Source organism: Triticum dicoccoides, chromosome 1B (assembly GCF_002162155.2).
Source record: "Triticum dicoccoides isolate Atlit2015 ecotype Zavitan chromosome 1B, WEW_v2.0, whole genome shotgun sequence".
NCBI lineage: Eukaryota > Viridiplantae > Streptophyta > Magnoliopsida > Poales > Poaceae > Triticum > Triticum dicoccoides.
This window is the reverse complement of record NC_041381.1, coordinates 131825391-131897479: the sequence shown is the minus strand read 5'-3', so window position 1 is coordinate 131897479 and position 72089 is coordinate 131825391.

Genomic DNA, 72089 nt, shown 5'->3' with positions numbered 1-72089 from the left:
ACCCCTGCTCTTAGCTGAGAACTTTTTCACCGATGATTTCTTCCTCTTCTTGGACGCCGACGGGCCAACTGGAGGCAGATCTTCAATGCCAGAAAGCGAAGGGGAGGTGGGGCGAGCAGGAATATTAGAGCACGCCGCCGAAAGAGGGGTGCCCTTCGGCTCACCAGAGGCCGCGACCCCACCACCCATACCAGGCAAGGAGGCCTGTGCCCCACCGCCCACCGGAGCACAATCCTTCATCGGCTCTTGATCTTCAGGAGACATCCCACCCCATTCTGACTGGGTAAAGCGAGGATCCGTGCCATGCGTCCAGTCGTCAGGGCAACCATCACCATCCTTTCTCTTGTCATCATTGCGGGGGGCCGGAGGCGGGGGAGGAGGGGGAGGCGAGGCTGGGCCAGGAGCACCCTCCACCCGAACCCGAAGCCTGAAGCCACCCGCCGCCGGGAAGACATCCACAGCACCACGGATGCAAATAGGGTCGACACACCAGATACGGAGACGAGCAGGACCAAGAACAGACAGCGAGGCATGGTCGACCTCGATGGGTTTGCCGAGGAGCACACCAAACGCCATAAGGAAGGCCGTTGTGCGCATATTAGGAGGAACATCATCCACTAGCACCCAAACATCAGACAGAGAAGAGATGGCCTTTGACCCGTTGGAGGCAGCTTTAACCGAAACCACTAGCTTATTCAGAGGGAGCGTGAAGCTGGTACATGAGGATATCATGCGAAGGCTCTCTTTAGAGGGGAATGTAGCAACGAACTCAAATTCAGATAACTGGCGAATCTGCCAATCCCACCCGCCTTCATCCCACAACTGAAGTTCATCAAGAAGGACCTGGGATGCGCTTGTCCTGAACAGATATGACACCCACATTGGAAAGCGAGGGGATAGGAGCAGCTACAGGAACCTCCCTATCAAGGGCAAAGAAAGAACAACCAGGGAGGTCGACACCATAGTGAATGAAGGAGGGAGGTTTGACACGGTTTTGACAATCCACTGTGAGGTGGCCATCCTCCCTACAGATGAGGCAAAAAGGAGGGTTTTCACAGCGGGACTGGAAGTGGCCAGGGTGATGACACGCAAAGCAAGTAAGGATAGGGTTGGAGACCTGGGAATGAGGGGGGATGCGACCAGGGCCACGAGAGGGAGGAGGAGGGAGGATACCATCACCAGGAGCACCAGCACTAGCACCGGCGCCACGCCCCGCAGCACTCCCAAAAGAACGCCGAGCAGGGACCCCCGACGCACCACGAGGAACGAAGCGAGACGGGCCACCACCAACCACCGCCGGTGCCCGCGGCGGCCCGCCACCCCGGGGGACCAGCAAAGGGGGCGACGAGGAAGGCCCCGAGGAACCCTCCCGACTCCCCAGCGCCACCTGCTCCCAGGGATCGACCGCAGCCACCGGAGCATCAGAAGGAGGGGGCGGAGGGACCGCCGACCCAGATCCAGAAGCCCGAGGGGACGCACCAGCCGTCTCTGATGCAGCCCCCGCGCCCGGAGCGAGCGAGGCATGGAGCTTGGCACGGAGCGAAGCCTCGTACTCCAGATCCGCGGCGGTGTCGCCAGCTCCATCGCGCCCCCGCTTATGACTGGAGACCGCCTCACAGGAGGACCCGCGGGAGCAATCCATCGTGGCCACCGACGCGAAAGGAAGGAGGAGGGGAGGTGGAGGGGGAGATATGACGAAACAACAGACAGGGAGACGGCGCCGACACAGGTCAGAGGAGGAAGCAGGAAACCCTAGAAGAGGGGGAACCGCTCCCTTCCGAACCCATATATAGCCAGAGCTAGCCAGGCCGGGCTCGCCAAGGTGGGCCGGGGGAGGGTTGGGCGAAATCCTGGCCAACCGCGGCCCAGGAGCCACACCCAGAAGGGGGGGGGGAGTAAGAAAGTCAATGAAGGGACCGAAATAGGCCCACACGGCCCAACAGCAGCCAAAGGGGCCCGCGACTCAGCCCGGGGCACCAACGCCAGCCCCGATCCTAGATCTAGGGTTGGCACCGGCGCCGCCGCCACTGAGGAAGCAGGGACCACGGCCGAAGGCGAGCCAGGGAGGGCAGCCGCCGGAGGGGAGGACCCCGCCGACTCCACCACAGCCACCCAGAGCCCACCAGCGACCCAACCAAAGACCAGGAGGCAGCGCGCTGGCGACCACGACCACGAACGACGTGGCACCACCCATCCGCGTCAACTCCAGAGCCGACCAGCCTCCCCCTACCTCCCGAAGCGAACTTGCGCCGGCGGCCCGCCGCCAGAGCCGTCGACGACCCACCCACCTGAGCCGAAAGGGGAGGAGGGGGAAGAGCCTTAGAATCCGAGCCGGAGTCATCCGAATCGAGCGCCCAAAACCTGTTAACCCGGGGCGCAGCCGGGACCGCGGCACCGGGCGGGGGAGCCGCAGAGCGGGAGGGGACGAGGCTCACCGCCGACGAGGGTCCCGGAGGAGACCTCAGGGGGGAGGGAGAAAGGGAAGCCGCACGAGGCTGGGACACCGACGAGGAAGAGCCGCGGGACGGCGACGCCCCAGGAGAGAGGAGGGTGAGAGGATAAGAGAGCGCCATCCGGAGATGAGACTGTTGCGTAATGAATGATCATCACCCTGTTGCCATGACCTCTCCTCCTCCTAGCTCTAAAGTCGTGCATGTGTTTGTATCGATGATGCAGCAGGTTGTCGGAGGCTCGGAGCAGCCCTCAAGGTCGACGTAGAGGACATGCGGGTGCGTGTGTCCTAGATCTTCATCGGGGGTTCGGTTGGCGCAGGTCCTAAACAATCTCATCCACTCGCCGTGTGGTCTCGTGTGCATGAGTCTCCAGTCGTTAAGAAAAAATAATCACTCGACCTGCTTCCAGTACATGCGCGCCGGTGGAGAACGATTTTCTTTAAGTGCACCACCAATACCTCCTGAAGCAGCTCAAGTAGCTTCCCTTCCCGTCGGGTTCCTCTGCGTGTGCGCCCAGCTCGAGCAGCACATGCACGCCCGTCACGCAGCCGTACCCGGCAACGATGTGCAACAATATTGGCCCTTCCCCGGCGAGTTGTGTAGTTTACATCTGTCCGTCTCAGCGAGCGCACATATTGCTTCCCTTCCCGCGGGTTGCTCCGAATCAGAGTGTGTTCAGGATTGAGACGTGGTGGGTCGAGGAATTCTGTGGAGAGGCTCGCGGCGTAGGATCATGAGCCCCTGGCGCCAATCGCCCGGTGCCCTCTTATGTCACCAGCCCTACGGATGAAACAGCGACAACAGCTGATGAGCTACAGGGCGAACCGGCAAGAGGAGAGCAGGCCAGGCCCAAGAAAAGTATCTAGGCCCCGACTCGTCTATGTGGCCCAGAATGGGCCCGCTAGCTAACACTATTTAGTTGTACAAGTGGACTGTAATGTGTGGTGGAGGCGGCTCCGGCCGAGGAACCGGATAGGATAGATGGCGTGATGAATTGGCTGGCTCTGTTCTATCTTCCTCCTCCTTCCCCAATTCGAATTTCCTTGTAATCTGGAGATCTGAGCATATGAGTAATAGATATATCGATTGGAGTAATTCGTTGCTTACAATTGGCATCAAAGCTTCGATCCTGGTGCAGCAAGTTCCGCTCCATCATCCCCACGCGACGAGATTCGCGGTGCACCGTCGCCGTGAAGCCATGGAGAGTATGTCACCGGAGACGAAGGCGGTGTACGAGTTCCTCAAGGCTGACCTGGCGGAGTCCCTCGACGTACGTTTCAAGTGCCAAGAGGAAGAGGCGGCCAAGTCGATGCGGTCCAGCGTGGGTGATCTGACGACGCGCATCGACGACCTCAAGCTGTCGATCGGAGTCGACATGGACGAACTCTGCGCCGGCCTGGAACGGCCGCTCTCCGACGACAATTCGCATGCTCGAGGTCGGCCACCGACAAGTCAATTCGCGACCTCCAACGGTGATGCCGCCCCTGAAGGTAGCAGATCTGCTCCAGCGGCCAAGGGAAGGGATCACGCTCCGTATGTTCCTCCACCGACCAGAGGTACGTGATTCGACCACAGCTCCATGTTCAGTTCGCGGCTGGCTGAGTTACACAGAGAGAATACTGACAATTATGGATTTGCACCATGCATCGACTTGCCCCGTTTTGATGGCACCAATCCGAGGCTTTGGCAATCAAGGTGTGAAGATTATTTCAGCATGAGCGGCACACCAAGGCACCTCTGGGTTCAATTTGCATCTACTCTGTTTGAAGGGGCTGCAGCGCGATGGTTGGAATCGGTTCAGAGAAGAGCACCGAATGCACCCTGGGAAGAATTTTGCAGACTGCTGCACTGTCGTTTCGGTCGAAATCAGCATCAGGCACTGGTTAGGAAATTCCATGGCATAGTTCAGACATGCTCGGTAGAGGATTATGTGGATCAGTTTGCCGAGCTATATGATCAATTATCAGCGTACGAGGCCGTGCCAGAGTCTGTGCACTATGTTACTAAATTCATCGATGGAATGAATCCATCTGTCAGAGTACTGGTGGCACTGCAGCAACCTTCAGATCTCGATGCAGCATATGAACTGGTGTTACTGCATGAGTCTCTGACAAATTCTGTTTCTCAACAAGGTCATTCTGTCAACCGGCAACAGTATATACAGGCAGCATCTTCAGCTAAACCAGCTAATACCAAATCTGCTGAAGATAGACGAACCAATACTAATGTACAAAGACAGAAGCTGGGAGAGGACAAATGGGAGGCACTGAGATGTTACCGCAAGGCCAAGGGCTTGTGTTTTATGTGTGGAGAGAAATGGAGCAGAGACCACCAATGCAAGCAGACTGTATCACTGCATGTGGTGCAAGAGATGGTTGAATTTTTTCAATGCACGGCAACAGAAGAATTGCTTACTGATGAGGATGAAGAAGTGAATCTCATGGCTCTATCAGAAGCGGCTGAAGGAAAATCAGCCCACAACAAGGCCTTCCAATTAAGTGTTGTTATTCAAGGACAGCAGAGAACATTCTTAGTGGATTCAGGCAGTACCCATTCCTTTGTGGATACAAACTTAGCAAGCACACTGACAGGAGTACAGAAATGTACAACAATGAAGGTTAAGGTTGCTAATGGAGGGATTATGAGTTGTGACAGCTATTTATCAAACTACCAGTGGTCAGTACAAGGAGTCCAGTTTGAGCATGACCTTAGAGTTTTGCCTCCCAGCTGTTATGATGGAATTCTGGGTATGGACTGGTTGGCTAAGCATAGTCCAATGACTGTAGATTGGGAGAAACAATGGATGTCCTTTCCCTTGCATGGTCAATCAGTAACAATTCAAGGAGCAGCACCTGTTGAGTTTGCTTACACCATCATAGAACTTTCTGTAGTAACTGATGAGAATGCTCCTACTATACTACCAGAAATTCAGGAACTTATTGAGGAATATAAGGATGTCTTTGTTGTTCCTATTGGTTTGCCTCCTGAAAGAGCTTGTGATCATGCCATTCCTCTTATACCTGGTGCTAGACCATTTTCTCACAGGCCTTACAAACTGGCCCCCGAGCTGAAGGATGAGGTAGAGAAGCAAATTCAGGAAATGTTGGATTCTGGTGTTATTAGAAGGAGTAATAGTCCCTTTTCTTCACCTATTTTATTGGTCAAAAAGAAAGATCATACTTGGAGGATTGTAGTGGACTACAGACATTTAAATGCACTTAGAGTCAAGGGAAATTATCCTATGCCTGTAATAGATGAGCTCCTAGATGAATTACATGGTGCTCAATGGTTTACAAAGCTGGATCTCAGGGCTGGTTATCATCAAATTAGATTGGCACCTGGAGAGGAATACAAGACAGCTTTTCAAACCCACCATGGTCATTTTGAATTTCTGGTGGTTGGTTTTGGATTAACAGGGGCACCTAACACCTTCCAAGGTGCCATCAATGTTTCTCTATCACAAGAACTTGAAATGCTAAGAACTTTTGTATTGGCCTTCTTTGATGACATTTTGATTTTCAGTAAAACACTGAAGCAACACTTGGAACATGTCAAGAGAGTGTTGGAAGTACTCAGAAAGGACAAGTGGTATGTCAAATTTTCCAAATGTGAGTTTGCCTCTCAAAAGTTATTATATCTGGGTCACATTATCAGCAAGGATGGTGTTTCTACTAACCCTGAGAAGGTTAGTACTATTGAACAATGGCCCACACCAATGTCAGTAAAGGAGGTGAGAAGTTTTCTTGGGCTGGCTGGTTACTACAGGAAATTCATTCGTCACTTTGGAGTTATTGCTAAACCCATGACTAATCTCCTACGCAAGGGCAGTGTGTTTGTTTGGACTAGCATAGAGGAAACAACTTTTCAGACTCTTAAAAGGGATCTGGTTACTGCTCCTGTTTTGGCTCTTCCAAATTTTCAGAGAACTTTCACTATTGAAACAGATGCTAGTGATTGTGGGATTGGGGTTGTGCTAACACAGGATGGGCACCCCCTGGCCTTTGTTAGCAAGGCTTTGGGACCAAGAAACCAGACACTCTCAGTATATGAAAAGGAGTTTTTGGCAATTCTCTTAGCAGTGGAGCAGTGGCGATCTTATCTGCAACTGAAGGAATTCAACATTATCACTGATCAAAAAGCCTTGGTTAGTATAACGGAACAACGCTTGCACACCGCCTGGCAACAAAAAGCACTCACTAAGTTATGGGGTTTGGATTATAAGATTGTCTACAGGAAAGGGGCAGATAACAAAGTTGCAGACGCCTTATCCAGATGTCCACATGAGCCTGGTGACTGCTATATAATTTCGGAAGTACAACCAGCATGGCTGCAAGAGATCATGAACAGTTACTACAATGATCCTAGTGCAACAGCTATTTTGCAAAAACTAGCTGTTGACCCAACATTAGATCCTAAGTTCACCTTGCATGGGGGTCTGCTTCGTTTCAAGAAGCGCATTTGGACTGATTTTGATGAAAGTCTGCAGCACAAAATCATCCACAGTTTGCATGCCAGCTTAGCCGGTGGTCATTCTGGTTTTCCAGTAACTTACCGCAGAATATCACAGCTGTTCCAGTGGAAAAATATGAAGAAGATGATTAAGCTGGTACTACAACAGTGTCAAGTTTGTCAGCTTGCGAACCTGATCGTGTTCCTTACCCTGGTTTATTACAACCTTTGCCAGTGCCTTCGCAACCATGGGAAATGATGACAATGGACTTTGTTGAAGGTTTGCCAGTTTCATGACAATATAACTGCATATTGGCGGTCATTGACAAATTGACCAAATATGGTTATTTCATCGCTCTCAAACATCCATACACAGCTGCATCAGTCGCTGATTCCTTCCTAGATCGTGTGTATCGTCTTCATGGCCTCCCTGCCTCATTGGTTTCAGACAGAGATCCTGTTTTTACCAGCATATTCTGGAAGGAAGTGTGTAGCAGAACTGGCATTAAACTTCGCATGAGCTTAGGTCAACATCCGCAGACTGACGGGCAAACCGAGCGTGTCAATCAGCAGGTGGAAGGGTACCTCCGCTGTTTTATCAGTGCACATCCAAATCGTTGGTCCAGTTGGCTGCCTCTATGTGAACTCTGGTATAACACAAACTGGCATTCGTCGACAGGCCGTACTCCCTTTGAGTTGGTTTACGGGCATCCTCCTTGTTATTTTGGTATTTCGCCAGTGGATGCCATTGGAAACTCTGATGTCCAACAATGGTTGAATGAGAGGCATGTGGTCATGGAATCTGTCAAGCAACATTCTCTTAGAGCACAACAACGGATGAAGGCTCAGGCTGACAAACACAGGACAGAGAGGTCTTTTGAAGTGGGGGAGTCAGTTTTCCTGAAAATGCAACCTTATATTCAGTCATCCATTGCACTGTGCGCAAACCATAAACTGGCTTTCAAATATTTTGGGCCTTTCCAAGTCACAGCTAAAGTTGGGGCAGTGGCATACCGTTTGGCACTTCCGGAGAACTGTAGGGTGCACCAAGTTTTCCATGTTTCTCTCCTCAAACGCCATGTCAAGTCTGATCAGCAGGTATGTCAATTCATTCCCTCTTCAGCAAGTCGTTTGCAGATTCCGGTTCACTTCATGGATCGTCGTCCGATACCGAGAGGAGACAAGTTGATCACTCATGTTTTGGTCAAGTGGAGCCACTCCCCGACGTCAATGGCGACCTGGGAACACCAAGAGGTTCTCAAGCAACAATTCCCTCGCGCTCCGGCTTGGGGGCAAGCCATTTCTTCTGCAGTGGGATTGTCAGCAGCCCTACGGATGAAACAACGATAACAGCTGATGAGCTACAGGGCTAAAACTGGCAAGAGGAGAGCAGGCCAGGCCCAAGAGAAGTATCCAGGCCCCGGCTCGTCTACGTGGCCCAGAATGGGCCCGCTAGCTAACACTATTTAGTTGTACAAGTGGACTGTAATGTGTGGTGGAGGCGGCTCCGGCCAAGGAAACGGGTAGGATAGATGGCGTGATGAATTGGCTGGCTCTGTTCTATCTTCCTCCTCCTTTCCCAATTCGAATTTCCTTGTAATCTGGAGATCTGAGCATATGAGTAATAGATAGATCGATTGGAGTAATTCGTTGCTTACATCTTAGGCCCAATATCAGAATGTGGCTAGATTGAGACGGGAGTTCCGCCGCCTCCGTGAAGCCAAGACAGGGCAGACGAAGTACCGGTGGGCTGGGTTTGATTCTTCCCTGGCAATGGCCGAGAGCGAGTTGGACAGCGGTGGTGGCGGAGGCAAAGTGCAGCAGCACGGACGACAGTGGTGGCGAAGGCAAAGTGTGGCGGCGTGGATGGCGGTGGTGGCAGAGGCAAAGTGCGGCGGCGCGAACGACGGTGTGGCAGAAGCAAAGGGCAGCGGTACAGACCGGCGGTGGGGGCGGAAGCAAAGGGCGGCGGCGGGGACGGCAGTGGGGGCGAAGGCAAAGGGCGGCGGCGCGTTATTTTTGGGGCCGGTGATGGCGGGTTGGGGATGAGGCATGCGTTCTTTTTTTTCGTGTGGAAATTATAAGATGAATCATTTTTCAGACTTAAGGATGTCAGCGGTTGTTAATTTTCAGCAAGTTCAAGGGTAATTTGAATGACGGTGAGCGGGCAGGCAGAAGCGATATCCGCTTTATTATTAGGGAAATATTTGGTAGTTAGTAGTGAGCACAAAGCAACATATATCAATCAATGATGAAGTATAACTCTCTTCCTATGCATCAACATGTCATACAAGAACAATTCATGCACATCAAGTAAAGGACAATATATAGCATAAGCAGTTTCTTGCAATTTTATTGTGTTGGAAACATAGAGAGGCGGAGATGTTGTTCCTCTCTCATAATAATTGCAAGTAGGAGCAGCAAGCACATGCATATTATATTCATCAAAATCATCATGTGCAACGTAAAAGGCAACCCATCAATATAATCCTTAATAAGAGCAAACTTCTCCGATATAGTGTAGTTTGGACAATTCAAAAAGATAATAGGACTATCATGTGTGGGTGCATCTCCATAAACGTAATTCATATTGGCATCTTGGCCACAAGCATAGCAAGAATCATCAAAAAGGGATATTTCAAACGAATCAACGGGATCATAGCAATTATCATAGCATTCATCCTTCGGGAAGAACGAAGGGAGATTAAACAATGTATGAGTTGAAGAGTTACTCTCATTAGAAGGTGGGCATGGGTAGCTAATCTGCTCTTCCTCCTTTTGTTCTTCACTATCCTCATCATCTTTTTCATCCAATGAGCTCACGGTTTCATCAATTCATTCTTTCATAAACTCCTGCAAAATATTAGTCTCCTATTGGACAACGGAGATTTTCTCAATAAATGCATCAATATCGGAATTGTATTAACAATTATCATAGCAATATTTAAGGATGGCAAAATTTTCAGGTCTATAAACTGAATCATAAAAATCTTCATAATTTTCAAGCAAAGATTCAATTTCATAAGCACCCTTAAAAGCACCAAAATCTTCTATTCGTTCCACATCATAATAATCATATCTACCATTAGCATAAGAAGCTAAGGTTTCATTATCATTAAATTTGCACGTAAAGGGGAGATGTGGACTGTTCATCCTAGAGCAACAAGTAAAATCATATCTCAAGCATAAATCCCGAGCAAACCAATGCAACATATAAATTTGATCCCATAAAAGTTTCCCTTTTTGTGTCAATCAATAATCCCTAAAATATTCACATTGATCCAATGTTACTCCCATTATCAAGTTGAATGGGGTTTTCTCAGGATTATCAAAGTAGTGCATAATATCTTTCACATAACGATAATCGAGGGATTTAGAAGGTTCCCCATCTCCATGAGTAGCAACTACAACAATTTTTTTTTGGTGTTTCGTGTTCCATATCCATAACTAAAGATAGAGAACAACTTAAAACAGGAAATAAAAATGACTTAATGATAAAGCAAACAAGCACACACGAGAATATTCACCCCATGCTATTTCTCCCCGGTAACGGCGCCAGAAAAAGGTCTTGATAACCCACAAGTATAGTGGATCATTTGTAGCCGTCCTCGATAAATAAGAGTGTCAAACCCAACGAGGAACTGAAGGCAGAACAAATATTCCCTCAGGTTCTATCGACCACTGATACAACTCTACGCACACTTGATGTTTGCTTTACCTAAAAAAAGTATGAAACTATTTTGCAAGAATAAAACTACGAGTACTTTTCGAGGGTAAAATTACGAATAAAATGCAAGGTAGTAAAAGTGGTAGCTTTTGTCAACAAGAAAGTTATTTGTCTCTAGGCTATTGATAACAAGTACTTGTAATCATTCTTTCAATATTACATGAGCATGAGATAACATAATTCCTCTACTTGGATTATACGCACCTATGATTGGAACTCTAGCAAGCATCCACAACTACTGAAGATCATTAAGGTCATTAAACCCAACCATAGCATTAAGTATCAAGTCCTCTTTCCTCCCATACGCCATAACCCACTTATCCGCGTTTATGTTGCTGTCACCCCCGCAACACTGACAATAAGCAAACCATGAACATATTGCAACATCCTACAGCTAGGGCCCCTCATGTTTGCACGAGACGGAGGGCACCGTAGGACATCACCATAAATAAAATATAAAATCATACCAACCAAGATCACGATTAACCCATAGGACAAAGTGGATCTCCTCAAACATCATAGAATAACCATAGATCATTGGGAAATAATATATGGAGTTGAGCACCATGTTTAAGTAGAGATTAGAGCAGGGAGAAGGGGTGTTACACCGCTGCATAGAGGAGGAGAAAGTTGGTGTTGACGGTAGCAAGGTTGTCGATGTAGATCACCGTCACGATCCTTGCCCCGGCGGTACTCCGGCGCCACCGGGAGAAAGGGGGAGAGAGCCCCCTCCTTCTTCTTCTTCTTTGGCCTCCTCCCTAGATGGGAGAGTCTCCCCTCTGGTCCATGGCCTCCATGGCGGTGGAGGGGCGGGAGCCCCTCCGAGATTGGATCACCCTCTCTGTTCTCTTCTATTTCACGCTCCTCGGATCTGGCCGAAAACCGTTTCTTATATTCCCGGAGATCCGTAACTCCGATTGTGCTGATCTTTTTACATGATTTTTTTCCGGATATAGGCTTCCTTGCGCTTGAAGTATGGCTCCAACCGATGTTAGAGGAGGGCACGATACACCAGGGCACGCCTGGGCCTGGTGGGGCTCCCTGGTGCGTTGTGGTGGCCTCAGGCCTCCGTTTATGTTGATTCCACCTCCTAAAATTCACAAATATTCAAAAATAATTCTCCATAGATTTTCATCACATTTGGACTTCATTTGATATGGATTTTCTGCGATTCAAAAACATGCAACAAACAGGAGCTAGCACTCGGTACTGGATAAGTAAGTTACTCCAAATAAATCATATAAAAAGTTGCCAAAAGTATGTGAAAGTTGTATAATATTGGCATGAAACAATCAAACATTGTAGATACGACAGAGACATATCACCACTCAAACCACCAAGGATTACACGCCAGACATGAAGTTTAAGCTTAGCATGGCCTGAGGTCATAGTTCATGCGGTGACCGCGTTCGTCCAAGCGTGCTGGCATGCTGCCGATGCGCTCGTGCTTGCTTCCCCGACTATGTAGCCTTGCCAAACTTCAGCATGATCATCGTCCCGACTCCCTTAACTCCTCCCTTGCGCTCGACGATGCCGGAGCTCGCCGTAGTGAGCACGGGCATGGTGTGGCCAAGCGAACAGTGCGCCCGTGCCACTGTGTTCATCGCCATCCTCGCTCTTGTGCTCGTCTCCGCTCTCCCATGTGCCCGCATGAGCTACATCGCCTTCTCCCCCTCTCGCTGATGCCGTTCGTCGTCGGGCGCCATGTCCAGAAGCCCTTCGGCGGAGCCCGATCCTATTTCCTTGCTCGCTTATAAATACAGCCCCCTCCCGACTCCTCGAGCATCACCACTCACTCCCTCGACCTCCACAATCTCGTAGTTAAGCCGTAGCCCGGCCGGGCAGGCCTCTGGCCGCCGCCCCGACCCGAGCTCGCCAGAAATTCCATGTAGCCCCTCCACCTCACTCTAGTGACTCCCGAGCTCGATCCACTCCTTAGGTGACTTGCTGGTTGTTCACTGGTGTCGTCCGACCCCGTTGGAGCCCCTGGTGCGGCCCCACGTCACCGTCGTCTCCAACTCTAGCGACCTCTGCTTCCTGCCGCCACTAGAGAGGCCAGTTCCGACCCCGTTCGACCTCCCCTAGACAAACTAAGGGTACAGGCAGGTGCGCCTCAAGCCCCTCTCTCTTTCTATCCCTCTGGTTCTATCCGCTAGGCACTCCATGCCGTAGAATGTGCCTCGACGTGCCACCCGCCTCTGTTTCTCTCTCTCTCTCTCTCCCTCTCTCTCTTCCCCAGACCTAGCCAGTGGGGCCCGCTGTCATCCTCTCAGGCCGTGCCCGAAGCAGTATGAGTGGTGGCGCATTCCAGGAAGTGCGCGATCGACATCACCCCTTGGTTTTCCTTTTATTCAAATTAATTCAAATTTTGACTAGAAACTTTGACCTGCTGTAACTTTTAAACCACAATTCCAAATGATTGATTCTTTTTGCATTGTGTTCTTACTGAAAAGATCTAGCACCACACCAAAAATGAGAATTTTCTCTGCTGTGTAAATTTTCTGGTAATTTTTAGGAGTGTTCTTGATCTTTTCTTTTTGTCATTTTAATTGTTTTCAGAAGGAGAAGCTTGTCTTGAATAGACCCTGGAGGAGTGTGAAGCTCCTCTGAACTAAGGCAAGCCACACCAACATTTTCATGATGTCATTGCAATATCCATGATTTGCCAACTTGAAAATAAGTTATTTCTTGCATATGATTATTTAATGAATAATGCTTGTGTTAGTTATTTTGCCATGGATAAAATGCTTAGTTTACATAAGTGAGTACCTAGACTAGTGTGATCTAGCATGAGTAGTTTGACTATGTGATTTTTCTATGACTATGGTATGACTAGCATCGATATAATTTCCGTATGTGAATGTTTGATTTCATATAGTAATGATAAAACTAAAAATGATGAGTGCTAATAACGAATGAGAAAGAATCAGTAAAGTCTAGTGATGATTTGTGCAAGTAGATCTTTTGATGAGGTTGATCTGTTTATTCTAAGTGATATATGATGCATGTCATATGGTTGCATGAGCATGGCATATGGTGGCTCGAGCATTTTTATTTCAAGTTAAACCTGATGTTAATTGAACTTGAACATTAAGTTGATTGGGTCATGGTGCCACTGAATCGAGTTTTTCCTAGTGCAACAACATTTGCCTTTATGGGAAGGCCTTTAGTCGGTCCATTGTCAAGCCTCTGGTCGGTGCCTCCAATGAGGGAAGGTTATGGGAGTGCGGTACCCTGGCCTAGTAAGCGGACATAACCTTGTGTTCCCGTTGTTGTTATTGTTGAGATGGTACCTTGACCCCGTTTGGGAATGTTTGAGTTTTGCCACGATGGTGGTCGTTCATGCCTTTGGTAGGCACGGGGTCACCCATGACTTAGCCCAATGGGGAGTTAATTGGAGTCGCCGAGAGAGTGTCATGGCAATGGGGGATGTCGGGTGGTTGGTGCGACATATGCCAAGGGATGGCTTATCATGGTGGGAGCGAGTAGAACATCGCGGGTGCCTGGAAAAGGGATGAGGCGAAGGCATGCACGCCGGCGGATCTTACCCAGCTTCAGGGCTCTCCGTGGAGATAACACCCCTACTGCTGCTCTGCGGTGTCTCCGCATGTTCACTATGGCCAAGTGAATACAAGGTTGCTCCTTGAGCTGTTTTCTGGAGGTAGGAGAAAGCAAGGCTAGCTCCCTCCTTCCTATATAATCTGGTCTAGTGCTAAAGAAGCGACCCCCCTTGCATGGGTGCCCTGGGGGCTTATATAGGCCCGCCCCTCAGGGATACAATGGTAATCCGGCTGGGTGTGGGTCCCAGCCGTCTGTCTCTCAGGCCGCCCTCTTCTCCGCCGACTGCTGGGGCCCGCCGACTGGTGGGCTCCACCGACAGGCCCGGTATGGAGCCGACAGGTCCTGTCCGCCGCGGGCGGGTCACGCCGGCTACGGATTACTGTTGCCATGCCTCTAATGACGCTGTCTTGGTCATGAGGTCATGGCAACAGTGCCGCCGCCTGATGGACGATCACTGTCTCCATTCCCCGTCTTGTCTGGTTTATGGCGTACGGGGCCCGTGGGAGGGGCTGGCCGACTCCCAAGGGCCGACTCCCAACGGGTCCGTCTTGCGGCGCTCTCGCCGTCTTCTGTACCCCCGCTGACGGGCGGGGCCCGCCGTCTCTGGGCCGTACAGGCAGGCCGTCGTGGGCATAGTGCGCCGCCCACGGGGGCTGAGGTCAGGGCAGGCATGGCAACAGTGTCGCGCCGGATGGAGATCTCCATCGATACGGCGCACTGTGGCCATGCCAGCCCTTCGTAAGCGGGGCAGGGATGGGCCTCGCGGTGGCCGTACCCCGTCCCGTCCATCGTGGTGAAGGAAGGAGGCGGTCAGAGTCGCGACCGACTCCTCATAGCCGGCTTCTCTGGAAGCCGCCAGTTAGGAGTCGGCTCCTCTCGGAGTCGTCCCTAGGACTCGGCCATGAGGGGCAATCGGCGGCCTTGCCGCCGACTCCCCGAAGGCGGCTCCTTATCGTGGGGTCTTGAGGGGCACAGACCGCCACGATGTCTTGAAAGGTTCAGGGGCTCGGGTTAGCCTACCCATGGCCCATCACTCCAACAGTGGAGTTCTGTCGGAATGCCGTTGGTCCACCAGAATGGGAGTGCAAGGCCATGGGTTCGGTGGTGTGGTTACAGTGGACTACCTCTGCAGAGTGTATTTAATCTATCAATAGCCACGTCCTCGGTTACAGACACAACTCGTAATTAAGTCACACCACATTTATAAAGTAATCTTGCACAGTAAGTTATATGCATGGCACTGGTTGAGTGCTTATGATGTCAGTGAGACTGACCTATGTGGAAACCAAGCATGGTTTCGTTTTTGATCCGTGAATGATCACCGTTTGGTTACGAGGTAACCCGTTGGTAAGAGTGTTCGAGGGACTCAGTGCACAAGTTTGGTTGCATGGCATGAGTAGTATGTTGTTATTTGCATTCAACTTGATTAAATGTCATGATATTGTTTACCATTATGTTTATGCTTGTTGTGAGCTTGCAAGTACATTCAATGTACTAACCTGGCGTTTTATGCCAAATTTTAGGAAAGTCTAACCGGATCGGAGTGCTTCTGTGTCTAGATCGTGTCCACATCGGCGTCCCTGTGCTATGGAGTCCTGCTTCATCGTTGTTCCGCTGCCGCGTAGTTGTCGTGATCGAGGCCCCTTTATGTTCACTAATGAATGTACATATTGTTCAGCTGCACCGTGTGTGCCGGTTGGCCTCGCTACTTGATGTAATCTCGCACTATGTTTCCACTAGCATCAATAAAGCGGTTGTTTTCTATACCAAGATGTTGTGTGTTGCCAGAAGACTTGATCTCTGGGCTAGCAATGCAAGGTAAACCGGTTACTCTAACCCGGGGTGCCACACCAGATATTTTGACTCGAAACACGGAGGCTCGACTGATTGGGGTTGGCTAATGTGCGTACCACGCACGCCGCCAGAAGGACACGAGTGGGGGAGTCCTGGACTAAGGGGTCTTCGGGTGTCCGGTCTATTCAATGTGGGTTGTACTAATGGGTTGTCAAGATACAAGGAAGAAGACCACCTCTCGTTCCGGTTGGGACTCCCGTATGTGTGAACGGCAAGTTTAGGTGTCCGGATATTCTATTTCCTTTTTGTTAAACCGACTTTGTACAACCCTAGGCCCCTACGGTATCTATATAAACCAGAGGGTTTTAGACTGGAGGCAGGATCATAACATTAATGGGCTAGCCAAGTTAGGGTTTAGCCATTATGATCCCGAGGTAGATCAACTCTTGTAACCCCTATACCCATTGAATATAATCAAGCAGGAGTAGGGTTTTTACCTCCATTAGGAGGGCCCGAACCTGGGTAAACATCGTGTCCTTTTGATCATGTTACCATCGATCCTCAGACATACAGCTTGGGCCCCCCTACCCGAGATCCGCCGGTTTTGACACCGACATTGGTGCTTTCATTGAGAGCTCCACTGTATTGCCAATAGAAGGATTGATGGCTCGCCTCTTCATCAACGGTGATGCTGTGTCCAGGGAAACTTTTCTCCTCTGACATGTCTTTGTGTTTGGCGTATTTGTGCTTCATGCCAACTCGACTGGCCACCTTGAGCAGGTCAACAGTTACGTCCTTGACCACCAGATCAGGTTCAGAAACCTGAACTATGTTGCCGATATCCGAGGAGATCTGATCGTCGAGGGGTTCGTGGCCTCGGTTGCCGCCCCTGCCCTCATGAAGGAAGCTCTTCGGATCTGCTCTTAGATATCGTCTAGGGGTCGACACTCACACCCTCCTCGGTCTTAGATCCATAGGAGGTCGTATCGTCCGATGACAGGAGGATCAGCCCCGCCGGACTCTTTTCCATCATGGAACTTCCAACCGGAGACCCAGATGCGATCTTGGACTCGCCTCTGGATAACTCTGAACTGTCGAGGTCTATGTCCAGCGGGCCGGACCTGGTGTTTATAACCGAAACCAGCCCTGCGGATCCACAAACTCATAACCGGCTTTCGCCCTTAGATGAAGCACTGGACTTAATCCGGTCTCTCACCATTACGGAAGCTTTGACTCCGAACTACACCCAACATTGGTTGGGGGATGAGAGCGGGGAATTTTATGACCCACCCACCACCCACTTAATAGCCACAGTGGAGGATCTAACCGACATGCTATACTAAGCGTCCGAAGACAGCAACGGTATGGACGACAATGCCGACGCTGAACCAGGCCAAGTCCCACCCATCACAGGGAGTTGGACGACCAGTTCTACCTGTGACATATACATGGTGGACACTCCCAATCAAAAGGACGATGAGGCCACTCAAAATCTAGATAAGGACAAGCCCGTCGACGAACCACCAAGGCGTTGGCGCCAATGGCTCCGCGCACGGTCGTGTCGAGCAAGGGACAGCAATACCGGCATCAGAGACAATGAGACTCCAAATAATGCCGAAGACCCCGAAGACCCCGTTGAGCCCACATCCGAACAGGATGAGAGGGAGGAGGGTCAGTATAGCCCCGAACATGTTGATCATGAAGATTCGGAGGACAACAACAATAGGCCAGTCTCCAAGAGGATGTTAGCCTTGCTGACGAAGATTTTATCATCCTAGAGGAACCTCTCGAACAAAAATGCTTTAAGCGACAGCTTATCGCCACCGCGCGGAGCCTGAAAAAGAAGCAGCAGCAGCTCAATGCTGAACAGGATACACACAATGAAAGGTGGACCAAGGTCCTAGATGCCGAGGAGTACGACCCTGAGTGACCCGTAAAGGGTTACCCCAAGCGCAAGCTGCTGCCACAATTCGACAATGAAGCCCTTGAGCTAATACCGTCGAAATACAATCATGCAGATCAACCAGACCGACCACCACGTGGACGGGGCAAATCAACGCATCACGCCGAACACCAGCCCGCACCCCCTCGCCGAAGAGGCAGGGAGACAGCGGCTGCGGACTATACATATGATTTACATCAGGACCTGGCCAATACAGCCAGTTAGACCAGGTCGATCTATGGATTGAGAGGCCATGCCCCGGCGCGAGATAACGGCTATGAAGCCCGGCGTGATGAACATTACAATATTTGGGACCAGCACCAAATTCAGATATCATCCGATCTCCACCATGATGTTGCACGGTATAGAGGTGCCGCACACCCTTTGTAATTTACCAATGAGGTAATGCAACACTAGTTTCCGGAAGGGTTCAAACCTGTAAACATCAAGCAGTATGATGGAACGACGGATCCGGTCGTCTGGATTGAAGATTTTCTTCTCCACATTCATATGGATCATGGAGATGACCTTCACGCCATTAAATATCTTCCTCTAAAGCTGAAAGGACCAGCATGGCACTGGTTGAACAGCCTCCCAGAGAACTCCATTGGAACCTGGGAAGATTTAGAAGATGCTTTACGGGCCAACTTTCAGGGAACTTATGTCCGGCCACCGGATGCTGATGACCTAAGTCACATAATGCAGCAACCCGGTGAATCGGCGCGCAAGCGTTGGAATTGGTTCCTAATAAAAAAGAACCAAATCATGGACTGTCCGGATGCCGAAGCCTTAGCGGCCTTGAAATACAGCGTCCGCGACGAATGGCTCGCCCGACACCTCGGGCAGGAAAAGTTGAAGACCATGGCAGCTATAACTGCACTCATGACCCGTTTCTACATGGGTGAAGATAGTTGGTTGGCTTGTAGAAGACACAACTCCGGTGACCCCGGAACCTCTGAGGCCAGGTACGACAATGGTAGACCACGCCGTAATAAAAACAAACATCGGAGTAATAATGAAAACACGAATGATACAGGAGTCTGCCGGATCCAGTGGTTCTAAATCCAGTCAACGGAAGAAACCTTTCAAAGGCAACAGGGATGGTCCTTCCAACTTGGACAAAATCCTTGAGAGGCCCTGTTAGATTCATGGCACACCTGACAAGCCTGCTAACCACACCAACATAAACTGTTGGGTTTTCAAACATGCCGGTAAGTTAAATACCGAACACAAGGGAAAGGGACCTCCAAGCTAGGACGATGAAGAGTCCCGTCAACAGAACACCAGGGACCAAAAGGAGTTTCCCCCTGAGGTGAAAGTAGTGGACATGATCTATGTCACTCACATTCCCAAAAGGGAGCGCAATCCCGCACTAAGGGACGTCTATGCCGTAGAGCTTGTCACCCCAAAATTCAATCCATGGGCAGCTTGTCCGATCACCTTTGATCGTAGGGATCACCCAACTAGTATCCATCACGGGGGTTCGGCCGCGCTGGTACTCGATCCAATCATCGACGGATACCATCTCACTAGAGTCCTTATGGACGGCGGAAGCAGTCTCAACTTGATTTATCAAGACACTATCCGCAAGATGGGCATTGACCAATCAAGAATTAAGCCTAGTAACACTATCTTTAACGGTGTGATACCTGCTACCTCTTGAGCATGCGTTGTTTTTCCCTTGAAGAGGAAAGGGTGATGCAACAAAGTAGCCTAAGTATTTCCCTCAGTTTTTGAGAACCAAGGTATCAATCCAGTAGGAGGATCCACACAAGTCCATCGCACCTACACAAACAAACAAGAACCTCGCAACCAACGCGATAAAGGGGTTGTCAATCCCTTCACGGCACTTGCGAAAGTGAGATCTGCTAGAGATAATATGATAAGATAAATATTTTTGGTATTTTTATGATATAGATTGAAAAGTAAAGATTACAAAATAAAGTAGATTGAAAACTTATATGATAGAGAATAGACCTGGGGGGCCATAGGTTTCACTAGAGGCTTCTCTCAAGATAGCATAAATATTAAGGTGGGTGAACAAATTACTGTCAAGCAATTGATAGAAAAGTGCATAGTTACGAGAATATCTAGGCATGATCATGTATATAGGAATCACGTCCGCAACAAGTAGAACGACTCCTGCGTGCATCTACTACTATTACTCCACACATCAACCGCTATCCAGCATGCATCTAGAGTATTAAGTTCATAAGAATAGAGTAACGCATTAGGCAAGATGACATGCTGTAGAAGGATAAACTCAAGCAATATGACATAAACCGCATTTTTCTCTCTCGATGGCAACAATACAATACGTGCCTTGCTGCCCCTGCTGTCACTGGGAAAGGACACCACAAGATTGAACGCAAAGCTAAGCACTTCTCCCATTGCAAGAAAGATCAATCTAGTAGGCCAATCCAAACTGATAATTCAAAGAGACTTGCAAAGATAACCAATCATACATAAAAGAATTCAGAGGAGATTCAAATATTTCTCATACATAAACTTGATCATAAACCCACAATTCATCGGATCTTGATAAACACACCGCAAAAAGACTTACATCGAATAGATCTCCAAGAAGATCGAGGAGAACTTTGTATTGAGATTCAGAGAGAGAGAAGAAGCCATCTAGCTAATAACTATGGACCTGAAGGTCTATGGTAAACTACTCACAACTCATCGGAGAGGCCTTGGTGATGATGTAGAAACCCTCTGTGATCGATTCCCCCTCCGGCGAAGCGCCGGAAAAGGCTCCAAGATGGGATCTCACGGGTACAGAAGGTTGCGGCAGTGGAAATAGTTTTTCATGGTGCTCCTGATGTTTTCGGGGTACGTAGGATATATATAGGCGAAAGAAGTAGGTCAGGGGAGCCACGAGGGGCCCACGAGGCAGGGGGAGCCCCCCCAGGGCGCGCCTTGCACCCTCGTGGCCGCCTCGGCTGCTTCTTGACTTCCACTCCAAGTCTCCTGGATTGCGTTTGTTCCAAAAAGATCGCTCCCGAAGGTTTCATTCTGTTTGGACTCTGTTTGATATTTCTTTTCTGCAAAACACTGAAATAGGCAAAAAACAACAATTCGAGCTGGGCTTCCGGTTAGTAGGTTAGTCCCAAAAATGATATAAAAGTGTATAGTAAAGCCCATAAACATCCAAAATGGGCAATATAATAGCATGGAACAATAAAACATTATAGATACGTTGGAGACGTATCAAGCATCCTCAAGCTTAATTCCTACTCGTCCTCGAGTTGGTAAATGATAAAAACAAATTTTTTGATGTGGATTGCTACCTAGCATATTTCTCAATGTATTTTTCTTTATTGAGGCATGAATCTTCAGATCCAAATGATTCGAATAAAAGTTCATATTGACGTAAGAATAATAACACTTCAAGCATACTAACTAAGCAATCATGTCTTCTCAAAATAACATGGCTAAAGAAAGTTCATCCCTACAAATTCATATAGTTTGGTCATGCTCCATTTTCATTACACAAGAATTCTCTCATCATGCACAACCCCGATGACAAGCCAAGCAATTGTTTCATACTTTAGTAATCTTAAACTTTTTCAACCTTCACGCAATACATGAGCGTGCGCCATGGATATAGCACTATGGGTGGAATAGAATATAGTGATGGGGGTTATGTGGAGAAGGCAAAAAAGGAGAAAGTATCACCTTGACGTGGCTAATCAGCAGGCTAGGAGATGCCCATAAATTTATGTCAACATGAGTAGGGATTGCCATGCAATGGATGCACTAGAGTTATAGATGAATGAAAGCTCAACAAAAGAAAGTAAGTGGGTGTGCATCCAACTTGCTTGCTCATGAATACCTAGGGCATTTTGAGGAAGCCCATCGTTGGAATATACAAGCCAAGTTCTATAATGAAAGATTCCCACTTAGTAAATGAAAGTGACAACATAGGAGACTCTCTATCATGAAGACCATGGTGCTACTTTGAAGAACAAGTGTGGAAAAAGATAGTAACATTGTCCCCCTATTTTTTTGTTGGCCTTTCTCTTTTTTTGGCCTTTCTCTATTTTGTTTATTTGGCATTTCCTTTTTTTATTTGGCATTTCTTCTTTTTTATAAGGGACAATGCTCTAAAAATGATGATCATCACACTTCTATTTACTTACAACTCATGAATTACAACTCGATACTAGAACAAAATATGACTCTATATGAATGCCTCCAACGGTGTACCGGGATATGCAATGACTCAAGAGGGACATGTATGAAAAATTGTGCATGGTGGATTTGCCACAAATAAGATGTCCACTACATGATCATTCAAAAGCAATATGACAATGATGAAGCGTGTCATAATAAACGGAACGGTGGAAAGTTGCATGGCAATATATCTCGGAATGGCTATGGAAATGCCATAATAGGTAGGTATGGTGGCTGTTTTGAGGAAGACATAAGGAGGTTTATGTGTGATAGAGCATATCGTATCACGGGGTCTGGATGCACCGGTGAAGTTTGCACCAACTCTCAAGGTGGGAAAGGGAAATGCACGGTACCGAAGAGGCTAGCAATGATGGTAAGGTAATTGTGCGTATAATCCATGGACTCAACATTAGTCATAAAGAACTCACATACTTATTGCAAAAATCTACAAGTCATCAAAAACCAAGCACTATGTGCATGCTCCTAGGGGGATAGATTGGCAGGAAAAGACCATCGCTTGTCCCCGACCGCCACTCATAAGGATGACAATCAAAGAACACCTCATGCTTCAAATTTGTCACATAACGGTTACCATACGTGCATGCTACGGGACTTGCAAACATCAACACAAATATTTCTAAAATTCACAATTACTCAACTAGCACGACTCTAATATTACCACCTTTATATCTCAAAACAATTATCAAGCATCAAGTTGATCATAGTATTCAATTCACTTCCTATGATAGTTTTTCTTATACCCAACTTGGATGCCCATCATTCTAGGACCAATTTTATAGCCATAGCAAATACAATGCTGTTCTAAAAGACTCTCAAAATAATATAAGTGAAGCATAAGAGATCAATAATTTCTACAAAATAAAACCACCGCCGTGCTCTAGAAAGATATAAGGGAAGTACTAGAGCAAAATTGTCTAGCTCAAAAGAGATAAGTGAAGCACATAGAGTATTCTAATAAATTCCGAATCATGTGTGTCTCTCCCAAAAGGTGTGTACAGAAAGGATGATTGTGGTAAACTAAAAATCAAAGACTCATATCATACAAGACGCTCCAAGATAACACATATCATGTGGTGAATAAAAATATAGCTCCAAGTAAAGTTACCGATAGACGAAGACGAAAGAGGGGATGCCTTCTGGGGCATCCCCAAGCTTAGGCTTTTGGTTGTCCTTGAATTATCTTGGGGTGCCATGGGAATCCCCAATCTTAGGCTCTTTCCACTCCTTATTCCATAGTCCATCAAATCTTTACCCAAAACATGAAAACTTCACAACACAAAACTCAACAGGAAATCTCATGAGCTCCGTTAGTGCAAGAAAGAAAAACCACCACTTAAGGTACTGTAATGAACTCATTCTTTATTTATATTGGTGTTAAACCTACTGTATTCCAACTTCTCTATGGTTCATACCCCCCGATACTAGCCATAGATTCATCAAAATAAGCAAACAACACACGAAAAACAGAACCTGTCAAAAACAGAACAGTCTGTAGAAATCTGTAACTTTCAAATACTTATGGAACTCTACAAATCCTACCAAAATAGGAAGTTCTAGGAAATTTGTCTATTGATCTACTTAAAAAATAATCAACTCAAAAGCACATTTCTGTGATTTATTAGAATTTTTCTCATGAGCGCAAAAGTTTCTGATTTTCAGCAAGATCAAATTAACTTTCACCCAAGATGATCCTATAGGTTCTACTTGGCACAAATACTAATTAAAACATAAAATCGCATCTAAACAGAGGATAGATGAATTATTTATTACTAAACAGGAGCAAAGAGCAAGGAACAAAAATAAAATTGGGTTGCCTGCCAACAAGCGCTATCGTTTAACGCCCCTAGCTAGGCATAAAAGCGAGAATAGATCTAAGTATTTCCATCTTTGGTATTCAGAAAGAAAAGAGAAAATTTCTTATCTATATCAGTTATACTTCTATTTTGGGAAATCACATGTCCATTAATGGAGGAAGAAAGATTAAGCACGTTACGGAAATTTGCATCTAAGCTAGCCTTCATCTCTTTGATAATTTCGCTTTGATAAAAGCATAAGAGAGTGGTGGATTCAACCTTATCATTCATGGGGTGCCCAAATATAGTTTTCATTTTTTCATAGGTATCTATAGCACCCCCTTCAAGAAAACCTTCTTCAAATATAGAATATAAAACTTGCTTAAACAAAGGTGGTAAACCAACATAAAAGCTTTTTAGGTAAATCTCAATTTGATATTGTGACACATAGCTAGCTCGAATCCTTAATAGCCTATCCCAAGCATCTTTTAAAGACTCATCAAGTAAACAACGAGTTTCATCGAATTTATTTAAATTCTCATTGGTAACCCCGGTAGGTCTTTCTATAGCATCATTATTAAGGAGTTTAGAGAGGACAAAGAGACTATCCAAAGTACTAAAACTTGGGAGAGCACCCTTATCTCTTTTTGACTCAGCCATGACAACAAAATAAACAATCTAACACATGAGCACACAAGAGACAAGCGAAAAAAGGCGAATGGAAAAGAGAGGGCGAATAAAACGGCAAGGGTCAAGTGGGGGAGAGGAAAACGAGAGGCCAATGGCAAATAGTGTAATGCGAGGGAGATGAGTTTGTGATGGGTACTTGGTATGTCTTGACATGAGCAAAGACCTCCCCGGCAACGGCGCCAGAAATCCTTCTTGCTACCTCTTGAGCATGCGTTGGTTTTTGCCTTGAAGAGGAAAGGGTGATGCAGCAAAGTAGCGTAAGTATTTCCCTCAGTTTTTGAGAACCAAGGTATCAATCCAGTAGGAGGCTACACACAAGTCCCTCGCACCTACACAAACAAACAAGAACCTCAAAACCAATGCGATAAAGGGGTTGTCAACCCCTTCATAGCCACTTGTAAAAGTGAGATCTGATAGAGATAATATGATAAGATAAATATTTTTGGTATTTTTATGATATAGATTGAAAAGTAAAGATTCCAAAATAAAGTAGATTGGAAACTTATATGATAGAGAATAGACCCGGGGGCCATAGGTTTCACTAGTGGCTTCTCTCAAGATAGCATAAATATTACGGTGGGTGAACAAATTACTGTCGAGCAATTGATAGAAAAGTGCATAGTTATGAGAATATCTAGGCATGATCATGTATATTGGCAAGTCCGCAACAAGTAGACCGACTCCTTCCTGCATCTATTACTATTCCTCCGCTCATCGACCGCTATCCAGCATGCATCTAGAGTATTAAGTTCATAAGAACAGAGTAATGCATTAGGCAAGATGACATGATGTAGAAGGATAAACTCAAGCAATATGATATAAACCCCATCTTTTTATCCTCAATGGCAACAATACAATACGTGCCTTGCTGCCCCTGCTGTCACTAGGAAAGGACACCGCAAGATTGAACCCAAAGCTAAGCACTTCTCCCATTGCAAGAAAGATCAATCTAGTAGGCCAAACCAAACTGATAATTCGAGGAGACTTGTGATAACCCACATGTGTAGGGGATCACAACAGTTTTCAATAAGTAAGAGTGTCGAACCCAACGAGGAGCTAAAGTTAGAATAAATATTCCCTCAAGTTCTATCGACCACTGATACAACTCTATGCACACTTGACGTTCGCTTTACCTAGAACAAGTATGAAACTAGAAGTACTTTGTAGGTGTTGTTTAATAGGGTTGCAAGATAATAAAGAGCACGTAAATATAAACTAGGGGCTGTTTAGATAAAGATGCAATAAAGTAAGTATTAGTAGAGAGCTTTTTGTTACGAGAAAGTTATTTGTCCCTAGGCAATCGATAACTAGACCGGTAATCACTATTGCAATTCTATTTGAGGGAGAGGCATAAGCTAACATACTTTCTCTTCTTGGATCATATGCACTTATGATTGGAACTCTAGCAAGCATCCGCAACTACTAAAGATTCATTAAGGTGAAACCCAACCATAGCATTAAAGTATCAAGTCCCCTTTTATCCCATACGCAAACAACCTACTTACTCGGGTCTGTGCTTCTGTTCACTCACGCCACCCACCATAAGCAAATCATAAACATATTGAAAACCCTACAGCGGGGATCCCTCACGCTTGCGTGACACGGAGAGCACCATAGGACAGCACCAATAATAAAACATGCAACTCAAACCAATCACGGTCATCAATTAACCCATAGGACAAAACAGATCTACTCAAACATCATAAGATAGTCATACATCATTGGGAAATAATATATAGCATTGAGCACCATGTTTAAGTAGAGATTACAGCGGGTAAGAGAGAGGTTACACCGCTGCATAGAGGGGGGAAGAGTTGGTGATGAAGGCGGTGAAATCGTTGGTGAAGATCGCGGTGATGATGATGGCCCCCGGCGGCGTTCCGGCGCCACCGGAAGCAAGGGGGAGAGAGCCCCACTTCTTCTTCTTCTTCTTCCTTGACCTCCTCCCTAGATGGGAGAAGGGTTTCTCATCTGGTCCTTTTCTCTCACGGCGTGGGAGGGGCGAGAGCCCCTCCGAGATTGGATCTATCTCTTTGTCTCTCTCCATTTCTGCGTTCCCAGATTCTACCCCTTCACCATTTCTTTAATATCCGGAGATCCGTAACTCCGATTGGGGTGAATCTTTCACCCAGATTTTTCTCATAAAATTATCTTTCTTGCGGAAAAATAAGGGCATCAACCGCCTTACGGGTGGCCCACGAGAGTCCCAGGCGTGCCCCCCTGTCTCGTGGCCACCTTGGACACCGTTTCGCATTGATTCTTCCTCCGGAAAATCCTAAATATTCTAAAATCATTCTCTGTCCGTTTTTATCCTGTTTAGACTCCGTTTGATATTGGTTTTCCGCAAAACATAAAACATGCAAAAAACATGAACTGGCACTGGGCACTGGATCAATATGTTAGTCCCAAAAATAGTAAAAAAAGTTGCCAAAAGTATATGAAAGTTGAAGAATATTGGCATGTTACAATAAAAAATTATAGATATGGCGGAGACGTATCAACTTGCAAAGATAACCAATCATACATAAAAGAATTCAGAGGAGATTCAAATATTTCTCACAGATAAACTTGATCATAAACCCACAATTCATCGGATCTCGACAAACACACCACAAAAAGAGTTACATCGAATAGATCTCCATGAAGATCGAGGAGAACTTTGTATTGAGATTCAATGAGAGAGAAGAAGCCATCTAGCTAATAACTATGGACCCGAAGGTCTGTGGTAAAGTACTCACAACTCATCGGACAGGCCTTGGTGATGACGTAGAAGCCCTCCATGCGATTCCCCCTCTGGCGGAGCACCAGAAAATGCTCCAAGATGGGATCTCACGGGTACAGAAGGTGTCGGCGGTGGAAATAGTTTTTCGTGGTGCTGCTGGATGTTTTCGGGGTACGTAGATATATGTAGGCGAAAGAAGTCGGTCAGGGGACCATGAGGCAGGGGGGGCGCCCCCCATGGCACACCTTGCACCCTCGTGGCCGCCTCGGCTGCTTCTTGACGTCCACTCCAAGTCTCCTGGATTGCATTTGTTCCAAAAAGATCACTCCGGAAGGTTTCATTCCGTTTGGACTTCGTTTGATATTCCTTTTCTGTGAAACACTAAAATAGGGAAAAAACAACAATTCGGGTTGGGCCTTCGTTAATTAGGTTAGTCCCAAAAATGATATAAAAGTGTATAGTAAAGCCCATACACATCCAAAACGGGTAATATAATAGCATGGAACAATAAAAAATTATAGATATGTTGGAGACGTATCAATACCCGGCGTGGAGGCCCGTTGTACGGGTTCATTAACATTGGAGGTAGTATTCGGCTCCCCAGTAAATTTCCGAAGTGAAGAACGGATCTTTGACATGGTCCCCTTTCGCAGTGGTTATCACACACTACATGGACGACCTGCTTTCGCCCGCTTTAATGCAGTCCTGCACTATGTTTATTTGAAGCTTAAAATGCCCGGACCATGTGGCGTTATTACAGTCAATGGAAATATGGAGCACTCCCTCCGTACTGAAGAGCACACCACAACCCTTGCAGCCGAAGTGCATGGCGGCCTCATTAAGCCCAATAATTCGTTGGATATTAAAGCCAATGACATCTCTAAACGAGCCTAATCCGCGCATCACTGCAATAACTCGATGGATCCGGACCTCGATTAGAAGTTTGGCCTCCGCCGATTTCCCCATAAGGTTGCGGCTCACGTACCACACGTACATAACTACGCACTCAAGATACCTTGGGCAATGTTGGAGGCACACTGAGGAAAAAGTCCATAGTACGGCTTGACCCTATTTGAACCTTATACATTTTTTCACTACAGGTTCATTAAGAGCCCTATCTACTGTATGGTTGCATCAGGGGCCCTTTCAAGGCAGACGTGTGGTAGTGCATCACTGAAGTCTTCGAGCCATTACTTTTAGGCCATGTGCTAGACTTTCTCTTATGTAAAATTTTAGGCATGTAACACAATATTTATGGCATCATCTGTCGAAACACGCCTCGACGTACTGATAAGGATATAAAGGAAGCAGATGATCACCACCTTTGGTTCGGTACTTATATTATATCATAATACATATTCCCTCCTTGCTTTCGACTAACGTACGCATTTTCAACACAACCTTCATACTAGGGGCTGTATTCGGCCCCACAAACTCTTAAAGTCCGAACACCTATTGTTAGTGTACTAAAGTAGGGGCTCTGCTTTGTACCCCTTACTTGTGCACGGGCTATTCAGAGCAGCGCCCACGGCCACACTTAGCAGGGCAAACGGAGGAGTCAAAGCCGCAAGATGGTCAAAGCAACGCTAAGACCAGAGACACAAAAACCAAGAGGGCGAGGTGGACTCCCCCGGCAAGATCCTCGCCAGGGCAGCCTCCGCATCCCCGACAAGAACCTTGCCGGGGCAACGTACCCAACGCCAGCAGAGCACGCCACCCTTGAGCCCAAGGTTTCCAAACACCATCAACCATGTTGGAACCAGGGCCCGGGAGGCACCTCTGTGGTGGCATGCAGATCTTTGTGAAGACAAGAATCAGAAGACGATGATCCTCGACAAGATCCTTGCCGAGGAAATCCACAAGACCTCTGGCAAGATCCTTGCCGGGGACAACCACGGTGCCACGGCAAGACACTTGCCGGGGCCCCGACAAGACCCTTGTCGAGTACATCCGTGGGGCCACAGCCAGACCCACACCCGCCAAGAGTCCACCACTGTTCCCATGCAGCTGCCAGCCCACCAACTAGGCAGGCACCTACGTGTCGACGTGAGGCCCCTAGGCCAACTCAGCGAACGCCTACGTGGTGGCATGCAGATCTTCGTGAAGACCCTACCGCCGCGCCAACTCAGCAGCCTGCCAGCCTACATGGCACCACACACCTTGCTGGCCTAGACGCGTGTCAGGGCAGGATGGAGCGGCGACGGACGGGATGGGCCTTGTTACCGCCCCCGATAATGTAAGGGGATACCTAAGGGGCGCATTAAATGCGTTCTGTCCCGTAATGGCTAGCGATAAGCTTAGCCACTCTACACCTTTCCACCTCCTGTGTGCCACTGTGGCAATCCCCTTGACTATAAAAGGAGGCCCGAGGCATACTTGAGAGGGATTCAGACCCTTCGACAAGTTACACATCGTAGCTAGCTCAAGAACTCCAAGAACACCCAAATAGACACTAAAGCAGGACTAGGGTATTATGCATCCTCGCGGCCCGAACCTGGTTAAACGAACCTTGTGCTTGCTGAGTGCTGATCCCGCTCTTTTCACAACCTCGCGCCCGCCGAACCATAGTAGGGATTCCTGTAATCCCATAGGTGTCATTTCCCACCGACATCTTTGGCGCGCCAGGTAGGGGCGCGCAGTTGTGAGAATCCGGTCTAGCAGATAGTCTAGCAGTTCTTCATTGCCATGGCTCCCAAGAGGAAGACGACGACAGCGATCGGCTCATCCGAAGTCGGACAGCCCGTACCAGTGTGGGCAGGTAGCAGGTTCATCGCGGACAGAACCCGGGGCGCGACCCGCGAACACCTGCATCGCTTTGGCAGTCAGAACCTAGCGAGCGACGTCGTTCATGCGCGAGACGACGAGCTGCATGCCACCGAATCCAGAGATGGAGTCGAGCCCCCCGCAGGCGGCACGAGGTCCTCCAAGGGCGGCACCATGCCACCCACCGGCTGCGCGGTGACCTCCAAGACACCCACGCCGGTGCCCACGGCACGCTCTTCCCAAGTTGCGCACGATGAGCAGCGTCACCACATTGGTGACCCCGGGCGCCGCCGTGGAAGAGCCCTACGCATCACTCATGGGACGAAGAAGGCCAGCATGCACGCTGAAATGCTGGCGAAAATGGCGTACGGCTGCAGGACCGTGATAGAGCTGCTTCTAACATGCTGATACGTCTCCAACATATCTATAATTTTTGATTGTTCCATGCTATTATATTACCTGTTTTGGATGTTTATGGGCTTTATTTTACACATTTATATCATTTTGGGACTAACCTACTAACCGGAGGCCCAACCCGTATTGCTGTTTTTTTGCCTATTTCAATATTTCAAAGAAAAGGAATATCACATGGAGTCCAAACGGAATGAAACCTTCGGGAGCGTGATTTTTGGAATGAACGTGATCTAGAGGACTTGCAGTGCAAGTCAAGAAGCAGCCGAGGCCTCCATGAGATAGGAGGGCGCCCCCCCCTATAGGGCGCGCCCCCTGTCTTGTGGGCCCCTTGGGCGTCCACCGACATACTTCTTCCTCCTATATAAGCCTACGTATCCCGAAAACATCTAGGAGGCACACGAAACACAATTTCCACCATCGTAACCTTCTGTATCCGCGAGATCCCATCTTGGAGCCGACGTCGGCGTTCTGCCGGAGGGGGAATCCACCAAGGAGGGCTTCTACATCAACATCCTTGCCCCTCCAATGAGTTGTGAGTAGTTTACCACAGACATACGGGTCCATAGTTATTAGGTAGATGGCTTCTTCTCTCTTTTTGGATCTCAATACAATGTTCTCCCCCTCTCTTGTAGAGATCTATTCGATGTAATCTCTTTTTGCGGTGTGTTTGTCGAGATCCGATGAATTGTGGGTTTATGATCAGATTTATCTATGGATAATAATTGAATCTTCTCTGAATTCTTTTATGTATGATTTAGTTATCTTTGCAAGTCTCTTCGAATTATCGGTTTGCTTTGGCCTACTAGATTGATTTTCTTGCCATGGGAGAAGTGCTTAGCTTTGGGTTCAATCTTGTGGTGTTCTTACCCAGTGACAGAAAGGGTTGCAAGACACGTATTGTATTGTTTCCATCGAGGATAAAAAGATGGGGTTTATATCATATTTCTTGAGTTTATCCCTCTACATCATGTCATCTTTCTTAATGTGTTACTTTGTTCTTATGAACTTAATACTCTGGATGCATGTTGGATAGCGGTCGATGTGTGGAGTAATAGTAGTAGATGCAGGCAGGAGTCGGTCTACTTGTTATGGACGTGATTCCTATATACATGATCATGCCTAGATAATATCATAATTATTCGATTTTCTATCAATTGCTCGACAGTAATTTGTTCACCCACCGTAATACTTATGCTCTCAAGAGAAGCCTCTAGTGAAACCTATGCCCCCCGGGTCTATCTCTTATCATATTTGCTTCCAATTTACTTTTATTTGCATCTTTATTTTCTGCATCTATATTATAAAATACCAAAAATATATTTATCTTATCATACTATCTTTATTAGATCTCACTTTTGCAAGTGGTCGTGAAGGGATTGACAACCCCTTTGTCGTGTTGGTTGCGAGTTCTTTGTTTGTTTGTGTAGGTTCGTGGGACTTGTTGAGAAGCCTCGTACTGGATTGATACGTTGGTTCTCAAAAACTGAGGGAAATACTTACGCTACTATTGCTGCATCACCCTCTCCTCTTCGAGGAAAACCAACGCAAGCTCAAGACGTAGCAAGAAGGATTTCTGGCGCCATTGCCGGGGAGGTCTTCGCTCAAGTCAAGACATACCAAGTACCCATCACAAACTCATCTCCCTCGCATTTACATTATTTTCCATTTGCCTCTCGTTTTCCTCTCCCCCACTTCACCTTTGTCGTTTTATTCGCCCTCTCTTTCCCAATCTCCTCCTCTCTTTTCCGCTTGCCTTTTTTTCTGCTTGCTTGTGTGCCTGTTTGTCCTTATGGCTTCGCCTAAGGGTCCTGATCACCTTCTCAGAAGGATGGAAGAGATTGAATCGAATATTAGAAGCTTTATGAATTTGCAATTTGAGCATAATAATTTCTTTAGGAAAGAGCTTAAGGAACAAAAAGGTTTTTTGGGATTTATGAACAAAGAGCTTGATGATATGAATAAAGAATTTTATGGTGTTAACGCTCAAATTACCCGGCTTGAAAGTGCTATAGCCAAAATTTTGACAAGCAAGCCACCTTAGTCAATAAGATGGCTGCTAAACCAGAAAAATTAGATGGAAATAATGACGAGGATCTTAAAGTTATTGATGCATCTCCTATTAGATCTATGTTTTGCAATATGAATTTTGATGATTATGGGACTGATGATGAATCAACTTTGCCTAAGACGCGTCCCAAAAATTCGGAGTTTTTAGATCTTGATGCTAATTTTGGTAAAAGTAAGATTGGAGAAGTCGCAACTTTAAATAGTATTGAACCCACTATCTCGGATTTCAAGGAATTTGATTATGATAATTGTTCTTTAAAAGGTTGTATTTCCTTGTTGCAATCCGTTGTTAATTCTCCTCATGCTTATAGTCAAAACAAAGCTTTTACCAAACATATTGTTGATGCCTTGATGCAATCTTTTGATGAAAAACTTAATTTGGAAGTTTCTATACCTAGAAAACTTAATGATGAGTGGGAACCTACTATAAAGATTAGATTTAAAGATCATGAGTGTTTTGCTTTGTGTGATTTGGGTGCTAGTGTTTCCACGATTCCGAAAGCTTTATGTGATATTCTAGGTTTCCATGAACTTGATGATTGCTCTTTAAATTTGCACCTTGCGGATTCCACCATTAAAAAGCCAATGGGAAGGATCAATGATGTTCTAATTTTTGCAAATAGAAATTTGGTGCCCGTTGATTTTATCGTTCTTGATATAGATTGCAATCTTTCTTGCCCTATTATTCTTGGTAGACCTTTCCTTAGAACGATTGGCGCGATTATTGATATGAAGGAAGGGAATATTAGATTACAATTTCCATTAAAGAAAGTCATGGAGCACTTTCCAAGAAATAAAGTAAAATTACCTTATGAATCTATCATGCGGGCTACTTATGATTCAAGTGCCAAAGATGGCACTCGTTAGATCTATCTTCGCTTTTATGCCTAGCTAGGGGCGTTAAACGATAGCGCTAGTTGGGAGGCAACCCAATTTTCTTTACGTTTTTTGTTTTTGTTCCTGTTTAGTGTTAAATTTTGTTTCTACTTTCTGTTTAGATGTGTTTTTAGCTTTTAATTAGTGTTTGTGCCAAGTAGAACCTATAGGATAAACTATGATGATAGTTGATTTGATTCTGCTGAAAAACAGAAACTTTGCTCTCACGAGAAAAAAGTCAATAAATCACAGGAACGATATTTTGCATTGATTCTTTTTGATTATGTTAAATAAAGTTTTTTTAGGACGTCCTATTTTGGTAGGATTTTTAGAGTTCCAGAAGTTTGCGTTAGCTACAGATTGCTACAGACTGTTCTGTTTTTGACAGATTCTGTTTTTCGTGTGTTGTTTTGCTTATTTTGATGCATCTATGGCTAGTATGTAAGGGTATGAACCATAAATAACTTGAAATACAGTAGGTTTAACACCAAAATAAATAAATCATGAGTTCATTATAGTATCTTATGTGGTGGTTTTGTTTTCTTTCACTAATGGTGCTTATAAGATTTCCTGTTGAGTTTTGTGTTGTGAAGTTTTCAAGTTTTGGGTAAAGCTTTTATGAACTGTGGAATAAAGAGTGGCAGGAGCCTAAGCTTGGGTATGCCCAAGGCACCCCAAGATATTCAAGGATAGCCAAAAGCCTAAGCTTGGGGATGCCCCGGGAAGGCATCCCCTCTTTCGTCTTTGTTCATTGGTAACTTTACTTGGAGCTATATTTTTATTCACACATGATATGTGTTTTGCTTGGAGCGTCGTGTATTATATTAGTCTTTGCTTGTTAGTTTACCACAATTATCCTTTCTATACACACCTTTTTGGAGAAGCCTATTTTATTATAATTTTCTAAAATACTCTATGTGCTTCACTTATATCTTTTGAGCTTGATAGTTTTTGCTCTAGTGCTTCACTTATATCTTTTAGTTCATGGTGGTGTCTTAATTTTGGAGAAATTGCTAGTCTCTCATGCTTCACTTATATTATTTTGGGAGTCTCTTAGAACAGCATGGTATTTTTTTTGGTTATGCATTTGGTCCTAGAATGATGAGCATCCAAGTTGGGTATAATAAAAACTATCATAGAAAATGAATTGGATGCTAGGATCAATTTGATGCTTGATAATTGTTTTGAGATATAAAGGTAGTAATGTTAGGGTCATGCTGGTGGATAATTATGAAATTGAGAAATACTTTTGTTGAAGTTGGCAAGTCCCGTAGCATGCACGTATGGTAAAAGTTGTGTGACAAATTTGTTGCATGAGGTGCTCTTTTGAGTGTCTTCCTTATGAGTGGCAGTCGGGAACGAGCGATGGAATTTTTTCCTACCAATCTATCCCTCTTGGGGCATGCGTAGTAGTACTTTGCTTCGAGGGCGAAGTAGACTTTTGTAATAAGTATATGAGTTCTTTATGACTAATGTGAGTCCATGGATATACGCACACTCATCCTTCCACTTAGCTAGCCTCTATTTTACCGTGCAATTTTCGCCGGTAGCATAAACCCATTATTTACCCTTCCTCAAAATAGCCACCATACCTACCTATTATGGCATTTCCATAGCCATTCCGAGATATATTGCCATGCAACTTTCCACCGTTCTGTTTATTATGACACATTTCATCATTGTCATATTGCTCTTTGCATGATCATGTAGTTGGCATCGTATTTGTGGCAAGGCCACCTTGATAACTTTCATACATGTCACTCTTGATTCATTGCATATCCCGGTACACCGTCAGAGGCATTCATATAGAGTCATATCTTGTTCTAGTTTTGAGTTGTAATTTTTTGAGTTGTAAATCAATAAAAGTGTGATGATCTTTATTATTAGAGCATTGTCCCAGTGAGGAAAGGATGATGAAGACTATGATTCCCCCACAAGTCGGCATGAGACTTAGGACTTTATAAAAATAAAAGAGGCCAAAGAAGCCCACAAAAAAAGGAAGAAAAAAAGGAAAGAAAAGAAAGAAATAAAAAAGACAAAAAGAAAAAAAAGAAAAAAATAATGAGAGAAAAAGAGAGAAGGGACAATTGCTACTATCTCTTTTTCCACACTTGTGCTTCAAAAATAGCACCATGATCTTCATGATAGAGAGTCTCATATGTTGTCACTTTCATATACTAGTGGGAATTTTTCATTATAGAACTTGGCCTGCATATTCCAATGATGGGCTTCCTCAAAGTGCCCTAGGTCTTCGTGAGCAAGCAAGTTGGATGCACACCCACTTAGTTTCTTTTTTTGAGCTTTCATATATTTATAGCTCTAGTGCATCTGTTGCATGGCAATCCCTACTCACTCACATTGATATCTATTGATGGGCATCTCCATAGCCAGTTGATACGCATAGTTGATGTGAGACTATCTTCTCCCACTTTTTGTCCTCACAACCACCATATTAGACCACCGTAGTGCTATGTCCATGGCTTGCACTGATGTATTGCGTAAGAGTTGAAAAGCTGAAGCGCGTTAAAAAGTATGAACCAATTGCTCGGCTCGTCATCAGGTTTGTGCATGATGGGTATATTTTGTGTAATGGAAATGAAGCATGGCCTAACTATATGATTTTGTAGGGATAAGGTTTCTTTGGCTATGTTATTTGATAGGACATGATTATTTGTTAGTATGCTTTGAAGCATTATTATTTTTATGTTTTATAAGCTTTTATATTGAGTCATTTGGATCTGAACATTCATGCCACATTAAAGAAAAATACATTGAGAATTATGCTAGGTAGCATTCCACATCAAAAATTTCTTTTTTATCATTTACCTACTCGAGGACGAGCAGGAATTAAGCTTGGGGATGCTTGATACGTCTCCAACGTATCTATAATTTTAGATTGTTCCATGCTATTATATTACCTATTTTGGATGTTTATGGGATTTATTTTACACATTTATATCATTTTTGGGACTAACCTACTAACCGGAGGCCCAGCCCGTATTGTTGTTTTTGCCTATTTCAGTATTTCGAAGAAAAGGAATATCAAATAGAGTCCAAACGGAATGAAACCTTCGGGAGCGTGATTTTTGGAACAAACGTGATCCAAAGGACATGGAGTGCAAGTCAAGAAGCAACCGAGGCCTCCACGAGATAGGAGGGCGCCCCCCCTATAGGGCATGCCCCCTATCTCGTGGGCCCCTCGGGTGTCCACCGACATACTTCTTCCTCCTATATAAGCCTACGTACCCCGAAAACATCCAGGAGGCACCCGAAACACAATTTCCACCACCGTAACCTTCTGTATTCGCGAGATCCCATCTTGGAGCCGTCGTCGGCGTTCTGCCGGAGGGGGAATCCACGATGGAGGGCTTCTACATCAACATCCTTGCCCCTCCAATGAGTTGTGAGTAGTTTACCACAGACCTACGGGTCCATAGTTATTAGCTAGATGGCTTCTTCTCTCTTTTTGGATCTCAATACAATGTTCTCCCCCTCTCTTGTAGAGATCTATTCGATGTAATCTCTTTTTGTGGTGTGTTTGTCGAGATCCGATGAATTGTGGGTTTATGATCAGATTTATCTATGGATAATAGTTTAATATTCTCTGAATTCTTTTATGTATGATTGAGTTATCTTTGCAAGTCTCTTCGAATTATCGGTTTGGTTTGGCCTACTAGATTGATCTTTCTTGCCATGGGAGAAGTGCTTAGCTTTGGGTTCAATCTTGCGGTGTTCTTACCCAGTGACAGAAAGGGTTGCAAGACACGCATTGTATTGTTTCCATCGAGGATAAAAAGATGGGGTTTATATCATATTTCTTGAGTTTATCCCTCTACATCATGTCATCTTGCTTAATGCGTTCTGTTCTTATGAACTTAATACTCTAGATGCATGCTGGATAGCGGTCGATGTGTGGAGTAATAGTAGTAGATGCAGGCAGGAGTCGGTCTACTTGTTATGGACGTGATGCCTATATACATGATCATGCCTAGATAATCTCATAATTATTCGCTTTTCTATCAATTGCTCGACAGTAATTTGTTCACCCACCGTAATACTTATGCTCTCGAGAGAAGCCTCTAGTGAAACCTATGCCCCCCGGGTCTATCTCTTATCATATTTGCTTCCAATTTACTTTTATTTGCATCTTTATTTTCTGCATCTATATTATAAAATACCAAAAATATATTTATCTTATCGTACTATCTTTATTAGATCTCACTTTTGCAAGTGGCCGTGAAGGGATTGACAACCCCTTCGTCGCATTGGTTGCGAGTTCTTTGTTTGTTTGTGTAGGTTTGTGGGACTTGTTGAGAAGCCTCCTACTGGATTGATACCTTGGTTCTCAAAAACTGAGGGAAATACTTACGCTACTATTGTTGCATCACCCTCTCCTCTTCGAGGAAAACCAACACAAGCTCAAGACGTAGCACATGCTTAGAGGTCAGAGCGCGTCACGGTCCACGTAGCTTTCACTGCTGCCTGCGCCAGCAGAAGCTTTGGCGCGCGCGCAGCTGCTCCTCGACTTTCCTCCAGCTGTAGAGAAGCTCGACGAGTGGAGAGCCACCGTTTGGAGCCTCTTGGGCATCGCTAACAAAGATGAGCCACGACCAGCGGCGCCCCTAGGCCGATGCTCCGTCGAGCCACCGCATCCCAATGGAGGCAGGCCGGAAGTGATGAAGCCATGGTGCACTCTCCTCCCCCACGCCAGTTACCGCAGGTGTGGGTTCGTCGTGATGACGCTTGTGATAACATGTCCATAGCGTCGTCCAACCCATGGACCAACCACAATCAGCGCCAAGTTCTTCAGGAACAAGCCCATGACGACACTCAGACCACCATCGAGCGCCGGTGTGATGCGCGCCACCAGTCAGATAGGCGGGCAGGACCCACTATAGACCACCTTACACCGGGAGGCTACGGTGGCCTACCCTACGAGGTGGGTTGCCTGGCTTTTACCCGTGAGTTGTGGCAATTCCAGTGGCCCTCCCACCACTCATTCAAGCCCGACGTTGGCGAGAACTACAATGGCAAGACTCACCCGTCAGAGTTCCTCAACATCTACACCATTGCGATGCAAGTTTCTGGAGCCCGCGACGACAAGGTGCTTGCCAATTACTTCCCTTTGGCACTTAAGCCCAATGTCATGTCATGGTTGATGCACTTGCCGGCAGATTCCATTTCTTCTTGGTCGGATCTGTGTCATGAGTTTGTTGGCGCCTTCACTGGAGGCCATCAAGCTCATGGCCAGGCGAGCGATCTGCATATCATCCCCCAGAAGGAAGGGGAAAACATGCGCAAGTACATCCAGAGGTTCAGCCGGGTGCAGTACAACATCTCGGACGTTCACCCCAGCACCGTGATCAGCGCATTCCATCAGAATGTGTGCAACCGCAAGATGCATGAAGAGATGGCGATGAACAAGGTCAAAGATGTGGCTGAACTTTATGTTCTGGCTGATAGGTGTGCCCGGGCTGAAGAGGGGAGGAAGTACCCTAGCGAGGATGCCGGTGTGGAAACTGACTCCATAGACAATGACACCGCCACCCCGAAGAAGAAGGGCTGGCGCCAGAACAGAAAGCGCAAGGGCAAGGCTGTGCTTGCCGTCGAGGGATCTGATGACACCGGCGCTGCCAAGAAGGCCAAGGCAAGCTATGCCGGCAAAGACGTTGCCAGGTGTGCTGCTTGTCGGGCCTTGACAGCTGCCGACAAGCCGGGAAGCTCTGACAAGCATTATTTCAAGATCCACCGCACCAAGGGCCACGACCTCCATAACTACCGACAAGTTGAGATGCTTGTTGAGAAGCAAAAAGCTGAGTATGAGAGGCTGGACAAGGAGAAGGGTCAAGATGGTGCCGGAGGATCCGCCAAGAAGCGCGGCGGCCAAGATTGCCGCCGCGGCAATGATAACCAGCAAGAGAGGCCCACCCAGGGCTGCGACAAGAAGTAGGAAGACGGTAATCATGACGAGGACGACGAGTCCGACGACCATGGGTTTCAGAAAGCTATGGAGGCCATGTGCATCGACGGTGGCGCCTCGCTGCACACCTCTCACCGCTAGCTCAAGTAGTGGTTGTATAAGATTGCAACGGCGGAGCCATCATTCGACACTCGGAAGCAACTGAAGTGATCCAACATACCTATCATTTTTGACACCAAGGACCACCCTGATCGCACAACTACGGTCGGGTGTTTTCCGTTGTTGGTTTCACCAACAATATGCAACCTCAAGGTGACGAGGATGCTAGTTGACGGTAGGGCCGGTCTGAACTTGATCTCGCCTGTTGTGATCAAAAGGCTGCAGATTCCTGATGGGGACCTCGAAGAGACGGGCACATTCCAAGGGGTCAACCCGGGAAGGAGTCAGCCGAAAGGCAAGGTCACGCTACCCGTGACATTTGGAAGCGAGTTGAACTACATGACGGAGAGGATTGTCTTCGATGTGGACGAGATCCCCTTGCCCTACAATGGGATCCTTGGCGCCTTGGCACTAGCCAAGTTCATGGCAGCGTCACATTACGCCCACAACAGGCTGAAGATGCCTGGGCCGATGACCATCATCACCATCCCATGCGACAATAAACACGCGCTGATTTGTGCTTATCAACTCTACAGGGAAGCAGTTGCAGCAACTGCCGCCAAGGCACTTGCTCCTGCCACTGAAGCCACGGGAGGGAAGAGAACCGGCAAGACCTCTCGCACCCACTCCGGCAAGTGCACCTCTTCGGAGTGCTGTGCTCCCATCGAGGACGTGCCAGAGAGCTCCACCAGTAAGAGCAAGAAATACAGAGCTGCACCACCAGAGACCAAGAAGGTGTCCATCGAGGATGGCACGGGAGGGGCTTTCACCATAAGCTCCACCCTCGATAGCAAATAGGAAGGCGAGCTCGTCACTTTCCTGTGGGCGAATGTCGATGTGTTTGCATGGCAGGCATCCGACATCCCCGGCGTTCCCATGGAGGTTATTGAGCACAATCTTGCTATCTGTCCTCATGCGCGGCCCGTCAAGCAGAAGGTCAAGAAGCAAGCTCTGGAAAGGCAGGAGTTCATCATGAAATAAATAAGAAAGCTAGAAGCGGCAGGCTTGGTGAGAGGAGTATTCCATCCAACATGGTTGGCCAATCCGATGGTAGTGCGCAAGGAAAATGGGAAGTGGAGGCTGTGTATTGATTACACAGATATCAATAAGGCCTGTCCAAAAGACCCTTTCCCGTTGCCGCGCATTGACCAGATTGTTGACTCCACGGCCGGGTGTGACTTGTTTTCCTTCCTCGACGCCTACTCAGGATACCATCAGATCTTCATGACGAGAGAAATTGAAGAGAAGACAGCATTCATCAACCCATGTGGTACGTATTGCTTTTTATGGATGCCTTTCGGGTTGAAGAGTGCTGGCTCAACCTTCACAAGAGCAGTCCAAATTGGTTTTTAGCCCCAGCTACATAGAAATATGGAAGCTTATATGAATGACATAGTGGTTAAAACCAAGGACAAGGCAACACTTGTGCAAGATTTGGAAGTGACGTTTACAAATCTGCGCAAGATCAACCTCAAGGTGAACCCTGAGAAGTGTGTCTTCAGCGTTCCATCTGGCAAGATTCTCGGGTTCTTTGTGTCGCGGCGTGGGATTGAGGCAAATCCTAACAAGATCAAGGCCATCGAGCAGATTGAGGCGCCTAAGCGGATCAAGGATGTGCGTCGGCTCACTGGCTGCGTTGCCGCCATGAGCAGATTCGTCTCCAAGTCTGCTGAGCGTGCCCTTCCCTTTTTTGAAATCTTGAAAAAGGCGGGCCCAATGGAGTGGACCCCAGAGGCCGAGGCACCGCTGCAGGATTTTAAGAAATACCTCTCCTCCACACCGATACTGGTTGCTCCTAAACCACAAGAGCCGATGCTGCTATATCCAATGGAATGAATCAAGTGGTTAGCGCCGCACTAGTGGCGTAGAGGGAGGTCGACGAAGGGACAGTGGCAACGGCGGGCTTGGCGGATGGCAAGCCAGAGCTCCCCCCGGTAGGGCCTAGTCCCGGCTGGGCAAGGCACCCGGCAGGGTCTGACGCCGGCAAGACAGGGCCTACGCAACCAAGTGAAGTGGTGCAGAAGAAGATGATGATGCAGCACCCGGTTTACTTTGGCAGCTCCCTCTTACAGGGGGCTAGGTCAAGGTACTCCGGTGTGCAGAAATTCCTCTTCGGCCTCCTTATGGCCTCGAGGAAGATGCGTCATTACTTCCAATCGCACAAGATCACCATTGTCACCCACCTCCTGTTGCAACGGATACTGCATAACCCAGATCCAATGGGGAGGATTGTGGAATGGGCTTGGAGCTTTCAAGTTTTGTTTGAAGTTTGAAAGTACCTCGACGATCCAAAGCAGAGTCTTGGCAGAGTTCATTGCGGAATGGACCTCGACACCCGACGAAGAGGTCCAGGAGACCAGTCTTCCCGGCAAGGAAACAAGTCACAACTGGATTATGTACTTTGACGGGGCTTTCTTGCTGCAAGGTGCTGGTGCTGGTGTGCTTCTCATCGCACCCACCGGAGAGCACCTCAAGTATGTAATCCAGATGCACTTTCCTAGGGAGATATCGACAAACAACACTCTCAAGTACGAGGGATTGCTTGCCGGTCTCAGGATCGCGGCAGACCTCGGGATCAGGAAACTCATCGTCAGGGGTGACTTACAGCTTGTCATCGGGCAAGTTAACAAGGATTATCAAAGCCCTTTGATGGAGTCCTACGTGGATGAGGTGAGGAAGCTGGAGGAGCGTTTTGACGCTATACATGCAGAGCATGTTCCCCGAGTGGAGAACGACATCGCCGACTACCTGTCGAAGTGCGCTGCCTTCAAACTACTTGTGGAACCAGGTACCTATGTGCTTCTGTTAACTCAACCATCCATAGAACCATCAACAAAGCAAAACAAGTGGAGGAAATCTGAACATATGTGGAAGTACATGGAGCTGTTGGCAGAGATACATGGAGGCATATGTGGCTCCCACATAGTGTCGAGGGCCCTTGCCGCCAAGGCTTTCTGGCAAGGTTTCTTCTGGCCCACTGCCCTCTAGGATGCAACGACACTAGTAACCAAGTGCGAAGCGTGTCAGTTCCATTCAAAGAAGCTTCATCAGCCAGCTCAAGCCCTTCAAACAATCCCTCTCTCCTGGCCATTCTCGGTCTGGGGGCTCGACATACTGGGCCCTTTCCCCCGCACCGTCGGGGGCTTTGAGTACTTGTACGTTGCAATTGATAAGTTCACAAAGCGGCTGGAGGTGGAAGCAGTGAGGAAGGTGACAGCGCAGTCAGCCGTCAAGTTCTTCAAGGGGCTAGTTTGCCATTTTGGTGTGCCAAACAGAGGCATCACCGACAACGGCACGCAGTTCACAAGCCACACCTTCATGCAATACATTGAAGATCTCAGCAGCAAGGTCTGTTTTGCTTCCGCGGTGCACACATGAAGCAACGGCCAAGCGGAGAGGGCAAATGCTGAAGTACTGCAAGGCCTAAGGACGAAAACTTTTGACAGGCTGCGCAAGAGTGGAAGGCACTGGATTGATGAGTTGCTGGCGGCTCTTTGGTCGATCAGAACGACGCCAAATCGAGCCACTGGCCAGACACCCTTTGCCCTCGTTTACGAGGCAGAGGCAATTCTCCCGGCAGAACTCACATACGGGTCACCTCAAGTGCTCGCTTATGATGAGCTTGAGCAAGAGCGATTGCGGCAAGATGACGCAACACTCCTCGAGGAAGATCATCTTCGGGCGGCTATGAGAGCAACGTGCTACAAGCAAGCCTTGCGCCGCTACCATAGCCGCAAGGTTTATGCCCGAAGCTTTGAGGAAGGCGACCTTGTTCTTCGGCGTGTTCAATCGGCCAAGAATTCCAACAAGTTGACACCAAAGTGGGAAGGCCCTTATCGGGTAATACGAGTCACCAGGCCCAGCGCAGTCCACCTGGAGACCTAAGATGCCATTCCAGTGAGCAACTCCTGGAACATCGAACATCTTTGCAAGTTTTACCAATAAGGCACGGCTGGTTAGGCCCCCGGCAAGCCACCTTTTGTACGAGCCTTGCCGGCAAGGCATATAATCCTCTGTACAAATCTAGGCGTAGACCCTGAGCATAAATAAATGAAGCGCTAGCACCCTAAGTTGTAGCATGCATGCTAGGTTGAGTCTCTCCCTCGGTTAGGGTTGATGGTGCTTAGCAGCGACTGATACGTCCATTTTGCATCATGCTTTTATATCAATATTTATTGCATTATGGGCTGTTATTACACATTATATCTCCATACTTATGGCTATTCTCTCTTATTTTACAAGGTTTACTATGAAGAGGGGGAATGCCGACAGCTGGAATTCTAGCTGGAAAAGGAGCAAACATTGGAAACCTATTCTGCACTGCTGCAAAAGTCCTGAAACTCCACGAAACATATTTTTGGATTTATTAAGAATTATTGAGCGAAATAAGTACATCAGGGGGCCCACACCCTGGCCAGGAGGGTGGGGGGCACCCCCCTACTGGGCGCGCCCCCTGTCTCCTGGGCCCCCTGGTGGCCCTCCGGTGTCCATCTTCCGCTATATGAAGGCTTTTACCCTGGAAAAAAAACATGGTCAAGCTTACGGTACGAAACTCCACCGCCACGAGGCGGAACCTTGGAAGAACCAATCTAGGGCTCTGGCGGAGCTGTTCTGCCGGGGACACTTCCCTCCGGGAGGGGGAAATCATCACCGATGTCATCATCAATGACCCTCTCATTGGGAGGGGGTCAATCTCCATCAACATCTTCACTAGCACCATCTCCTCTCAAACCCTAGTTCATCTCTTGTATCCAATCTTGTATCCAAAACCACAAATTGGTACCTGTGGGTTGCTAGTTGTGTTGATTACTCCTTGTAGTTGATACTTATTGGTTTACTTGGTGGAAGATCATATGTTTAGATCCTTAATACATGAATATGCTTTGTGAGTAGTTACATATGTTCCTGAGTACATGGGTGAAGTCTTGCTATTAGTAGTCATGTGAATTTGGTATTCGTTCGATATTTTGATGAGATGTATGTTGTCTTCTCCTCTAGTGGTGTCATGTGAACGTCGACTACATGATACTTCACCATTATTTGGGCCTAGAGGAAGGCATAGGGAAGTAATAAGTAGATGATGGGTTGCTAGAGTGACAGAAGCTTAAACCCTAGTTTATGCGTTGCTTTGTTAGGGGCTGATTTGGATCCATATGTTTCATGCTATGGTTAGGTTTACCTTAATACTTTTGTTGTAGTTGCGGATGCTTGCAATAGGAGTTAATCATAAGTGGGATGCTTGTCCAAGTAAGGGCAGTACCCAAGCACCGGTTCACCCACATATCAAATTATCAAAGTACCGAACGCGAATCATATGAACGTGATGAAAACTAGCTTGACGATAATTCCCATGTGTCCTCGGGAGCTCCTTTCTCATTATTAGAAATTGTCCAGGCTTATCCTTTGCTACATAAAGGATTGGGCCACCTTGCTGCACTTTATTACTTTGTTTACTTATTACTTATTACTATTTATCTTACCACAAAACTATCTATCACCTACAATTTCAGTGCTTGTAGAGAAAACCTTATTGAAAACCGCTTATCATTTCCTTCTGCTCCTCATTGGGTTCGACACTCTTATCAAAAGGACTAAGATAGATCCCCTACACTTGTGGGTCATCAAGAATCTTTTCTGGCATCGTTGCCGGCGAGTGTAGCGCTTTTGGTGAGTGGAACTTGGTAAGGAAACATTTATATAGTGTGCTGAATTATTTTTTACTTGTTACTATGGAAACTAATCCTTTGAGTGGCTTGTTCGGGGCATCTTCGCCTCGACCATTAGAGCAAAGAGTTGCTCCTCAACCTACTGAACTTTATGAAAATGTTTATTTTGAGATTCCTTCGGGTATGATAGAGAAAGTGCTAGCTAATCCATTTGCAGGAGATGGAACGTTGCATCCCGATTTACACCTTATCTTTGTGGATGAAGTTTGTGGATTATTTATGCTCGCAGGTATCCCCGATGATGTTGTCAAAAGGAAGGTCTTTCCTTTATCTTTGAAGGGAGATGCATTGACATGGTTTAGGCTACGTGATGATACGGGATCTTGGAATTATAAGCGATTGAAGTTGGAATTTCACCAGAAGTTCTATCCTATGCATCTTGTTCATCGTGATCGTAAATACATATATAATTTTTGGCCTCGCGAAGGAGAAAGCATCGCTCAAGCTTGGGGGAGGCTTAAGTCAATGTTATATTCATGCCCCAATCATGAGCTCTCTCGGGAAATGATTATTCAAAAAATTTATGCTCGGCTTTCTCTTAATAATCGCAACATGCTCGATACTTCCTGTGCTGGTTCTTATATGCTGAAGACTATTGATTTCAAATGGGACTTATTGGAAAGAATTAAACGCAACTCTGACGATTGGGGTTCCGACGATGGTAAGGAGTCAGGTATGACACCGAAGTTCGATTGTGTTAAATCTTTTATGGATACCGATGCCTTTCATGGATTTAGCGCTAAGTATGGACTTGACTCTGAGATAGTAGCTTCTTTCTGTGAATCTTTTGCTACTTATGTTGATCTCCCTAAAGAGAAGTGGTTTAAATATAATCCTCATGTTGAAGTGAAAGTAGTTGCACCTATTATAGTTGAAGAAAAGACTATCACTTATAGTGATCCTATTGTTCCTACTACTTATGTTGAGAAACCCCCATTCCCTCTTAGGATAAAGAATCATGGTAAAGCTTCAACTGTTGTTCATAAGAGTAATACTAGGACTTATACACCTCCTGAGCAAATCAAAGTTGAACCTAGTATTGCTATGGTTAAAGATCTCTTGGATGATAATTTAGATGGGCATGTTATTTACTTTTGTGGTGAAATTGCTAATATTGTTAAACCAGATGCTAAGACACATAGACCCGTTGTAGGCATGCCTGTTATTTCTGTTAAAATAGGAGATCATTGTTATCATGGCTTATGTGATATGGATGCTAGTGCTAGTGCAATACCTATTTCCTTATACCAAGAGATTATGCATGATATTGCACCTATTGAGTTAGAAGATATTGATGTTACTATTAAGCTTGCTAATAGAGATACTATTAAGCCTTTTGGGATTGTTAGAGATGTTGAAGTCTTGTGTGGGAAGGTCAAATACCCTACTGATTTTCTTGTTCTCGGTTCTCCACAAGATGCCTTTTGTCCCATTATATTTGGTAGACCCTTCTTAAACACTGTTAATGCTAAAATAGATTGCGAAAAGGATGTTGTTATGATTGGCTTAGATGATATGACTCATGAGTTTAATTTTGCTAAATTCCGTAGACAACCCCGTGATAAAGAATTATCTAGTAAAGATGAAATAATTGGTCTTGCTTCTATTGCCGTGCCTCCTACTGATCCGTTAGAACAATATTTGCTAGACCATGAAAATGATATGTTTATGAAAGAAAGAAGGGAAATAGATGAAGTATTCCTTAAGCAGGAACCTATTCTAAAACATAACCTTCCCGTTGAAATACTTGGGGATCCCCCTCCACCCAAGGGTGATCTCGTGTTTGGACTTGAACCTCTACCTGATAATCTTAAGTATGCTTATCTTGATGAAAAGAAAATATATCATGTTATTATTAGTGCTAACCTTTCAGAGCAAGAAGAAGAAAGATTATTGAAAACTCTGAAGAAGCACCGGGCTCGCTATTGGATATACTCTAGATGAGCTTAAGGGCGTTAGTCCCACGTTATGCCAACACAAAATTAAATTGGAGGATGATGCCAAACCAGTTAGAGATCCTCAATGATGATTAAATCCTAAGATGAAAGAAGTGGTAAGAAAGGAGATACTAAAGCTGCTTTAGGCAGGTATAATTTATCCCGTTGCTGATAGTGATTGGGTAAGCCCAGTCCATTATGGTCCTAAAAAGGGAGGTATTACCGTTGTTCCTAATGATAAAGATGAATTGATCCCGCAGAGAATTATTACAGGTTATAGGATGGTAATTGATTTCCATAAATTAAATAAAGCTACTAAGAAAGATCATTACCCTTTACCTTTTATTGATCAAATGCTAGAAAGACTATCCAAACACACACACTTTTGCTTTCTAGATGGTTATTCTGGTTTCTCTCAAATACCTGTGTCAGCGGGAGATCAAGCAAAAACTACTTTTACATGCCCTTTCGGTACTTTCGCTTATAGGCGTATGCCTTTTGGTTTATGTAATGCACCTGCTACCTTTGAAAGATGCATGATGGCTATATTCTCTGATTTTTGTGAAAAGATTTGTGAGGTATTCATGGATGACTTGTCTGTTTATGGATCCTCCTTTGATAATTGTTTGAGCAACCTTGATCGAGTTTTGCAGAGATGCGAAGACACTAGTCTCATTCTGAATTGGGAAAAGTGTTACTTTATGGTTAATGAAGGCATTGTCTTGGGGCATAAGATTTTCAGAGAGGTATTGAAGTTGATAAAGCTAAAGTTGATGCTATTGAAAAGATGCCATGTCCCAAGGACATAAAAGGTATAAGAAGTTTCCTTGGTCATGCCGGTTTTACAGGAGGTTCATTAAGGACTTTTCTAAGATCTCTAGGCCTCTGACTAATTTATTGCAAAAAGATATTCCTTTTGTCTTTGATGATGATTGTGTAGAAGCATTTGAAATACTTAAGAAAGCTTTGATCACTGCACCTATTGTTCAGCCACCTGACTGGAATTTACCTTTTGAAATTATGTGTGATGCTAGTGATTATGCTGTAGGTGCTGTTCTAGGGCAAAGAGTTGATAAGAAATTGAATGTTATCCAGTATGCTAGTAAGACTCTTGATACTGCCCAAAGAAATTATGCTACTACTGAAAAAGAATTCTTAGCAGTTGTGTTTGCATGTGATAAGTTTAGACCTTATGTTGATGATTCCAAAGTTACTATTCACACTGATCATGCTGCTATTAAATTTCTTATGGAAAAGAAAGATGCTAAGACTAGACTCATTAGATGGGTTCTCCTGCTCCAAGAGTTTGATTTGCATATTATTGATAGAAAGGGAGCTGAGTACCCCATTGCAGATAACTTGTCTAGGTTAGAGAATGTTCTTGATGACCCACTGCCTATTGATGATAGCTTTCCTGATGAACAATTAGCGGTCATTAATGCTTCTCATACTGCTCCATGGTATGCTGATTATGCTAATTATATTGTCGCTAAATTTATACCACCTAGTTTCAAAAACCAGCAAAAGAAAAAGTTCTTTTATGATTTAAGACATTACTTTTGGGATGACCCACACCTTTATAAAGAAGGAGTAGATGGTGTTATTAGACGCTGTGTACCTGAGCATGAACAGGAACAGATCCTATGCAAGTGTCACTCTGAATCATATGGAGGACACCACGCTGGAGATAGAACTGCACACAAGGTACTACAATCTGGTTTTTATTGGCCTACTCTCTTCAAAGATGCTCGTAAGTTTGTCTTATCTTGTGATGAATGCCAAAGAATTGGTAATATTAGTAGACGTCAAGAAATGCCTATGAATTATTCTCTTGTTATTGAACTATTTGATGTTTGGGGCTTTGATTATATGGGACCTTTTCCTGCCTCTAATGGTTATACACATATTTTAGTTGCTGTTGATTACGTTACTAAGTGGGTAGAAGCTATTCCAACTAGTAGTGCTGATCATAACACTTCTATTAAAATGCTTAAAGAAGTTATTTTTCTGAGGTTTGGAGTCCCTAGATATCTTATGACTGATGGTGGTTCACATTTTATTCATGGTGCTTTCCATAAGATGCTTGCTAAGTATGATGTCAATCATAGAATCACATCTCCTTATCATCCGCAGTCTAGTGGTCAAGTACAGTTGAGAAATAGAGAGCTCATATTAATTTTGCAAAAGACTGTTAATAGATCTAGAAAGAATTGGTCCAAAAAACTTGATGATGCATTATGGGCCTATAGAACTGCATACAAAAATCCTATGGGTATGTCTCCATATAAGATGGTTTATGGAAAAGCATGTCATTTACCTCTTGAACTTGAACATAAAGCATATTGGGCTATTAAAGGCTCAATTATGACTTCAAACTTGCCGGTGAGAAGAGGTTGTTTGATATTAGCTCACTTGATGAATGGAGAGCCCAAGCTTATGAGAATGCCAAGCTATTCAAAGAAAAAGTCAAGCGCTGGCATGATAAAAGGATACAAAAGCGTGAGTTTAATGTAGGAGATTATGTGTTACTATTCAACTCTCGTTTAAGATTTTTTGCAGGAAAACTTCTCTCTAAATGGGAAGGTCCCTACGTTATCGAGGAGGTCTATTGTTCTGGTGCCATAAAGATCAACAACTTCGAAGGCGCAAGTCCGAGGGTGGTAAACGGTCGAAGAATTAAACATTATATTTCAGGTAATCCCACTGATGTTGAAACTAATATTATTGAAACCGTAACCCCGGAGGAATACATAAGGGACACTTTCCAGAACGTTCCAGACTCCGAAAAGGAATATGTATGTGGTACGGTAAGTAAACCGACTCCAAAACAACTCCAATGGCAATTTTTATCAGTTTTGGATTATTTAAGAATTTTAGGAAGAAAGAAGTAGTCCGAAAGGGACACCAGGCCCCCACGAGAGTGGAGGGCGCGCCCACCCTCACTGGGCGCGCCCCCCTGTCTTGTGGGCACCTTGTGTGCCTCCCGGACTCCGTTTTGCTTGCACATTACATATTTTTGTCGGTAAAAATTCATTATATATACTTCCGAAGGTTTTGACCACCGTATCACGCAAATATCCTCTATTTTTGTTTCGAGCTGTTCCTGCCACAGGTTTAAGCAACATGTCATCTCAAGATTCAGAGGGAGAAAGCTATGTGGCTAATTACCTTGCAGACCCGAAGGTCTACGGGGACCTGGACCATAGTGGCTGGACCACGGAAGAAGAAGAAGACTATGAGCCTAAGGGGAAGGATGAAACAAGCGCTGACGAGGATGAAGTTCCACTACCTCAACCGGGGGATATGCATGTGGAGTATAAAAAGTCGAGTCTACCCGATAGAGCGAAGAAGCCAAAGATCGAGTTTATCCCTTTTTGTCTCTTGCTGGAAAACAAGCAAGAATTATGCAAAAGAGTAGTAAGTCTTGAGCGGCAGATCGAAGACCTAAAAGAGCAAAATATTGTACTCAAGCGTAAATTGAGGAAGAAGTCACCTACATCATGAAAAACTCCTACTTCACCACCTCCGAGGACATAATCACATGGGTATGGGCACTCCCCTTAGCAACTGCCAAGCTTGGGGGAGGTGCCCCGGTATCGTATCACCATCACTCTCCTATCTTTACCGTTTTATTTAGTTCGATCCTTTTAGTATTATCTTGATCTAGTAGATTGAAGTTTTGATATCAAGTAGCTTTGTGATCTCTTTTTGTAATCGAGTCCGTGAGCTATCTATAATAAAGATTAGTTTTGAGTCAAGGGCTTTGCTATGTTGCTATGATCTTGAGAAAGTAGAAAGAATTAAAGAGTTCTTATTGATCTTATGGTTAGTGATAACTTCACATATAGAAAGTATGAGGCATGAAAAATTGTTGAGAGTTGATAAACGTAGTTTTGGTCATCGTTGCAATTAATAGGAAGTGATAAGGAAAGAGAGGTTCACATATAAATATACTATCTTGGACATCTTTTATGATTGTGAGCACTCATTAAGTATGACATGCTAAAAGAGTTGACGTTGGACACGGAAGACAACGTAATGGTTTATGTTTTCTCACATCTCAGTTAAAGTATATTGTCATTGACCTTCCAAACATGTTGAGCTTGCCTTGCCATATTCCTTTAAGCCCAGTTTTGCCATGAGAGTCCACCATATCTACCCATGGATTGAGTAAGATCCTTCAAGTAAGTTGTCATCGGTGCAAGCAATAAAAATTGCTCCTTAAATATGCATGACTTATTAGTGTGGAGAAAATAAGCTTTATACGACCTTGTTATGGAAGCAATAAAAGCGACGGACTGCATAATAAAGGTCCATACACAAGTCGCAATATAAAGAGACGTTCTTTCATACTAAGATTTTGTGTATCCAACCCTAAAAGCGCATGACAACCTCTGCTTCCCTCTGCGAAGGGCCTATCTTTTACTTTATGTTCTTACTTTTTGTTTTTATTTTATACTTGAGTCAAGGTGATCTTCACCTTTCCCTTTTTCATTTTATCCTTTGGCAAGCTACTCGTGTTAGAAGATCATGATATATATATATATCCAATTGGATGTTCGTTAGCATAGATTATTATTGTTGACATCACCGAAAGGTGAATACGTTGGGAGGCAGCACAATAAGCCCTTATCTTTCTCAGTGTCTGGCTGAAACTCCATAACCACAAGTATGGCGTGAGTGTTAGCAATTATAGCAGACTAGATGATAGTTGAGTATGTGGACTTGCTGAAAAGCTCTATTGTTGACTCTGTCTGATGTTATGATAAATTGCGATTGCTACAATGACTAAGATTATAGTTTGTTAGTTCTCAATGAAGTTTTTGAACCATACTTGATATTGTGAATTGATTGTTACTTGAGCATAAGAAATCATATGATGGAATCTATATATGTTGATGTTATAGAATGATCATGATGCCCTCATGTACGTATTTTATTTTTATGGGCACCTCTATCTCTAAACATGTGGATATATTTTTCGATATCGGCTTCCGCTTGAGGACAAGTGAGGTCTAAGCTTGGGGAGTTGATACGTCCATTTTGCATCATGCTTTTATATCAATATTTATTGCATTATGGGCTGTTATTACACATTATATATCCATACTTATGGCTACTCTCTCTTATTTTACAAGGTTTACTATGAAGAGGGGGAATGCCGGCAGCTGGAATTCTGGCTGGAAAAGGAGCAAACATTGGAAGCCTATTCTGCACTGCTCCAAAAGTCCTGAAACTCCACGAAACATATTTTTGGATTTATTAAGAATTATTGAGCGAAAGAAGTACATCAGGGGGCCCACACCCTGGCCAAGAGGGTGGGGGGCGCGCCCCCCTACTGGGCGTGGCCCCCTGTCTTCTGGGCCCCCTGGTGGCCCCTCAATGTCCATCTTCTGCTATATGAAGGCTTTTACCCTGGAAAAGATCGCTGGCAACCTTGAGGGACGAAACTCCGCCGCCACCAGGCGGAACCTTGGCGGAACCAATCTAGGGCTCTGGCGGAGCTGTTCTGCCGGGGACACTTCCCTCCGGGAGGGGGAAATCATAACCAATGTCATCACCAACGACCCTCTCATCGGGAGGGGGTTAATATCCATCAACATCTTCACCAGCAGCATCTCCTCTCAAACCCTAGTTCATCTCTTGTATCTAATCTTGTATCCAAAACCACAAATTGGTACCTGTGGGTTGCTAGTAGTGTTGATTACTCCTTGTAGTTGATACTTATTGGTTTACTTGGTGGAAGATCATATGTTCAGATCCTTAATGCATATTATTATACCTCTGGTTATGAACATGAATATGCTTTGTGAGTAGTTACGTTTGTTCCTGAGGACATGGGTGAAGTCTTGCTATCAGTAGTCATGTGAATTTGGTATCCGTTCGATATTTTGATGAGATGTATGTTGTCTTCTCCTCTAGTGGTGTCATGTGAACGTCGACTACATGACACTTCACCATTATTTGGGCCTAGAGGAAGGCATAGGGAAGTAATAAGTAGATGATGGGTTGCTAGAGTGACAGAAGCTTAAACCCTAGTTTAGGCGTTGCTTTGTTAGGGGCTGATTTGGATCCATATGTTTCATGCCATGGTTAGGTTTACCTTAATACTTTTATTGTAGTTGCGAATGCTTGCAATATGGGTTAATCATAAGTGGGATGCTTTTCCAAGTAAGGGCAGTACCCAAGAACTGGTCCACCCACATATCAAATTATCAAAGTACCGAACGTGAATCATATGAACATGATGAAAACTAGCTTGACGATAATTCCCATGTGTCCTCGGGAGCTCCTTTCTCATTATTAGAAATTGTCCAGGCTTATCCTTTGCTACATAAAGGATTGGGCCACCTTGCTGCACTTTATTACTTTGTTTACTTATTACTTGTTACTATTTATCTTATCACAAAACTATCTATCACCTACAATTTCAGTGCTTGCAGAGAAAACCATACTGAAAACCACTTATCATTTCGTTCTGCTCCTCGTTGGGTTCGACACTCTTACTTATCGAAAGGACTACGATAGATCCCCTACACTCGTGGGTTATCAGCAACTAACCCCTAGCATAGAGGTCGAGTGTGCGTCTCTCTGTTCCTTTCCGTCCTCTTTGGTTCACAGGGTACATGGACATTTCTGCTGAGCTATTTTGAAGAAAGAGAACAAGTTGGCGCTCCGCTCCCGGCAAGCCAAGGTTGCCGGGGGCAGCAAACACGAGGGTCCAACCATGGCAAGCCAAAATTTCCGGGGGTAGGTTGCAGATTCAAATAAGTCTTTCATCCCATGTTGTGCATTTCCGTATGAAATTGGGACATATGAAACCTTGTTTTATTCCTAGGCTGCCGTGCTCCCCTTTTCCTTTATCCAAGGACTTTTCCTGGATTGGAACTCTATTGTAGTCGCGGGAACAAGGAAGCAAGCATAGGGCCTAACCCTACTTCGCCATTCCTCCGCCAAGAGTGTGAGTATGGTCAAATGAAGTGGGGGATGGCAAGGCCTGTTGCCAGGCGACAGCGTTTATCTTAAAAATAACAAGGATTTATTCCTTGGCCTGGGCCTCGTTCACGCACAAAGAACCCGACATGCACCCTTTTTTCATTAATACGTCCCATACAGGTACAGATCGTATGAAATGTAAACATGAGCAAGGGGATTACAAGTTTTAAATTTGACTAAGGCTCGTAGGCTTACAAGCTAAAAAGAGATAAGATGCCCATAATCCCTTTCTTGTCCCTCTCCCCAGTAAACAGAACAAGATAGCAGGAGGGCAAAAGGAGCGCCCATGCGAGGTACGAGCAGCAGAAGGCACCAAGAGAACATGTCGGCGGCCGTCCGAAAGAGGGCTGATGATGATGGTGCCGGGAGAAGAGCCGAAAGATGAGGCAACAGGCCGGCAATACGCTACGAAGGCGTCGGTGCCATCATACTCCGACTTGACGGCCCGTCACCCGCCTTCTTTGTCTTCTCCGGCCCTCCTACGCCAGCCGCCCAAGGAGGTGACCCCGAGAAGTTCAAGGAGCTGGCCCCACCCTCGGCAAATCACTTTGCCGGGGGCACGGCCAGGTGCAGATGCTCCTGCTGCAGGCACTGCCCAGGGAAGGTATATCCGACGCCTAGTCGGACCCATCATCCTCCCGCCTGGAGCCCTCGTCGATGTTGTCGCTGTCCTCCTCGTCACTCCTGCTCGAGGAAGAGTCTTCATCATCAGAGGAGCTCTCTGCGCAGCACTTTAGGCGAGTTCCAAAGTCTCCAAAGACCTTGACGGAGAGCAGGTCGTTCTCCATTAGTTTTAAATAGAGAACTAGTCCCGCCGTCAGGCTATGGATATGAGTGAAGGTCTTCCATCCACGATGAAGATACATGACATGAGGGGCTGGGAAGTCGAAATCAACCCGCGTGCCACTATTCCCACAGCCCCTCATATGAAATCTCAGAGTCTGTGGCGGGTCGAGTTCCATCTCCCGAGAAAATGGAGTAGGGAGACAAAGACGACGACGCGATGGCCGGTGCAGCCTGATGAAGAACTCACGGGGCTGGTCCCCGATGTGGCCATCCATTGGGGGAGGGACCGCCGGCCGAGGCTAGGCCGATGCACCGCACTGTCCTCCTCTTCCTCGAGCGCCACGGCGACCTCGGCCTCGCCCCCTCCCCCTTCCCCTCGTGGCTGGCTCCGCCGCCACAAACTCTTGGGAAGAAGGGGCGCATTGTCGGGTGGAGACCCTCGTCGCCACCGTCAAAGCACCGGCGTGCCCTCCCGCCATAGCAGAGGGAAGAAAGAAGCCAAGATGGGAGGAGGCGGATGGCGAAAGATTGAGGGGAGCCATTCCTCCCCCTCCCCTCCTTATAAAGGGGTAGGACCGGGGCTCGACCGCCTCTCTCAACCAATCCAGCTCATTAAGGTTGCAGCAGGCGAGGCCGTCGACCGCCCTCCTGGCCCAATTGAAGGCGCGTGGGTATCGGCCCGCGTGCGTGATACGTCTCCAACGTATCTACTTTTCCAAACACTTTTGCCCTTGTTTTGGACTCTAATTTGCATGATTTGAATGAAACTAACCCAGACTGACGCTGTTTTCAGCAGAACTGCCATGATGTTGTTTTATGTGTAGAAAATAAAAGTTCTCGGAATGACCCGCAAATCCACGGAGACACATTTTGGAATTAATAAGAATTTCTGGGCGAAAGAAATACATTAGGGGGCCCAGGGCCTGTCCACGAGACAGGGGGGTGCCCCCCTGTAGGGCGCGCCCCTATCTCATGGGCCCCCTAGACCTCCACCGACCTAAACTCCAACTCTATATCTTCCATATCGCGGAGAAAAAATTCAGAGAGAAAGTTTCATCATGTTTTACGACACGGAGCCGCCGCCAAGCCCTAATCTCTCTTGGGAGGGCTGATCTGGAGTCCGTTCAGGGCTCCGGAGAGGGGGATTCGTCACCGTCGTCATCATCAACCATCCTCCATCACCAATTTCATGATGCTCACCGCCGTGCGTGAGTAATTCCATCGTAGGCTTGCTGGACGGTGATGGGTTGGATGAGATTTACCATGTAATCAAGTTAGTTTTGTAGGGTTTGATCCCTAGTATCCACTATGTTCTGAGATTGATGTTGCTATGACCTTGCTATGCTTAATGCTTGTCAGTAGGGCCCGAGTGCCATGATTTAGATCTGAACCTATTATGTTTTCATCAATATATGTGTGTTCTTGATACTATCTTGCAAGTCTATAGTAACCTATTATGTGTTATGATCCGACAACCCCGAAGTGACAACAATCGGGATACTTCTCGGTGATGACCGTAGTTTGAGGAGTTCATGTATTCACCATGTGTTAATGCTTTGGTCTGGTTTTCTATTAGAAGTAGGCCTTAATATCCCTTAGTTTCCACTAGGACCCCGCTGCCACGGGAGGGTAGGACAAAAGATGTCATGCAAGTTCTTTCCCATAAGCACGTATGACTATTTACGGAATACATGCCTACATTACATTGATGAATTGGAGCTAGTTCTGTGTCACCCTATGTTATAGCTATTACATGAGGAATCGCATCCGGCATAATTATCCATCACTGATCCATTACCTACGAGCTTTTCATATATTGTTCTTCGCTTATTTACTTTTCCGTTGCTACTGTTACAATCACTACAAAACACCAAAAATATTGCTATTACTATCTTTACCTTTTACAACAGTCACCATTACTATCATACTACTTTGCTACTAAATACTTTTCTGCAGATACTAAGTTATCCAGGTGTGGTTGAATTGACAACTCAACTGCTAATACTCAAGAATATTCTTTGGCTCCCCTTGTGTCGAATCAATAAATTTGGGTTGAATACTTTACCCTCGAAAGCTGTTGCGATCCCCTACACTTGTGGGTTATCAAGACTAATTTCTGGCGCCGTTGCCGGGGAGCATAGCTCTATTCTTTGAGTCACTTGGGATTTATATCTGTTGATCACTATGAAGAATTTGAAAGACGCTAAAACCAAGATCTATCCCTCAACAACAAGGGGAGGTAAGGAACTGCCATCTAGCTCTGCACTAGATTCTCCTTCTATTATTAATAAGATTGCGACACCTAAACCTGCTACTATTATGAATTCTGATATGTCGCATGTTATCGATGATGTCACTTCTGCTTTGCATGATACTTATGATGAAACTACTTTTGTGCATGATACTACTGTGCCATTAGGTGAATTTCTTGATGAACAACTTGCTAGGGCTAGAGAGAATGAAATTACTGAAGATGCTATTATTGATGATAGTGATGATGAAAATTCTCCCAATGATTATGTATTGCCTATTGTTCCTGAGGGTTATGTTATGAATAAAGAAGCTGTTGAAGCTATTTTTGCTTGCAAAGATAGATATGATCTTAAGAAACTATTAGCTAAATGGAAGCAACAATCTTTTGATGCTAGAATGAAACCTGACCCTACTTTTGCTACTTCACCTATCTGTGTTACTGATAAGGATTATGAATTCTCTGTTGATCCTGAGATTATTACTTTGGTAGAATCCGATCCTTTTTATGGCCTTGAGTCTGAAACTGTTGTGGCACATCTTACCAAGTTGAATGACATAGCTACCCTATTTACTCATGATGAGAAGTCTCACAATTTTTATATCCTTAAGATATCCCCGTTCTCATTAAAGGGTGATGCTAAGACTTGGTATAATTCTCTTGCTCCTGGTTGTGTGTGTAGTCCCCAGGATATGATTTATTACTTCTCTGCTAAATATTTCCCTGCTCATAAGAAACAAGATGCCTTGCGGGAAATATATAACTTTGTGCAAACCAAAGAAGAGAGTCTCCCACAAGCTTGGGGGAGGCTTCTCCGGTTACTTAATGCTTTGCCTGATCATCCTCTTAAGAAAAATCGAAATACTTGATATCTTCTATAATGGACTAACCGATGCTTCCGAGGACTACTTGGATAGTTGTGCTGGTTGTGTTTTCAGGGGAAGAACAGTCAGCGAAGCTGAAATATTGTTGAATAATATGTTGACTAATGAAAATAATTGGACTCTTCCTGAGCCAATTCCTGAAGCAATTCCTGAACCAATTGATCCAACTCCTGAGCCTATTCCTAAACCCACTCCGAAGAAGAGAGGTGTTCTATTTCTTAGTCCTGAGGATATGCAAGAGGCAAAGAAATCAATGAAAGAAAAAGGTATTAAAGCTGAAGATGTTAAGAATTTACCTCCTATTGCAGAAATACATGGTCTTAAATACCGCCTGTTGAAAAACACATTGTCTTGATAACCCGACACAGGTAGTAAAGGTAAATTCTCTCTATACATATGATAAAGATGAAATCCCATCTACTAAATTTCATAGCCCTTGCTTAGATGAATTTGATGATTTCATGAATAGACAAGCAAATTTCAATGATTATGTTGGTAGACAATTGAAGAATAATGCTTATATGATAGTACGCTTGAATGATTATGTAGCTAGAGTTAAAAGTGAACTTAAACTCACTAGTAAACATGCTTCCATGATCGCTACTTAAGCTGAACAAGTACTTAAGTCTCAGAATGAATTGCTTGCTGAGTTGAATAATAAAAATGACTTTGCTATTAGAGTGGCTACTAGAACTGGTAGAATGACTCAGGAACCTTTGTATCCTGAAGGCCACCCTAAAAGAATTGAACAAGATTCTTAGAATAATAATCTAGATGCTCCTAGTTCTTCTAAGAAGAAGAAAAAGAAGAATGATAGGACTTTGCAAACTTATAGTGAACCTAATATAGAAATACCTGAGAATCCTAATAATACTTCTATCTCTGATGCTGAAACACAATCTGGAGATGAACATGAACCTGATGATAATGCTAATAATGATGTTCATGTAGATGCTCAACCTAGTAATACCAATGATATAGAAATTGAACCTGCGGTTGGTCTTGATAACCCACAATCAAGAAACCAGCATTATGATAAGAGAGATTTTGTTGCTAGGAAGCATGGTAGAGAAAGAGAACCATGGGTTTAGAAACCCATGACCTTTCCTCCTAAACCGTCCAAGTCAAAGGATGATGAGGACTTTGAGCGTTTTGCTGAATTGATTAGACCTATTTTCTTACGCATGCGCTTAACTGATATGCTTAAAACAAACCCTTATGCTAAATATATGAAAGATATCATCACTAATAAGAGGAAAATACCTGAAACTGAGATTTCCACCATGCTTGCCAACTATACCTTTAAGGGTGGAATACCCAAGAAACTTGGTGATCCCGGAGTACTCACTATACCTTGTTCTATTAAAAGAAATTATGTTAAAACTGCTTTATGTGATTTAGGAGCCGATGTTAGTGTTATGCCTCTTTCCTTGTACCGTAGACTTGAATTAAGTAAGTTGACACCTACTGAGATATCTTTGCAAATGGCTGACAAATCAACTGCTATACCCGTCGGCATTTGTGAGGACGTGCCTGTTGTTGTTGCGAATGTTACTATCTTAACAGACTTCGTTATTCTTGATATTCCCAAGGATGATAGTATGTCTATTATTCTTGGTAGACCCTTTTTAAATACTGCTGGAGCTGTTATTGATTGCAACAAAGGCAATGTCACCTTTCAAGTTGATGGAAATGAACATACGGTACATTTTCCGAGGAAGCAAATCCAAGTTCATAGCATAAATACTATTGAGAAAATTCCATCAATTATTATTGGAGGTTTTGAATTTCCTCTCCCTACTGTCAACAAAAAGTATGATATTCTTATTGTTGGGGATTTTCATATCCCCGTTGAGGTAACTTAGTGTCACTTCGAAATTTCTCCGGTTCCGTGTTATTCGGAATGAGTTATTAACAAGACTTGATCAACCTTGTTAGTGGATTCATTTTGATGATCACGAGATGGATGAAACTAGAAGGCACAACCTTCTGTACGTTCTTTTTACTTTCTGTTATTTAAAATAAATAAAGCATAAATAGTATTATCCGTGTGTTTTTCGAATTATCCGTGCAATAAAAAATAGTCCGAAAATAAAAGTGCTCCAAATGCCCTGCAAATTTAGTATGATATTTTCTGGAATATTTGAGGATTTTAGGCACTGAAAACACTGCAGAAGGGGCAAGCACCAGGCCACGAGAGAGGAGGGCGCCCCCCTGTAGGGTGCACCCCCTCTCTCGTGGGCCCCTGGTAGCCCCCCTCCACTTATGCCAGCACCCACACACTCCATCTTCTACCCAAAAAAATCCCCATCCAGCTCAAGCACGAGTACTAGCTCGTTTTACTGCGATTTTCGATCTCCTTACTCAACGCTCCATTCACAAAACTGCTTTGGGAGATTGTTGCTTGGTATGTGACTCCTCCATTGGTCCAATTAGTTTTTGTTCTAGTGCTTTATTCATTGCAAATTCTTGCTGCCTTGGTGACCCTGTTCTTGAGCTCGCATGTTAAATTTATGAGGTTCCGAGTAATTCTAATGCAGGATATAGGCTCTAGGCACTTGTAGGAGTAGTTGCTACCATTTTTGTTAACTTTTATTCACTTTTATTTTGAAGTTACTAAAATTTCAGAATTATTTCAGAAAAATAATTATGCTTAGGAGAATGTACAAAGGTGGTTCCTCGGCGAAGAAAGGGCCCAGGATTGCTATACGTGAGCAAGATGTTGAATTGCCGAGGAATGCGGATGTGCGAGCTTGTGAGTGGCCATCCGATGATTTTATGGTCAAAGCAGGCTTCAAGGAGGAATTTGACGCGTATGTGCGTAATGCCGAGCTGGAGGACTTCCTACAAGATAAGTGTCCCCAGTACTATCAATTGACTGATTCCTTTGTGTGGAGGTTTAAATATAACTGTACGCATAATTCTCCCAGTGTCATATTTGATATTTATGATGCATCTTATACCATGGGTTTAGAGGATTTTACAACTGCTTGCAAACTCCCGCAGTGGGGTAATATTAATGATGCTCATAAATCTGAATTTAGAGATTTCCTTGCTAGTATTACTGTGGGAGAATCTAGGGAGATAGCACAAGCTACCATAGGGAGCATTCATTTTCCTGCTATACATTATTTTTCTCTCTTCATAGGTAGATGTATTAATGGTAAGGATGAAGCATGTCACATGTGTGTCCCTGATCTGAGTATCCTCAAGAGTGCTGTGTTAGGTTATAAAGGTTATAACTTGGGGGTAATAGTTGCACGAAGGTTGCAGAATAATAGTAGAAAGGGAAATTTATTTGGAGGAATTTATGCAACCCGTGTGGCTAATTATCTTGGTATAGCCCCATGAGAGGGGGATATGATATTACCCCCTGTTTATTTGGATAAAGAAGCTGTGTTTAATCATCATTTTCTTGAGAGGAATGAACAATTCCTTCATTATCGACTAATCTATGACAGACGCAACGTCGTCCCTGTTACTCTTCCTTCTCCCTACCTTTTTGATTATCAGGCAAAAGGAAGATATGTTGTCACCAGGGAGGAAGCAGCTGAATATGAGAGGGGAGTGGAGGCCGCTCGCCAACACACTGCAGCCCAGGAGGCGGTTGCCGCTTCATCTCAGTACAACCCCGGTTTCACTTATGGACACACTACAGGAATCTGCTACTTTGCCATCTGCCACGGAGGACGGCAAAGGCATGGATGGCGGACGACAAAGACCTTTGCCGTCAGCCGCGGACGGCAAAGTACGGGACGACAAAGAGCTGCATTGCCGTCTGCTTCGGGCAGCTGACGGCAAAGGGGCCTTTGCCATCAGTAGCGGACGGCAAAGAAGACGGACGACAATAAATGCGCTGTTACTCTGTTAGGTGGTTAACGGCAGGCCTTTGCCGTCCGCTGCGGACGGCAAAGCCTTTGCCGTCAGCTGCTGATGGCAAACTGACCAAATTGGTAAGCCTCCCAGGAAGCACAGTTGCCTGCCACGTGGCCTCTTTGCCGTCCGCTGCTGATGGCAAAGAGCCCTTTGCCGTCGGTGGCGGACGGCAAAGAGCCTGCATATTGTCTCTTTTTTTCTGTTTTTTTAATCCAACAATTTTCATAGCAATATATATGACATATATAGATATATTTCCATATCACATATCCAGCACATAAGTTTCATATCACATATCACATCAGTTTCATCCGTACACATTGTTCATACATAAGCAAGTTCCATCCATACACATTGTTCATACATAAGCAAGTTCCATCCATATACATATTACAATGCAAAGTTTCGTCAAGATAGCAAGTTCTATCATAGCAAGCTAGATACAATGCAAAGTTTCATCAAAGGAAAAGCAAGCACTCCATCATAGCAAGCTAGCTTCCATGAAGTGAATGAAATCTGCAAAATGGTAAATAAGAAAGTTAGAAATAGGTGACTAGAACAAGAAGAATACTAGAACAAGAAGTATATGTCATTTATGAGCTAACAAAGTTGAAATGGGTTGTTTATGAGCTAACTTAGTTGAAATGGATCATTTATGAGCTAACTTAGTTGAAATGGGTCGTTTATGAGCTAACTTAGGTGAAATGGATCGTTTATGAGCTAACTTAGTGAAATGGATCGTTTTTGAGCTAACTTAGGTGAAATGGATCATTTATGAGCTTTTATGAGCCAACTTAGTTGAAATGGGTCGTTTATGACCTAACTTAGGTGAAATGGATCATTTAAGAGCTAATTTAGGTGAAATGGATCATTTTTAGCTAACTTAGGTGGAATTGATCGTTTAGGAGCAAATCTAGGTGAAATGGGTCATTTTGGAGCTAACCTACGTGAAATGGGTCATTTTGGAGCTAACCTAGGTGAAATGAGTCATTTTGGAGCTAACCTAGGTGAAATGGGTCATTTTAAAGCTAACGTAGGTAAAATGGATCATTTACGAGCTAATCTACTAAAATGGGTCATTTTAGAGCTAACTTGGATAAATTGGATCACTTGTAAGCTAACTAAGGTAAAATGAGTCATATTAGAGCTAACTTAGGTAAAATGGATCGTTTATGAGCTAACTAAGTTAATTATGCAATTTTTGACATAAGTAAGCTTATTAAGTCATTTTGAAGGAAAAGAAGCTAACTCTAGGTCATTATGGTAAGCATATTGGAGGAAATAAAGCTAAGTCTAAGTCTAGAGAAACTTACCGTGATCAGGGAGGTGTAGGAGCGGGCTGGCTCGTGCCGGTAGCTGGAGAAGGATCGTGCGATGCATTTCTGGAGTTAAGCTGCACCAAAGATCATTTCCAATGTCTCGTTAGCATTATGACACTCAAATGTTAAGACTAGCAAGTAATGTCCATTCAAATTAAACTCACCGTGCTCTCAGGAGCAATCACTGGCATCGGCGGAGCGGTCTGATCGGACTTCTCGCACACAGACTGCACATTTGGTTTTCACAACAGAGTCATACTAGTTAGTAATGAGACTCAAATGTTAAGACTAGCAAGTAATCTGCAGAAGAAACTTACCACAAGGAGCGCATACATGGCCCTTGCCTGCATGTCATTCAGTGCCCTCTCCTCCTCCAACATCTTTGTCGTCCTCTCCTCCAACTCCCGCTGCCTCTCCGTCGCCTCCGCCAGAAGTTTCTCCGTTCTATCTCTCTCACTCTGTATAGCAGCCTGCAACACCACTCACATGACCATTTGTAATCATTGATGGAAGCACACACAATGTAATGGAGAAAGATAGCTGAGTACGTATAACTAACCTTGATGGCGAGTTGGGCTGGCCGTTCACGAGGCCTTATCTCAGGAGCGGAGCTCGACTGGCGCGCCTTGATCTCCGGGAGAGTGCTAGGACAACGGATAAGTCCATCTCCCATGGCTATGGAGCCATGGGACCTCCCGCCACCAGATATCATCAGCAACTCTGTATCAATGGGACCCTGGCTCGGGTTAAAGTCCTCCCCTTTCCTCGCCTTCCCCTGATCTCTATATTGCACGAGCTTGTCGTGGGCGGAGATGTTGGTGAAGTTCTTTGGATCATCAAGGTCAGACGCAGAGAATGCCTTGACTTTCTTGTAAGAGCCAGTGTGGACCATGGCATACAGGTCGTACACCTCTGGCACCTTATCCGCCTTATTGTAGCGTGCCTGAAAGAGAGAAACAAAGTAAATTAGTAATAAAGGGCTAAAGCTAGCATGATGAATGGATTGCATGAATCATGAAGCAAACCACATACCCAGTTCCGCCCGTACTGAAATAAGTTGGAGATGCCTTGGTGGTGTGGGACACCTTCCATTTGGGCACGTTTGTCCTTGGCCTCGTTGTGGGTGGCCCGCCATTCTTTTGAGCACCACCCATCGACCAACACCTCCCAACAATCCATCCGATCCGCACACCATCTCTGAGGGGCCTAAGTTAGCAAATAGAAACTTCAGCGCTACGGCTATGAATTACTAAATGAAGGAATTAAGTACAAGGCCTTAAGAATTACCTTCATGTACTGCTCCTTACTCAAGAACTTATCGCGGCACTCCCGCTTGGACTTCTTGATACCACGGTCGACGTAGTAGTCTCGAACAGACTGCACCCGAGCCTCATGCCGTAAGTTTTGAAGTAGGCGCTTGCACTCCTTGTGGATAACATCTGCCGCCTCCTCCTCGTATCCCTCCTCACACCTCACTACTAGGAAAAGGCATGCTAGTGGCGCACCGAATTTGCCTTCTAATGGCGCACTACTGGTGCGCCACTGGCATCACGCCATTAGAATTAAATTCTAGTGGCGCACCACCGGTGCGCCATTAGTATCTGGTGTTCTAATGGCGCACCGTGTAGTGCGCCATTAGTATAGCCTGCAGTGCGCCATTAGAATGCCTCCCAGGGGCCATATGTACAAATGTGCTTTGGCATTCTAATGGCGCACCAGCAGCTAATGCACCATTAGTGTGATGATCACAGTGCGCCATTAGTGTCTTGTGTGGTGCGCCATTAGTATGAATATTAGGTTTTATTTATTTTTGCTTTTCTGATTTTTGCACAGGTTACAAAATATATTATTGGACAGAATATAGACAGCAGCACACAACAACATCAGATTCATCGAATACAATAGAAGATTAGTCTCCGAATACAATTCATCATATTAGTCTCCGGATTCAAAAGACCGGACAAAGATAAAACATTACAAGTCTCAAGACCGCGAGTATCGAGTTTGCCTTCACATTACAAGTCGATATCGATCATCTAAACTACAATCAGATAGAAGAGAGCTGTGGTCATCACGATCAGCATCATCGCGATCAAACTGGTCTTCATCCGGTTCCTCCAACGCTCCCTCCTCTCTCCCGCTAGATAGCGGGCATATCTAGATTCGGCCTCCGCCCTAGTGGTGTACCCTTTGTAACTGTTACCGCTGAAACGGTGAACCTGTCTCCGACACTCCTCCCAGTCGTCGTAGACTCCGGGAACCTTACCCTTGTACACGACATACGACGGCATCTCTATGCACAAGCCAAACAATAGACAATACATAAGCAATGTGTAAGTATGCAACAAAAGGATCGGAAGAGAAAAGCAAGACATTAATAGCACGATTCATGGTCCTACTAATAAATAGCATCGATTACATCTAAGTTGAACAACCGTCCAAACCAAAGAGACATCCGAATTCATTAAAGTTTAATTACAACATGAGCCAATCAATGTTTCAGAACTACACATCACTACTTTCGACTCGACACATCGGACAGGAACGTGGATGAAGCCGCCGTCTGTCGTGATGGTCATGAAATCACGGTCGTTGTCACCCTGCATTTGTAGCGTTTCATCTATCTCACTGTTGGACGGTTGATATCTGAGGAAGAACTGCCCCGCGGTATGAAGGACATCTTGATGGATGATGTCCGCAAACTCCGACTGGATGCGAAAGAATTCTTGTCTGAGGTCCGCGTCCTGGACTGCCAACAAGCTCGCGGCCCAATCTTTGAGATTATCTGGTAGCAGAAGGTGATGATGGTCCCTTACGATCGCCCGCATGTGATGGAGGGCGTAGTAGGCATCCTTCTGACCGCCAGGCGGCTGCTTGACGCAGCAGAACTTCGTATTGTGTGAGAACATGTGCTTGCCATACTTACAAACTGGCCTGGTGAAGGTGCCTCCAGATTGGGCGTAGCCGGGGAGAACATCATCAAGAACTTTCTTCACATTTGTGTAGTCTATCATGGAGTTACGGTTCGGGTCGAAATACGTGGCCATGGAATATTTCAGGCTTAAGAGGATGAGTGTGCAATGTGTGTCACTGCACAGAACACGAAATGTTAGAAAAAAAAGAACGATTGAAATCTAAGAAATCATATGTTACGGGGCGGTTAAGGGATGACTTACTCGGGAAAGTAAGGCACAAGGAAGTTATCCTTATCTGCGTTTGCCAGAATGACGCCTTCGAGGTGTGAACTCGCAACTTGGCGGTCCCCAGCGCTGCTCAAGTGCTTGGCACGCATGTAGAAGGGGTCGACTATCACGATGTCCGGGGTATTGTCTCTAATGATCCGCATCTGCATGCTCAGCGAAAACAGCCGAACGAAGGTGTAGTGCAACGGATGGAGGTTAAACATAGCAAAGATGTCATCAAACCGCAGGACGATCATACCCCCGATGTCGCCATCCACAAAGCCCTTGCTCTCTGGCACCTTGGCCACGAAAACCGGGTATGCCACATCCTTCTCTCTGAGACGCCGCTTCTCCAAAATCAGAACACTGTCGTGCAGACTCCGCATAGCACCGGTTGCAGCATTCTGCATATTTGGCGGTAGCATCGCCCTACCCGCCACATGCACCCTCCTCGAGATATCCTTACGTGAAGGTGGCCCGTCCTGAGCACGGATCGAACTCGGTGCCGGCTGGCTCGCACCGGCGCCCTTGTTAGTCTTTCGTTTCCGGCCCTTCTTCTTGATCTCCTGTAATGGGACCGAGTTCTGCTCACAGACCGCCTTCTTCAGCGTGTTGGGGCTGATAATATTTCGCGCCTCAGCTATCTGAGGCTCGGTGAAGGTGGGAGCTGGAGGCGTGTCCTGAGAACTGAACGCCAGACGACGCTTGTTGCAATTGGATTTCTCCGCCGTACCAGCTAGATCGTGGTGGTCTTGGTTGGGTTCTTGAGAAAGAGGCCCGCAGAACTCGTCAGCGTACCCATGTTCGGCAAAGTACTTATCAACTTTGGTAAATGTACCGTCGTCGTTGTCGTCGTCGTCCGGATCCTGTGCGATAGGGCTGTCCGGATCCTGTGCCATAGGGATGTCCGGCAGGTCCGGTAGCGTTGCGGCGTTCTTGCCATGGCTTGGCGCCGGCACGACTGGCGGTCTTGTCTGTGGGGTGGTGTCCCCCGCCCCAAACGAATCTGGCTCTTCGGCCATAGCAGGGGCCAGTTTACGCAGGTGCCGAGGGTCATCTCATCTTCTTCATCGGCCCCAGCGGGTCGAATCGGAGGTAATAGCTCGTCGCAGCCTGGCAGCACCCGGACCACTTCAACCCTATACATTGTGGTTGGCATCGGATTACCGTGGAACATGGGGTTGCCCGGTTGAACGATTCTGCCCTTGGCGACATCGACCAACTCGGCGCCCACGAAGTGCAGAAGAGTGCAAGGAACGTCGGCGGTGCCCTGGAAAAACATGTATAGGGCGTCAGGGATGCCCAGTCAAAGGCAAGGAGATGAAGTCATCGGCCGAGAGGCTTAGTTACCGTGATGTCGTCGAGCTCGGCTAATGTCGAGGCACCGCCAACGGCGGGCGTGCAACTGACGGAGGGGGCGCTTGCTGGCGAGGTGCCGGTCGGCGTACACCCAGGTGCATTAAGCTCCAATGCCCGTGCCGGTGCCGGAGACACGAATACCGCCTCCACCGGAGACACCAATGGCGCTGCCGCCGGAGACACCAATGGTGCCGCCGCCGGAGACACCAATGGCGCCGCCGCCGGAGACACCAATGGCGCCGCCGCCGGAGACACCAATGGCGCCGCCGCCGCGCTGTGCGAGTTGCTGGCCGTGAAGCTGGGAACCAGGGGAGGCCCCTTTTGGCCGCCCGCAATCCACATCGTCAGCCCATGAATCAACGTAGGCACCATGGCGTTGAGCGTCGTTCCAAGTTGTTGTTGCACTTGCTCATGGACAAGCTCCGGAATCCGCACCACTTGTGCCTTGAGTTCTTCAACCTCGCGCATCTGGCTTTCCGAGCTGGTCTTTTTCTCCTTCCGCACACCAGCGGTATAGTATGACCCCCATTTTGTGGACAAGCCTTTGCCGGCCACACGACCAGCTGACGTCGGCTTATCGAGCTTATCCTTCTTTTTCATTACGTTCAACGCCCTATTTAAAGGGGTGTCGAAAGGGGAGCTCTTAGACGACCCCGTGCTACTGCTTTCATTGTCCTGCGAAAGGAACATGAACCATTTAGAAATATTGGGGATTAATTAGAGTGCAACCATATGGAGCTAATTACGCGGGGGTGTATTCCTTACCAGAAAAAGCTCAAGCGCCCTGGTCTTCGGATCCGTGGTAAGCTCCTTTGTTATTGGGTCCTCCTTGTACCGGGCCCTGACATAGTTCCTGGTTTGCTTGTCACCGCTGTATTTCTCGAAGCGGGGCGGTAGGCCTTGCTCGGCACGCTCCGCGTCCTCCTTGTCCCATATAGGCTCCGCCACTCTATAACCTCCGGGACCGAGTTTGTGTTCCCCTAAGTTCAACTCCCGCATTTCTTTCCCCCACTGACTTGATTCGGAGGTTGCGGGGCTCTGGCACTTGATCTTGAACTCCTTGTACCCATCTTCGCTCATCAAAGGATATTTCGCCTTGATCTTGTCATAACTATCACCTTTATCAATCATTCTCTTCACCGTGCTTCTCCAAGTAGACAGGGCCGTGCTCATCTTCGTGAGGGCGGCATTGTTCACTTTATTCCCTGAGAGGCGTGTGTTTTCAAATTCGGCGGGGAACTTGTATCATTCGTGCAGCTTCGTGAAGAGGAGGTTGCGCAAATTCCCTCGGTCCTTATGCCTAAGGTTCTCGGTGTTGATCGAGACGGTGCTCCGGAGAATGCACCCGAGCTGAACCGAGTACCCCTTGACTATATGTTTGGGCTCCGTTGGATTCCCGTCGGAGTCCACTTGAGTGAATTCCTCCTTGACGGTGCGGAGCGCATTCGGGCGCCGGTCCTTCCTTTGCTTCTTCGGTTGGCTGCCATCTGTGTGTGCGCCGCCACCATCTGCGTGTGCGCCGCCATCATCAGTGGTGGCATCCTCGGCGGCACCATCAGTGGTGTCATCCCCGACGCCACTAGGGGTTGTGTAATCAGGATCGGTGTCTTCCGCGGTGTCATCATAGCGGTGAGGTTGTTCCTGCATCTCTTGGGACACCTCCCAGAATTGCTTGCCGCCCGAACCACCAGCCTCATCGTTGTGGGCCATGTTTCTCTCTAAATAGGAAAAAAGTTTGGTCAAAAAGATGGTTATTGTCAAGGAACAAGATCATGGTCTCATGATTTAGGGTTTGTCGACACCGAGGCACCCTAAAAGCCTAAGCTTTCATCATTTAGGTTCTCATCGACACCGAGGCATCCGGGGCAACCAAGTTAAGTTTTCATCATTTAGGGTTTATCGATGCCGAGGCACCCTAGGTTGGGCCTAATCTTGGCTCTATTGCCACCTATGTTGGGTTTATCATCTAGGGTTTATCGATGCTAAGGATAATTCTAAGTTGGGCCTAATCACTTGGCTCTATTGCCACCTATGATTTAGTGCAGCAAGAATGGTAGGGCAGTTGATCCTACTTAACTAAGTACTAAGATAGCGCGGCCCATGCATTAGTCGCAAGTACCCCATATGTCCTATTTTTAGCAAAGTCATGCTAAAATTCACGGAAAATTTCAGCATGACCTTTGCTGAAAATAGGACATATGGAGTACCCGAATTTGCCGGAACGGAAGTTAATCGACATTCCGGCAAACTCAAGGGCCTCTCGGGGTACCTGCAAATTCATCACGACACGATGGTCGGAGACAAAACCCAGCCACAGACCATATGGTCCTCTGCTTTCATATGGACAAAAATCAGCTCAACTTATGTGAGCTTCCATTCCAGATATAATATGTCTCCCAACAAAAAATCATCAATAGTTTAGAAAGTCTGTACAAACACAGAAAGAATGACAAATGTATTTTTACAGATCATGGCTCACAGTCATAAACATCTATGGACCAAATATAGTAATGGATACAGCAGATTAGTCTTATGATTTTACTTGTTCGGTATAAAATAGCTTATGCTTTCCTTACAGTACATGTCCACATTTGATATGTCCTTTTTGTCTGTCCTGCTTTTTGAATCAACCGTATCGAGCAATACTATGGAATTAGTCAAATAATTGTGCATGTTTTGACAATAGGATGAATGCAAAAGAAAATCAAATGGTTGTGGCAATCTATCCATCATCATGACTGTTGACAGTCGCCACACCCACTGTTGGACTTCGATCTAGCACAAAGGGGGTGTATAAGAGCAGATATGGATGGTGTGGTCTGGCACAGATAGCAGTATAATCATCTTAATCTTGCAGTGTAATTTTTAATCCGTGGCAGCAAACGGGCATTGTGCTAGTCTAATAAGAATACACATTGTTGAACTTCATTGCTGGAATTAATGGTTTACTATCGGGATGTGCCTTAGGAGCATCGCTTATCAAGTGAAAACATAAGACACAAACTTGTAGCTGTATGTGTTTTGCCAAGAAAGGGTGCAACAAGAAATATTTTCCTAGTACTGGTTTATCTCACCTACTAGTAAAGGGACATTTCTCCTCAAATCGAAAGTTAATACATCGTTGTTTCTTACTAGGGGAAGATGGACCTGGATGGTCAAGCACGTGGAAGATGGCTTTGTGGGCGCGCCTTCTTAACAGCGAAAATGCATACAGAATGATCCTAAAGTTAATCACATTGGTTCCACCTGGTGCAAAAGTTGGGTTCGAAGGAGGACTGTACACCAATCTGTGGACAGCACACATAAGAACAGTAGCAGTAGTACTACTACTAGCAGTAGTACTACCAAAAGAAAGGAAAGAACAGTAGCAGTAGTACTACTACTAGCTAGCTAGCTAGCTAGTACTGATCTAGCTTCTGCATGCATTTCTCTGAATTTTGTTATACTTAAACACTACAAGGAATTATACTTTGTCATAGCTATTAGTCTTTGGACTAAGGGGCACTAGCACACTAGTAAGTGATAGGCAACCATCCTACATGGAAATGTGAAGAGTTACATGGATGAGTACCAGCTCTAAGTGAAGGCTCAATGGATTCAAGATCAACCGACTGAAGTTGCCCAAACCTGCAAGGAAAAGAGAGAATAATGATTTCGAACTGCTTCTGATGGCATACATAAGCATAAGTTCAGTCCCCCAAATCAAGTACTCCATCAGATTGGGATACTACTCTAGATTAGTGTAGCCACTATCTAACAAAAAATTTCAGAACTGAATTTCAGAGTACTCTAAATGTTGTGTGCCCTAGTATTTCCGTGTTCCCTTGCATTTCTATAACATTTAGTAGCATGACAATTTTATCATGTTGAAAAAAATTCAGTAACATGAATTTGGCTAAGCCAAGCATGATCTTGCTTGCATTGCCGCCTTTGCTACATGAAGCAATAGGGTAGGTTCAGTTTCACTGAATTTTTGAAACTATACATCATTTGCTGAATTTTTGCTCTACATCACTTGCTCCTTGTAAATTATTGCATATATCCAGTGACTGAATTTTTGAAACTGTAGGTGAACCTCTTCAGGAAACGCAAAACAGTTAACTGAAACTATCTAAAATAGTTAAATCCACTTGATGCTTACCTAATGCAGGCCAACAGAATGAAATGAACTACGAATTTGTTCTCTGAAATACATGTAGGCCAACAGAGAGGATGTTCTTACAAGGGAGCAAGAAGCCTGCCG